The 72,089-nt window shown below is 38.1% G+C and overlaps 3 protein-coding genes and 1 long non-coding RNA gene across 7 annotated transcripts in view; 3 read left to right on the top strand and 1 right to left on the bottom strand.

Moving 5' to 3' along the window:
• LOC126816857 (solute carrier family 23 member 1) overlaps positions 1–1,777 on the top strand; it is a 10,888-nt gene extending 9,111 nt beyond the window's left edge. Inside the window, exons 11-12 of the mRNA XM_056099654.1 lie at positions 147–242; positions 1,257–1,777. Coding sequence (XP_055955629.1) covers positions 147–242; positions 1,257–1,492 — 332 coding nt within the window. The 3' untranslated portion in view covers positions 1,493–1,777. The remainder of the gene's footprint in view (positions 1–146; positions 243–1,256) is intronic.
• Positions 1,778–3,637: 1,860 nt separating this feature from the next.
• LOC130010261 (solute carrier family 23 member 1-like) lies at positions 3,638–16,861 on the top strand. 4 transcript variants are annotated; one of them, XM_050543636.2, is made up of 11 exons: positions 3,679–4,129; positions 5,332–5,489; positions 6,453–6,550; positions 8,375–8,466; positions 8,615–8,796; positions 10,256–10,376; positions 11,959–12,115; positions 12,536–12,789; positions 15,192–15,465; positions 15,847–15,942; positions 16,535–16,861. In XM_050543636.2, exons 1-11 carry the CDS (start codon positions 3,893–3,895, stop codon positions 16,756–16,758), a joined length of 1,893 nt encoding a protein of 630 aa, XP_050399593.1. In that variant the 5' UTR covers positions 3,679–3,892; the 3' UTR covers positions 16,759–16,861. The 4 variants fall into 4 exon arrangements, with proteins under 4 accessions (XP_050399600.1, XP_050399593.1, XP_050399599.1 ...); XM_050543643.2 differs by lacking the exons at positions 15,847–15,942; positions 16,535–16,861 and adding an exon at positions 11,525–11,568 and having other exon boundaries at positions 3,638–4,129; positions 15,192–15,454; XM_050543642.2 differs by lacking the exon at positions 6,453–6,550.
• Positions 16,862–23,527: 6,666 nt separating this feature from the next.
• LOC126815096 (solute carrier family 23 member 1) lies at positions 23,528–62,358 on the top strand. Its single transcript, XM_050540633.2, has 11 exons — positions 23,528–24,050; positions 40,560–40,717; positions 49,870–49,967; positions 51,144–51,235; positions 55,142–55,323; positions 56,588–56,708; positions 57,102–57,258; positions 57,927–58,180; positions 59,708–59,981; positions 61,249–61,344; positions 62,123–62,358. Exons 1-11 carry the CDS (start codon positions 23,619–23,621, stop codon positions 62,317–62,319), a joined length of 2,061 nt encoding a protein of 686 aa, XP_050396590.2. The 5' UTR covers positions 23,528–23,618; the 3' UTR covers positions 62,320–62,358.
• LOC126816877 (uncharacterized) lies at positions 46,122–48,240 on the bottom strand. Its single transcript, XR_007678635.2, has 3 exons — positions 48,164–48,240; positions 46,910–46,966; positions 46,122–46,284 (listed from the first exon to the last, which is right to left on the bottom strand). It is a non-coding gene; the product is annotated as an uncharacterized LOC126816877 (long non-coding RNA).
• Positions 62,359–72,089: the final 9,731 nt, after the last annotated feature.

Here is a 72,089-nt window from a genome sequence, read left to right as displayed (position 1 = left end):
CAATTAAAGCGACGTGTCGTCGGGGGTTCTCTCCGCGTCATAATTTGCCACAAAACTTTTTGTGTTGTTACGTGTGTCGACTGTTAAATGTTGCTCAAAGTATGTTCAAATACAGCATATAAATGTATTGTGTTTTTATTGTGTAGGTATAGTAGAGCTGGATACAGTGTTAACTATGTGTTTGGCAAATGGTATATTTATTGCTGGGGCTGTGGCTTGTTTCCTAGATAATACAGTCAAAGGTAAAAAAATGAATGGAACCATGACACGTGTCAATAAACATACCGCCCTCTCATGGATTAAGGCTCAATGCATGCCAAATATAACCCTTGATTGATTCACTATGATAATCGAGAAACCAAACTAGTTAACGTCTAGGTCGATTAGAAGATGACCAATCGCAATGTGCCCACGTCTTCAGATGACGATGAAGTGGACGAAACAACAGAATAAACCGGAACGAAATCTTAGCACAATTTTAATTAAACGAAAGCGAAGTTTGTCCGCATACACCCGAATTCTTTTTGTTGACAATTATATTACACTCGTGTATGTGTATTCCATGGGTTCCATGTCGGCCGTATGTGTCGGCCTTGACAGAGGGCTTTAGAAAATGACCGGATCAGACCCGTAGGTCATTTTGCACGCCGGAAAAGATTTTGTGCTAACTCATAAAATCCTAGGACATGACGAAACTCCGTGCGTGTCGTGATGTAAACTGGCAGGTATAATAAAATTAACAGTGTTCAGTAGTCCGCGAATGGAAACCAATGCCAATTAATTATCCTTGTGCATATTGCTCTAATAACAATAAACGGAGGATCAATATCAAACAAGCTTAACATTTAATCAATTTAATTAGCCAGGTTGTTTTATATCCTAGTACTGTGTGATCTTTTCTTAAAATATTGTGTTATTTTATTTTGAGTTATCACGCAAAAGCCCTAAAGATAGCAAAACATATATTTATTGTGCACCTCCGGTCGGTTTTTGACACATCACCAATTTCCCCAAATTGGACCCCACACTAAAAATGGGCCCGCAGCTTACCAACTTAAAAAGTTTCCGGGCAATCTGGCACCATGTTTGCCAATAGGTGTATTTATCAATTACTAACTGTGAAGTAAAGCATAGTTGGCCTTGTTAAAGTTATTCATATCATGCAAAATATTCATATCCTTTAACTTCGGGCCTTCCAACTTGGGTCCCTCATTTTCTACAATCAGCCCTGGTGCACCTACTCCTTTTCAATTTAGGTACAAAACAGTCACGTGGTTTAGAAGCTCAGCTTGGAAGGACAGGAACACATCAAGATGACCAAAATATAGAATATGAAGAAGGGATGGGACTTTATGACGTCCCGAAGATTCCCCAGTTTGTAAAAATATCTAGATTTGCTAAATATTGTCCCATAATGCCTAAGTATAAAGGATTGCAAACAGATGCGAAGGAAGTTAAGATACAGGCAGATGAAGATAAGAAGACATCTTAACTCACATCATTCGTTTCTTGTATCATCTTTATTTCACATACTAATTGTAATTCGATATAGTTCTATATATCTTGATTGTTTCTTTTGTATAGAATATAGCGATAAATCGCATAAGGCATAAATAGTGTGAGAACAAAAAGGAAATAATTGGAACAACACATATTGTAATAGATGAATGAATGCAATAACATAATATACTTATGTAAGACACATTACTAAATAAATATATAGTTTAATATTATTTTAACATGATTCAGAAACTACTATTTTGATCCAACCCAGCCCTTTCGCTGTTCTGACACATCATCCCACCAACAATTCAATGGAGGGTCAAAGTGCAGATTCAGCGCATCACGCTTGAAGTCAGTAACGGTGACCTGTACTTTAGACTATCGATTCTTTGCCTCTTGTTATTCGCCAGTTGTTCAGCGACTGCAGGTGGATTTTCCTTGATTCTTATTTGTAAACGTCCTTTGGTTTCCAATATGTACTGGCCATCACATGAACAAGAAAATATTATTTTCTCCCTATTGATGGTAAGGTATTTGATTCAGGGTTCTTCTCATTAATTTCCAGTAGCTGTTTGATGGTGGAACCTGCGTTCTTTCCGTGCTCTAGGTATACTTCTGATTTCACATTAGCTTACAGCTTCTTCCTCTATGTAGGTTATTAGTTTTCAGTAGATGTTTGATGGTGGAACCTGCGTTCTTTCCGTGCTCTAGGTATACTTCTGATTTCACATTAGCTTACAGCTTCTTCCTCTATGTAGGTTATTAGTTTTCAGTAGATGTTTGATGGTGGAACCTGTGGTCTTTCTGTGCTCTGGGTATACTTCTGATTTAGCGTTCAGCTTCTTCCTCTATGTGGGTCTTGTATACTTTAGTAAAGGGGGCTTTATGTGATTTTATGTACTTAGCTTTGGATCTAGTTAGTGGAATTTTTATGTAGTAGGCTTTCTGTATGGTATCTGCATCGCTTCATTTCGTGGGACGTTAGTGAAAAGAACAACTACATCATTTGAAATAAAGTTTGCTAACTTCTTGGGGGAATTTGATCTTTATCCGAATCTCCAAAAACGGATTTATTTACCCAGTGGAGATGGTTACTACGCAGTTCTGTAAAATACAGATACCCTGGGCCAATCTGATGGGTTCATTGTGTATTTTTATTGTAGCCCTGACATTCGGTGGTCTGGGATACATCACTTTCATCTTGTACATGATCTCATCGGTAATTTGGTTTTTATTGCACAATTCGCTGAGAGTTTTAAGATTAAGAGTGTTCTTTATAATCGTTCTTTTATGTGGTACTCTTTGTAAATTGTTGACTATGACAGTCCTCTGTGTTAAAGACGATTATCGCCTTGCCTTGATCTGCCCACCTGCCTATAGTTTTATAAGGGTATCTCGCTGTGACTTAGTCTTAAACTGGCGGCGCATTTATTTAATTCTATTTCCTAGGACTAGATGGCGTATATTGGTGATGAGGGCGTCACACATTTTCTGTTAGAGTACTGACTGGTAATTCAGTTGTGTAATCTGGTAAATTCGATAGATATTCAGTGGTTTTATGGTTAGTCTGTTCGTTTTCTATTCTGGTGAGATGGTTTTAAAGTTGGTACAGTGCTTGGTGTTAACTCGCTTATATCCATAACTTTAGAACATGGCAGGCCCTGGTCCAAATTTTCAAAGCTGCGTTAGAATTAGCTGGTGGTGACATAGACCATTGGGTAGTAACCAAATAAGATTCAAATTATCACATATCCTATATTAGATGTTAATGTGTAATTAATAGGATAATAGTATACTGAAAAGGAAAACATACATTTATTAACAAGCGTTAGATGGTAAAGATCAGTACAGATCTAGATCTTTCAATTAATCCAAATAATTAAAGATTTATTTGAAAATCATTCGTCTTTACTATATTTATTTTTATTTCACCTGCTATACTTACCGATGTACTTTATTTTTACAGTTTGTCAAAAAACACGAAGTTATAATAAACTATAACACACACTTATAGAACACAGCTAATTATGTATTTTGGGGACGTTTTGTTTTCCATAAGTATGTATTGTAGTTTATTACTCTGTCCTGTTGCTAATTGCCAGTGACATAACACGATTTTATACATTTGCGTCAGTAATGCTGCATCATGGCGTGAATAGGCAAATCCTTTGTCGCGTTAATTCTTTCTGCAAATATAAAACTTTACGGTGACCCACGTTGACCTTATTGCAAATGCCTTAGTCACTATTTTAAATAACGCTGTTCTGTAAAGTTGTGGAAACTTTCGAATTTATTGTCGAAAATAACTTTGACAGAGCAGCACTCAAATTGATGCTGATTAAGTTTCACATTTAATTCTGAAGTGTAGATTCTAATTATTCAACGTTTAATGATGGTTAATATTTCGGATCGTAAAATGGGTGCAGATACTGGGAAATGTAACGAGGGTTTTTCAGGTGACATTTGCGAGACTGATCTCAAAATTATACAAAATGGCAGCACAAATGAAGTACAAAGCGGCGAAAACCAAGACGATATCGTAATGGAAGAAGTAAAAGAACGACCCCTGATCTATAACATAAGTGAAAATCCACCATTTTATCTAACTATAATGTTTGCTTTTCAAGTAAGTCACAATTTTGTCCTTTTACAGTCGATTTTAAATTTTGTTTTGTTTGTTTAACCATCGATGGTCTCGTGTAAATGATTTTAACTAAACAAAACAAAATAGAAATAGGATCTGTTTTTAAACAAAGTGTTATATTATATAACAATGGTTGCAATGCAGGTTATATGTCGACATGTTGCAAAAGATAGACAGGGAAAATAGGGCCCATCCTCTCTCGTGTAATAATGCTTCACTTCGAATTTCAAAAAAAGAAATCACTTAAGTCGGACGCGCACAAAAGTCCAACACCATAACAAAAATTGTGCGCTCTAGGGGGTCAATGACCTTGGAATTACATTATTTTACTCTATTTGCGTATAATTGACGGGAAGTTTTTGGTGCGATTTTCACGAAATTCGAACTGAACGGTAATTATGGTTAGTAATAATATATTTTAACATATTTGAACAACAAACTAAAAAGGCGATTTGTTGTACAATTCAGGGGTCATATTCCTGGAAGTTATAAACTAAGTGTAAGTTTCATCACAGTCCGGTGAACGGTGTGAAATGTAAAGGGTCCACAAGCTAAAATCGCGATATTTCGTATAATCAGGGGTTATGATCCATGAAGTTATGGCCCGATACGTGCCAATATCGAAAGGGACCGATATCTATGGAATATATTTTAAGTTTCGTAAAAATCGGATAAAAATTGTGACCTATGTAATGTCCAAAAACAAATGTGACTGGACGTCCTGACGGACAGGGGCGGCAACACAATACATCCATCTTAAAATGCTATTATGTTATTATTTAAAATTAGAGTTACGTCCATTTAAAATAGCAATATTTGATCGTGTTTTGTATATTTATCTGAGTAACATTCATAACTAGCATTGTCATTTTAAAAGTTGACAGAGCTAACAATTACATTTGTATCTACTGGTTCATATGCGACGTTTATATGACAAACATTGAGGTCGACCCATCTTTCATATGCATAAACACATTGCGTGTGAAGTTTTATTAAAATTTGGTTGGATTTGTCGCACAACGAAGCACCTTATCTGACATTTCTAGCATATATCTCCGTTCATGGTATTATAATTGATTATTACACTCATTTTTATTTGTGTCTTTAAAAGCGAGGCGAACCAAAAACGGAAGCAAGAGCTATTTGGTAATATGCTATTGACAGAGTCCTTGTTTTTTTTACAGCAAGCATTAATGTCAATATCTGCATCCATGTCCGTGTCGTTAACGGTAGCAGAAGTTGTCTGTGCCAGGGATGACGCAGAAATTAAATCTCAGCTTCTCAGTACAGCCTTCATGATGTCTGGTATATCAACCATGTTAATGTGCACAGTTGGAGTCAGGTTAGACTTGAATATTCGTACAGATAAATAGACTATTGCATACACACATTTGTGTTTACTATCAACGGATATACGTGCCACCACTAAGGATCAGTGTGACCCTTTTTATTTGACAATCGATCAGTGAGTTTATATTTAGAATGAGCTATATATGATGTCGATACCTGTATGTAAATAATAAAGAACCAATGTATTATATTACGTGCAGCCTATTCAATAATCTACAGAAGACCATTAGGATTAATCAAATGAAAAAAACATATTCTGGTTATTTTGTTATCATTATTACAAGATAACTATCTCGTTATTACAAGATAGCTATATCGTTATTACAAGATAGCTATCTCTTTATTATAAGGTAGCGATCTCGTTATTACAAGATAGCTAGCTATCTCGTTATTACAAGATAGCTATCTCGTTATTACAAGATCTCATTATTACATTATAGCTGTCTCGTTATTACAAGATAGCTATTTCGTTATTTTAAGATAACTATCTCGTTATTACAAAATTACAAGATAACTATCGTGACGACTGGCCGTTTTTGCTTTTGTTCGTTTTGATTTTGCACAGTTTTTAATTTTCTGCAGAACTGAATAATCGCTAAACTTGGGCAACTTCTGCAGACAATAAAAACTGTATAAAGTCAAAACGAACGAAAACTAAAACGACCAAAAATAAAAATTTAATGAAATTTTCCGAAAAATGTAAATAGCGTTCCGTGGCTTTAAGGAGAGTATATAATTAATGAATTAAAAATATCAATGAAAGTATGAAGTTGATAGGGGTACGAAGTTAATAACCTTTATGATTTTAATGGGGACATGAAAATAACGAATGATATTAATGGGAGCATGTCATGATTGTGCCGATTCTGTAAAACATAGCTATTCGATACATGAGTGTATGGCGACCTTGAAATAAATTACTCATGGGCTTCTTCGTATCTTGTAATTACTTTAGATTACCAATATTCCAAGGTCCAAGCGGAGCGTACGTAGTACCACTTCTAGTTTTGATGGCTATGAAAGAATGGAGCTGCCCTGCAAGAGAAGAATTGGGTATTTAAATTTTACTTTTTTTACCTGACATTCCGGGCTTACCTGACAAAACATAAAATCAAAATAGAAATAAATATACAAAAGGAACATAAAATAAATAAAATTATGAACTAAATAAACATATAAATTAGGAAAGAAACTAAATATAACCTGTGCGTGGTGTTTTTATTAATTAATGTTTCATCAAATAGGCTACAATTAATAACGACCAAAGAATGGCGGGAAAACTAAATTTAAAACAACTATGTACAAATAATTGCAGAAATTCCTGTTAGAAGAATTATTATTTTTTACTTGATATAAATCAAATCTATACTAAATAAATATATGTACTAATAAATGAAGCTTAGTCAAATTATCAAAATAGGAAATATAAAATACCTGACATTTAAACACAGATACACCTTACGAAACTTTCATTTATAATTGTATATTTTTTATTTTGGAAGATCCAAACATTCAGCCAATTTACGTTTTAGGGGCGGCGTGACATGTCAGGTACTTTTCAACACGAGGAACGGGTGTCAATAGCCTATGGTGTACTTTCGATTATGAAATCAACGATGTCGAGACGAACTTTATTTTTTTTATTCTGTGTTGGTCTCATTGACAAAGGGGACAAAAGCTTTAATTTTCTTTTTTTCGAACCAGCTCATTGAAATTTCTAACTCAGGGGCAAATAACTAGTCTGAAACCGATTCTCTTTCAGTAGATATTATCGGAATCAGACCAGTTATTGAAAAATCTCGCTTACGGACATGGACATAACAGACTTTAGACATTATACTTAGTCATAGCTTTATGTTATTTTTGAATTATTTTCCACGTTACAAGCGCTTGTGGATTTAAGGCCCTTTGTGTATTGTTTTATCACCTGTACTTCTATAATCTCGATTCATGGTGACAAGATTATTTGCAGTCTCCATTTCTGGATAAATTAGTATACCAGTTTGGCTAAGCTGTTAGGTTTGACTTAGATTCCATGTGCCTGCAATGGACTAGCCATGTGAATAGGATACAAATCACAGATATGGTTAGGTTAGACTGTGGATTCTGAGGGCTTCAATATGAGTTTATGTAGTAAATACTGTGTTAATACACACCAATACAAATATTTTTCTAATCTTATTACGATTACCTGAAAAACATAAATCAAATGAGATATACAACACAAATGCTATTTCATTAACAGCTTATGGCTCATGTATACGTTAGGTATTAGCGCTGAAGAAGCGCATCCCAAGATGATATCTGTGCTTAACTCCGTGTCCAGTGGACTGTCCAGGTGGTTGATTATCCATCTTGGTATCTGCATTGCTTTATTCCTTGATACTCTGTTGAATAGTTATACTTGAAAACCCCCCATTATTTCACAAAACTCAGCGGGTCTTGAATTAGAAAATATATTTAATGACGATAATAAGCGCGCTGGGTTTTGTTTTAGAATATAGATACTCTGGACTCACTAACATGCGGGCTTTGAGCGTTCATTGTTCATTTTTATTTTAGCTAGAATACACTTCCAGTCGATGTCAAATGTTAGGTACATTTCATAACAATCAGAACAAGGCACTGAAGGTTCTTATTTCCTGTAAATAGTAGGAGTCTGATCTGATGATTCCGGTCGAATATGGGTATGTGCGCTACATTTCTTAAATGGGCGTCAGCATCAGCAGTAGTTAGCGGGTACTGTTCTGGTAGGATCTTGTTGATTCGATGCCTTTCAAAAATTTGAAAACGTACTGCTAAAGGTAAAATCAGGTTTAACACCCTACAGAAATATTGCTACCATTATTTGGTGTATTTGTGCTTGTTTAATTTCAGTGGCTTTATATTCTAATTCGTCCATCAACATGACAGAAGTAAATGGTCGACTCCCTGTCCCTAAAGAGTTCATCCTTGGTCAGATTGAAAAAGTAATTATTTAAATTTAACTATTGTAAATATTATATTTAGATGTACATTCTGCATTTTGAGATCACTTTAAAAATAAAGTATCAAATGCATAAGATCAGCTTGCAATATCTCCAAATGTTACTAACGCTGATCAAATTCAAATTGCAGTTACAGGGAAGCCTAATGGTAGCCGGTGCCATTCACATTTTGATTGGTCTAACTGGATTCGTAGGCGTGGTCGCCAGATACGTTGGACCAATCACCATCGTCCCTGCGCTGCTGATGATTGTGCTATATGTTCACAAAGTGATAGTGAATTTTGCTGAAACTTTTTGGGGTTCCGCTTTGTCGTAAGTATTTTAATATCCGATGTTTTGCTATTTTCCATGAATGCACAGTTTTTATACGCCCATATTTTCATGTGGACGTATATTATTGCCCCTGTCCGTCCGTCCACATTTTGTTTGTGGAAACTCTACAGGCCACAAAGTGATAGTGAATTTTGCTGAAACTTTTTGAATTCCGCTTTGTCGTAAGTATTTTAATATCCGATGTTTTGCTATTTTCCATGAATGCACAGTTTTTATACGCCCATATTTTCATGTGGACGTATATTATTGCCCCTGTCCGTCCGTCCACATTTTGTTTGTGGAAACTCTACAGGCCACAATTTTTATCTGATTTTGACGAAACTTGACATATAGGTTCATCTCACAATGGTCTCGGCTCCTTTCAAAATTGTCATGTATCGGACCGTCACTTCATGGATTATGGCCCCTGATTGTACCAAAAATCATGTTTTTAGCTTGTGGAGACTGTAGAGGTCACTATTTTCATCCGATTTTGACGCAACTTGCAGTGTCGCGCATATCGGAACGTGACTTCCTGGATTATGGCCCCTGATTGTTGGAAAAATTACCTTGTTAACCTGTGTACGCTCTAAAATTCACAATTTGTATTCAATTTTAAAAACCTTTTCTACATATCACCGTTAAACCCAATGGAGGTTGAATTCGAATTTCGTAAAAATCCGGCCGAAACAGCCGGACAAAATGGTCGCTCCTTGTACGCAAATAGTGTAAACCTATCTAATACCAAGGTTGTGGACCCTCTAGAAGTCACAATTTTTATCCGACTTTGACGAATCTTGAAATGTATGTTTATAACGCAAAGATCTGGATTCCTGTCGATATTCGAGTATATCGGATTGTAAATACATGTACCTGGATTATGGCCCCTGATTTTTTGAAAAATTGTCTTGTTTTACCTTGTGGAACGTTTAGAAGTCACCATACTTATCCGATTAAAAAAGCGTTTAAATATATCATCGTTACACCCTAATGATGATAGAGTTCGAATGTCGTGAAAATCGACCAAAATGGCTGCTACTTCTACGCAAATAGTGTAAAACTATGTAATACAGCACTTTTGGACCCTCTAGACGTCATAATTTCTATCCGATCTTGATGAAACGTAAAATGTATGATTATATCCAAAAGATCTCGGTGCATCTCGGACCGTAACTTCCTTGTTATTGCCCCTGATTGTACAAACAAAGTCGCATCTTTTTAGCTTGTTCTCTATCCATTTATTGCAAAATGTGGGCGTTTCATTAATGGGCGTGTAGCTCTATTCTTTAACCCCTTGAAATAGACCGAAAAGTTCATTTTTATGTTGTATTTAATTGAGTATTGCAAGACAAAACACATTCAAGAAGACAACAAAACCATACTAAAACGAAAAACAGTAAAGTTTACACATTACACAAAACCCAATAGTATATTTTGTATTTTCTTTTGTATTTTAAAGGACAACGGCATGTGGTCTCATTTTAGCATTGTATCTACGAGGGAAAATGACGCCGATTCCATTCTGGACTAGGGAAAGAGGTTTCCACATCTTCTGGTATCCATTACATCAAATGTTTTCGGTAATATTGTAATTTGACGCACCTTGTATGTTTAGCTGACAGTGGTTCCCAACCTTTTTTTGCCAACGGCACGTCCTGGAACACATAACAAAAAGAGCGGCACAGATTGCTATATATATATATATATATATATATGAAAAATATTCGAATTTTGCAAAATAAAAACATGTTAAGTCAGACGGAATACAACTGTAGACAGATACTAGTCATAGACTCAGAGAATGACTCAAACTAAATAAAGAAAAGCAAAGCTATGAACTTATCAGTGGACGCCAGTGAATACTCAATTGGTTTTCCACATTTTCTTAGTGTGCCTTTTCGCGGCACACGTAGGAAGATTTCGCGGCACTGGTTGAGAATCACTGATTTAGCAAATCCCATATCACATCCGGTACATGTCACATCCAGGTGTTTTCGGTAATATTGTAAGTAAAGGGTACAGGAGATCCGAGAGTTTCATACTCGCTGAATATATTTATTACTATATTTAAGGTGGGTGGGTAGGTGGACACAAATTGTTATTGCGTTTCTAACAATGTCGTTCGCAATAATGTTTAGATGGAACCGCGGTGGTTCAGTGAGTAAGGCGATGGTTCGCTAACCTGGAGGTCCCGTTTTAAATCTCTATCTTGTTCATCGGAAATTTCCGGCATGGGTCCCCCCTTGTCACTGATGCAAGACGGCGAGTCTGGCAAGGGACAACATATAGTCGTTCGTAAGGGATGAAAAATCCCGTGTCCCGTGTACACATTGGCCTGCACGTAAAATGACCTATGGCAGTTTGAATTCGAAATGCCCGCCTTCATTAGCCTATTAGCCTTGTTAACCAGGGCTCTCTCGTTAGTAGATTTCATGGAGCCCAGATCAGCCTAAAAAATGGTGAGAAACACTGCAATCAAGAGCTCACACCTGTTTATGTTTTGTTCATGCACTATGTTGTCACCGTGTATACATTCATGTAGTATTTTAAGGCTTATTAACAATTATTGACTTACTACAAGTGCCAAATAAATGTTTTTCTTTTCACTCCGTGTAGACCCAGGCCTATCTAGATAAAGTTTTGCATGGTGAACAGATGCAACTTACCTGTTATATTATTTAAGTCTGAAACAGTTATAGTTTATTGTTGTGTTCATTGTTTTTTTCAGTCAATCATAAACATCATCCAGCATTAAAATATGACATTGAATGGGTGCATGTTATAAGGGGTACACCTTTAATTAGATTGGCCATTTTATTTCAAATATGGAATTGTTCATAAATTAAAAATACATTACGTAAGAGCTAAACCTGCCTATTGTAGGTTTTTCTTTAGGCCTGAAATGTTATCTTAATTATTAATTAGACATTAATTAACTTATCCAGTCCGTGATCTACTCTCGATACCAACGCTAGCCTGCGATATTTAGCGGATTGGAATGCATTTTTTGCAAAATGATTAAACGTAAAAATGGATAATGGAGACTTTGGTTTTTTTTATCGTACCGACTTTAGTAATGATGATCGAGGCTAGTCTAAAATTCAAAAGCTAATCTCTCGATATATATAATTTTGTGTAATTACAATAATAATATTTTTACAGATATTGATATCAGTAATATTTGGATGGATTTTAAGCGCCATATTTACCAGTACGGAAATATTATCCAGTGATCCAACCAGTATCCAGTTTTATGCCAGAACTGATGCCACGAATGATATTATTACAACTAATCCATGGTTTTATTTTCCATATCCAGGTAAATCAAAGAGAACGTCGTATTGTTGATTCATTTGGAATTTGTTGACCATTGCCCCCGGGTCCATTTCACTGGATTTTATATATACGGTGTCTATATAGTTTATGTGTCCTGTCCGCGTGTTTGTCATATGGGTTTTGTGTGGTGTGGTCCCCCTGTACTTATTATTCGAATGACACGAGATGAGAGTATCATTACATTTAAGGGGTATTTGCAAACGAATAATTTTGATCAACCCACTTATAGCATTTGTGAAGCGTTGTTTTCGCCCATCCCCTCCCTCTTCCGGGACGTTTGAGGAGCCGGCACTGAAACACATCCTCGTGCATTTTAACATACTGACCCAAACCCGTATGTTTAAAAACATTTTGCGATAATGTGTGTGAAATGTTTGATTATTTCTATTTTGGTATTCAACAGGTCAATTCGGAAGCTCCAGATTTGACACGGCTACATTTGTTGGTGCATTTGTAGCCACAATTGTGTCAGTGATAGATTCAGTTTGTGATTACAGAGCATGTGCTAGGGTGTGCTACGTTCCTCCCCCACCAGCGCATGCCATGAATCGTGGAATATTTTGGGAAGGTTTGATGAGTTTTTTTGCTGGTATGACTGGAGCTGGGCATGCAACTAGTTCCTATGGTGGCAATATTGCTGCTATTGGAATTACTAAGGTATATGATCTTTTAGAGGCATTTAGTAACTGGATAGAGCAATAAACTATAACACATACATATGGAAGAACAATGACTGATTTATTTGGGCGACGTTTCGAAGAGTATTCTCTCAACGTTTTCAAGCAAGTACAGTAACAAATGTGTAGAGCAATTATATATAGACAAGCAATAACAACAATTCAGAAACCATGCATGACAACAACAAGATCAAAGGAATAAAACAACATGATCAAAGGCAATATACATATGAAGGGTTAATGAGACCACTGATAGGTAATTATAGGGGTAAATAATTTTAATTAGACAACCAATCATGACAAATGAGAAACCATACATGATGTGATTGGCTAGGTGAGGGTACATCAAGGGAATAATAAAGGACTGATAATAGGGGTAAACATACCATTAAACCAAACAAAAGGGAAACCATACATGTTACGGAAACATCAGAGAAGTAGTAAGCTACATAGGGATTAAATGGTTAAGCCATATTTAAGTGAATTACAAAATATTAGTATTAAAATGCACACAACATAGCACAACTAGCATGTTTACTAAGGATAATTACATAAATGACCATAAATAAGTGGGATATAATGGTAAATTATAAATATTGGAAAGCCACACCACAGTCCTATCCACAGGCTCCTAAGTAATAATGTCCTACACACTCCTTCCCATTAGACACACACACTTATTAAAATTAGTTCTACAAATGGATGACCATAAATGAGCACACAACTTCATAGATGTGTCCCACTTATTTATATCCCACTTATTTATTTTCATTTATGCAATTATCCTTAGTAAACAGTTAAGTGTCTCTTGTACTTATCCTTGGCATAAATGTTTGTGTGAGTCTGTCGGAAGGAAGAGTGTTGGACTATCATTACACTCTTACTTAAGAGCATGCTAGTTGTGCTATGTTGTGTGCATTTTAATACTAATATTTAGTAATTCACTTAAATATGGCTTAACCATTTAATCCCTATGTAGCTTACTACTTCTCTGATGTTTTCGTAACATGTATGGTTTCTCTTTTGTTTGGTTTAATGGTATGTTTACCCCTATTATCAATCCTTTATTATTCCCTTGATGTACCCTCACCTAGCCAATCACATCATGTATGGTTTCTCATTTGTCATGATTGGTTGTCCAATTAAAATTATTTACCCCTATAATTACCTATCAGTGGTCTCGTTAACCCTTCATATGTATATTGCCTTTGATCATGTTGTTTTTATTCCTTTGATCTTGTTGTTGTCATGCATGGTTTCTGAATTGTTGTTATTGCTTGTCTATATATAATTGCTCTACACATTTGTTACTGTACTTGCTTGAAAACGTTGAGAGAATACTCTTCGACACGTCGCCCAAATAAATCAGTAATTGTTCTTCCATAAGTATTTGTTATAGTTTATTACTAAGGTATAGTTCTTTAACATGGTTCATTAAACCAACATATCTTTTAAGTTCAGTGTAATTTGAAAGTATCCAACGTCGTGGGTTTTCTCCGGGTTCTCCGGTTTCCTCCCACTGCTAAAGACCCCTACGCGCAGGCGAGTTATGGAAATAAAATTGAACCATATGTTAGTCCCGAAAGGACCTAGTTTGTGTCGAGTGGACGTTAAACCCCATCTCTCTCTCATCCGACAATACCCAAACCTGCTTACTGGCAATTAGCCTACCATAGATTGTATAATGGCGGAAACTTGAACTTCAAAGTTTTGTTGGCAAATTCTGTCATGAAATATATAGAAGCGAGAAGAGGGAAAATTGAAAAAAAGTTTACCATTTACATATAAGGGGCCAAAAAGATCGATGGAATTTTGCTTCATCTTATCTTTGTAAATATAGAATGGAATGATCCATTTTGGAGTGATAATCGTATTACCAATGAAAATTGTACAATATTGTAGTTTGCAAGCAATCTGGTTAAAACACAGATCCTATTTCGTTTCGTTTTTATAGTTCAAAATTTCGTTTTACTTGTCTTTACTACACTTGGATCTGGAAGAGTTGTTATTTAACTCGTGTTCTGAATGGTGTCAGGGATAAGCCAATGAAACGGTCTGTTACGGCGAGCTTTAGGCGTGCTTTTCACGGAACTGTGGGTAATCCACTAGTAACATCAATGCTGATTGGTTAATCAACTGTCTGACGTCAAAAGGGCCATAAGTCGGTCTTTTGACCCGTGACGTGACCTATCGCAATAACTTGTCAGATCTTTATGTAGTGTAGGCCATCGAAAGTATAAAAAACGAAACGAAATATAGATCTGTATTATAATCAGATTGGTTTGCAAGGGTTTCCTGTGTCGTTTAAATCATATTCAGGGACTTTTAAGGACCGGGTACCACTTTTAATTGTGTTTATTGGTTTGAATTGTTATTCTACAGGTTGCTAGCAGGCGAGTCTTTCAACTCTTGGGTTTCCTACATATATTATTTGCTATATTAGGAAAACTGAATGCTGCGATTATCACCATACCTTACAGTGTATTGGGAGGCACCATGATCTTATATTTTGGTGTTTTCTTTGGAATCATTCTGTCCCAGTTGCAGTTTGTATATATGAACAGTACCAGGAATCTAGCTATTCTTGGTATAAGTATTTTGGTAGGTTTCATGGCACCAAATTGGACTGACAAAAATCCGGATGGTATTAAAACAGGTATGCTAATTATTTGTTATCCTTCATTCATGAAAGGTGCATTAGTGTGATAAGTGGAGTCTTAAAAAAGTACATTTATTGTTACCAAATAAAACACCACCACTAAGTAGAATCACTTCTATATTCTACGTTTGTAATGGACTATGGGTTGCAAGGCAACGAAACATACACTCATGGCTGTCCATACATGGTTCTCGCAATTTGAATCTTTCATAGGTAAAGCATGGAATAATTATATGACATCGTTACCTTTTATGTGATGGGCATGTTCCTATCACGAAAATAAATAAATCTCAAGGTAATCAGATAATCTTCAAGGGGCAAAAACCCTGCAAATAACTATCGGAACTTGTGTAAATGTATTTCGATTTTATTGTCTAGGTGTGGCAGAGTTGGATACGGTTATAACCATGTTATTAGCAAATGGTATATTTGTCGCTGGGGCACTGGCTTGTTTCCTGGATAATACCGTCAAAGGTAAAAACTGCATATCGAATAAATCCCTGATTAGCAGTAGAAAGCCACGGCTTTTCAGGTTGTTTTTGAACAAAGATACTAGATTGTTGTTTTCGAATAACAGCCGCGGAAATAGGTTGCTATCCTACTTACACAACGACACCAACTATAAAGATCATATCCAGATATTCTTAGTAACAAGTTATCCAATATCAACCGCTTACCCTGTGCACGTTAAATTGAAAGCATGTGGTTATTGGGAAGGGTAGTATTTCCTCTGTATTAACCCATAATGACTTTACAGAAGGTTGATACAGAAATAGCCACCATAAAACATCAATAGTTTCTATAAAGCCACTCAACCTGGAGGCGTATGAATAATTTATGGCAAACTCTTAAATTTCTATGAAACAACAGGTTTCTTATATCTCTACCGAACTTTTACTAAGAGTAGACCCACGAGGTTGGACAGGCGACCCTACTCCATCAACCTCCAGCCCCCACCCCACCCACACTATTATTCGTAGTTTTCAAACAACCATATTGGGCTGTTATCATATTAAAGACCAAAGAGGGGTCAAACCATATATTTATACGCCTTTGTATATTTTAGGCACAAGAGAGTCACGTGGATTAACATTCCAGCTTGGAGGTGCAGAATCGAATAAAACTGACAAAAATATAGAATATGAAGAAGGAATAGAAATTTATGACGTGCCATGGATTCCTGATGTCGTAAAAAAGTCTAGATTTACTAAATATTGTCCTCTATTGCCTACATATGAAGGATTGGAAACAAACGCCAACAAAGACGAGATACAGAAAGGAAATGCATAGAAGACATTTTAAATCACAAGGTTGCGGTGGGAATTCTATAGAAACTAATGTAAATTCAGTATCTTACTTTAGTACTGATGGATTTAAATAAATATGGGCACTAGTCGTTGCGTTGGGACTTTACTGTTAAGCACCGAACGAAAATATATAGGGAGGGATATTGAAATGGAATCCGTCGTTCCGTGCCGATTTCGTTTCCTTGACATCTTTTCCAGGGCATATCTCATAAATCGTTCAAGGTATATTTTTTGTGTTTTCATAGAAACCATGTTTTCTTAATTATTGGTTCACATTTATTATTCTGGATCATATCTCATACACTGTTTAGAGACCATATTTGTTTTTCTAGTGTACACACATAAGCCTAATCTCAGTTATTGTGTTGGCAACACGTTTGATTTTATTATTCCTAAGCAAATCTCAGAAATCATTCAAGATATATTTGTGAAACTCCATGTAATTCTGTTTCAAGCTTGCCTCATTCATGCATCAATAACTTTTTTCCCGTCTTCATTTGCCCAGTTGGTGCAGAAAAGTGGGAGTTGAACTCCAATTCATTTCTGTTTTTTCTAGTCTTTTGATGGAGGTGGTCATTATATGCAATTGACCTCAATTTATGTCCACCAGGTAGAATAATTGGAAGGCCTGTTTATTAATTGCTATACATCAAATATTAATTGTTTGTTGATTACCAAAATCGTATATATTTGCACCTTCACAAACATGTCTACGGATGCCGATTTGTGATGACTAGGTCTTTTTTTTTACTTTTCCTTCTAGCCTGTCGTCCCTGTAAGGGTTGTGTAAATCAACAACGAACTAATAATGAATATTAATTTTAAAATACATATTGGGAATGTTGGTACTTTTTATGATTTTGTTCTTTGACCTCAATGTTGAATTGGGGGTCACAGTGGCTAAGCTGGTAAGACGCTGGCTCGCTATAGCCTGGAGGTCGGGTGTTTGATCCCTGCATTGGTAAAATTTCCCTTATAGCACACTGTATGGCGTATGCCCGTCTTCATTTGCCCAGGGGGGATCACGTCGCTAAGCGGGTAAGACGCTGGCTCGCTAGCCTGGAGGTCGGGTGTTCGATTCCTGCATTGGCCGAGAACGTTCATTCAGATTTTCCGGCGTGGTTTCCCCATGTCAGTGATGCAGGATGGAGGGACTGACAAGGACAGCTGTCTAGTCTTTCGGATGGGACGAAAAACCGAGGTCCCGTGTACACATTGGCGTGCACGTAAAAGATCCCTTGGCAGTTTGAATTCGATATAAGAGTAGGCCGTAGCGCCGCTGCCCGGGCAAAATTTCCCTCATAGCAAACTGTATGGCGTATGCCTGTCTTCATTAGCCCAGGTTAGGAGCAGAACAGTAGGACGTTAAACCCCATTTCATTTCATTAGCCCAGTTTCGAGCAGCCCAGTTTGGAGCAGAACAGTGGGACGTTAAGCCCCATTTTTTTCATTTCAATTGAATTAAATAATCGTCATACTCCACTTTACAACAGTGTTTGTCTTACGATATTACATCACTTTCAACGGTGGTAAGGTATGTGAGTCCTGAAACTGACACACTATAAAACTTCAAGTGTTGACCAAATAGCTTCCCAAACAGTATATTTATGTTACACACAATAACAGTGGGGTGCCACAATGTTATGTTTGATAACACAATGAGCGCGTAGGAGTCTTTAGCAGTGGGAGGAAACCCGTGTACCCGGAGAAAACCTACGAGGTTGGACGGGTGAGACTACTCCTTGTCACGTACAACCGGGGAATCGAAACCACACCAGTTGACTCAATGACAGACCTTATGATACAACGCGCACGTGTTAACCATTCGGCCATCCAACTCCCCGAGCGCAGATAACCTAGTGTTTTGGGAACAACAGACCTGGTAGTCATGTTGGCTAACCAAGAGATCTTGAATTCTAAGTTGTTGTTGGCAGAGAAAGTTCCTCAGGATTACTCGGCGTAGTTTCTCCTTGTCAACGGTGCGGGTCGGAGGGCCGCGCAACGAACGACATCCAGTACGAAATACCTAGGCGGTGTTTGATGAATAGCAGGTGGAAATACGGCTGCTCGGTTAAACTTTCGCACATAACACACTTCATGGCAAACGCCCATCTTCATTAGACCGATTTGTGCAGAAAAGTAGATCGTCAAACCAAATTTCATAATTTAACAAAGCTCTATAAAGGCATTGAAATAGCCCACACTTATTTCCCTGTGTATTGATACAGCAGAATAGGATAAACCTTGAAGTGGTTGACTTATTTTAATAAGTTAAAACATGATATAAATAATTGTTGGAAATAGTTGTAAATCAACCTATCCTAGGTTGATATCAATCCGAGGGAGAGTAGGTTTATATCCGACATATAAAACGCTATTTCACCCTTAAATTTAATGTGCTCTTCCATTAAAAGGCAACAATGATTGGATAATTGCTCGATAGTTTCTTTTTTTTTCTTTTTTTTAAAAAAAAATCTTTATTTCAAAACAATTAATAACGGCATAGTACATAGTTCACATAATATAATCACAGTGTGTAACATCATACAGATAGCGTCGGTTTAATGTTGAAGGCTATACTATATTACATTGAGTAGAACAAATATATTCACAAAGAAAAATAAAAGCTAAAAACTAAACAAAAAAAATACAAGAATAGCTAGAGGTATTAAGGAGTTGGAATACTAGATGGAGTACTAGAGGTATGCATAATATTCATATGGTATAATCCCATTTATTTACTAAGGCTTCGTTTAATTCATTTTCTATCTGCTGTTTACTTTCTAAATAGTTTCGATAATTAATAATTGTCGGTCTGATATTTTCTATTTTCGATTTGTAGAGGTAGTATTTTGTTAAAAATATTAAATGATTTACAAATAAGAATTCACGATATGATTTAAAAACTGTTTTTTCGGAAAACCGAAATGAATGTTTGTAAGTTGTAATTGTAATGAAATGTCATTAGTTGAGAAGATTTCATGTAAATCATTCCATATTTTCTGTGCGTAATTGCAGTATATAAAAAGGTGTTCCGGGGTTTCTATATTTGAATAGCAAAAATCGCACAATGAAGACTCCTTTAATTAGATTTTAAAAAAAAACGGTCGTTTGTATATATAATTGGAGGTATTTAAATTGAAAATTCTGTAATCTAGTATCAGTGCCCGTTTTGTAGACCAAATTGAAGATATTTGAGATTTCACAATCTTCAAATATAAAACTATTCTCTTCTTCCCATTTACTTATTGCTAATGGTTTACTATATTTAGAATCGACTCGTATTGAATAAATGTCTTTTGCTTGCATCTTATCTAGTGATTTTTTATATATATTTATACAGTTGTTATTAATAATGTCAAACACGCTTTGTTTTCTTACTATAGGCGTAAGTTCGCGGTCGATTGTATCCAAACACTCTTTAACTGCTAAGCAAACGCTTTTCATTCTTAATATTTTATTACTATTAATTATCCTATTGATTACAACGTCTTCTCTACAGTCAATCAAAAATAAAATATTATCATTCATCAATTCTTTATCTATTAAAGGTTTTTTGTTAATCTTTATATGCTTATTGTTCCAGATGATTTGATTTTGAGGGCTTGTTAACATATCGATTTTTGATGTATAAATATGGAACCAATTATTGAAAAGTTCTTCATAGAAGGGAGATAATTTTAAAAAAAGATGTTGCATAATTACATGCCGGTAATATTTGTCCGTCATAATCGTTTAATATATAAGTGTACGGAATTTTCCATGATTGAACATCGTGTGATAGTATCTTTTTTATCCAGAATACGCTACGGCATATCATCATTTCTTTTAAGTCAATCATATTTAGCCCCCCTTTATTTATATCTTGATTTATAACTGTTCTCTTTAGTTTATCAGGCCCGTTCCATATGTAGTTATAAAATAATTTATTAATGTTTTTAATTATATTTTCAGGTATAGTTTTAACTGATGCAGGGTATAATATTTTAGATACGCAGAATGTTTTTATTATATGGATTTTCCCTATTAAACTTACGTTTCGTCTTTTCCAGGTATTCAAAGTATCTTCAATTTGGTCTATGCTCGATAGTTTCCGCCAAATAGCGAAAATTACCGAAGTAATCACGTGCAATTACGTGCATGTTTTTGTTTATACGTCGCCATTTTGGGGTATTGAATTGAACGCAAAAACCAAATGGATACGGATAGTAATGCGAAGTCAGACGAATAATCAATCCTTTTTAGCCAACATATTGACGATGGAATATATGTGAATGCAAATATCGATAAGAATCTATCCGAAGCCTGAAGAAAATTTGGATTAAAGGGCATTCTTTTCCGATAATTCTGACATTGAACCCAGATTGAAGGTTTTCGGTGAGAGATAAAGAGAAAGAGAGAGAGAGAGAGAAATGGGGTTTAACGTCCACTCGACACAAACTAGGTCATTTCGGGACTAACATATGGTTTAATTTTATTTACATAATTCGCTTGCGCGTAGGGGTCTTTAGCAGTGGGAGGAAACCGGAGGACCCGGAGAAAACCCACGAGGTTGGACAGGCTACCCTACTCCTTGCCACGTACAGCCGGGGATTCGAAACCACGCCAGTCGACTCAGTGACAGACTTTATGATACAGCGCGCGCACGCTAACCATTCAGCCATCCAACCCCCAAAGGTTTTCGGTATGTTCAGCGAAGGATTTGACCGACTGTTTGAAGTGGACTGTACCCAAAAATACTTTATGAAGGAACTCTTGAGCGATAAATACTTTCAAGTCTAGGAGTGTGTGGACGGAAAGAAAATTCTGAAAGATATCTTAGACATGGAGTATGGATAACCGATTTAAATATGCCGGTAAGTACGCCGTCTATTTCGGCCCTGAATGTTGCAAACTGTACCATAACAATTTTAAGTTGTCAAAAGAATACAAATTTATTTCTGTGTTTTTTGTATTATTTCGATCAACTACGTCATCAGCGGTTGATATCAGCCGAATATATCGACCTGAGATGACGTCATTAGCGGTTGATCTGAAATATCAACCTGTCATGACGTCATCAGCGGTTGATATGAACGAATATATCAACCTGTGGTTTCGTCATGACAGGTTGTTATGAGATATTACTGCTATGGGCATCAAAGAAAAAACTACCGCCAGTTGTATATTTGCTGTTATTGCGTGTCTATATATACACTTAATTATACCCATGACTATTTCTGTCACTGACCATTGGATCTAAGTTTGCGGAATCGGTCGGTATCCTCTGATAATGATGATTGGTGGCAAGGGCTTTTAAGATTTTTTTTTAATGTGTATGGTACGCCAATGTACACTACGAACAATTTCAGCCAAGGGATATAACTCTGGAACTACTTTTGCCCTAATAGCCAACTATCCCTGACGACAAAAGCTAACCGCCCCATCCCCATTAAACAATATCATAGTGCTCCCGTTGCTTTGTGTGTGTGGTGTGTGAGGAGTGATACGTTTGGTGATAGGGGTGACTGTCCTTGTTTTCCCTAAAATTGGTTAATTATCCATTTTTACGGTAACTGCATCCAGCACAAAACGTATTTAAATCCACTAAATATCGCTAGCATCCGATAGCATCGGAAGCTGGTTATGGTCTTGATAATTAATGCCTATTTCATAATTTAAATAACATTTCAGGCCTAAAAAAAAGACCTGCAATAGGCAGAATTAGCTCTTGCATAATGCATATTTAATGTTTACCGCTTAAATTTGTTGACAATTCTCGTTTCCATCGCTACTCTTTGTCGAATTCCAACCGTCGAGTCTACTTTCAAATGCATAGTAACTTTGTCCTGCCCCACTGTAAAGTAGAAATCAAACTTTAAAATTCACGAATTTTCAAGCCAATACCGCTTTCGAACCCTGAACCCCCTTGTTATTGAGGGGCGGTGGATGGTCGATTAGGTCGAATGGTTAGCCCATTGTATCATAAGGTCTGTCATTGAGTCAACTTGCATGGTTTCGATTGACCCGTTGTACGTGACAAGGGGGAGGGTCACCTGTCCAACCTCGTGGGTTTTCTCTGGTCCTCTGGTTTCCTCCCATTCGCGCAGGCGAATTATTGAAAAAAAAATTGAACCACGTATTAGTCCCGAAATGTCCTAGTTTGTGTCGAGTGGACGTTAAACCCAATTTCTCTCTCTATCCGCTTGATATTAAGTGGAGCATACCTTTTTTATACTCCGATTGTGTTCCAATTACACAAGAAAAAACGCGGACATGTCTGATTGTAAAAAGCGAATGATGGAAAAGGGAAGTCACTGAATAAGCTGTATAACCACAAGTCATCTTAAGTTTAACTTTCTTTATAGTAAGGATACCCTCTATATTATAACAGTTCTATATAAACTCGAATTAGGGCAAACACATATTAATATATTATCTTAGAGACAATATCTACTATTCTTACGACCTTGTCTGTGGTATACTTTACATCCTCGCAAAGAAACTTGGTCAGTGGCTTACTTTTATCAGCGATTTTTAAAAAGAAATGCAAAATCATATTTAATCCTGCGTAATATTATATATAAACGTATTTCAGTAACCTCATCCGCCTAGCAAAACAATATATTAGCAAAAGTTGGATAACCTTTTATATCGCCTTTGATGATAGAGTAACACGTATGACGGTAACTGAACAAGTACCAATTTTATTAGTTGTTTTTTGCCGTTTAGCTTTTTTTTTTGTAGAACAAAGTTTATAAAGGTGAGGGGGTTTCTGTAAATATTTATTGTATTCGTTAGTTTCGTCACAATTGGAAGTTTGGTGAGCTTACGTAACTTCGGCTGTTTAATAAAATTAGTACCATGAGCCGGTCGAAAGAAGATGCGGTACCCGTGAAATGTTTGAACATGACAGAAATCTCTGGGCGTAATGGGGGTACAGGGAGAGTGAATGAGGGGTTTTCGTGTGAGTTGGATGTAGGTGAAGTTTCGGCGAGATGTGAACAGTCAAACGCTGAACAAAATGGCCGACATTGTGTAAATAGCTGTTCAAACGGAACAAACAACAAAGACGCTACCAAAGGTGAAGAATATGAATTTAGTTATATTACTCTTGATAAAGCGAAAGAAGCTGAAAGTGGAAACAATCAAGGAGAAAACGGGTTAAGTGAAAATGGAACTGCGGGATTTAAAAAACAAGACAATATTGTAATCGAAGAAGTCAAAGAAAAGCCACTTATTTACAGTATAAGTGAGAATCCGCCGTTTTATCTGACCATTCTGTTTTCTCTACAGGTAAGTAATGTGATGTATTGAGGTGTAAGTGCTTGATGTACATATAGACTTGACACGAATCTCGGAAGCCTTTCTAAGTGCCAGATGTACCTACAGACTTGACAGAAGATCTGGTCCTCAAGATCTAGGGTACATCCGGCCAAGGTGTGTAATATTTTGGACACCATCATAAGCCTTGCTAACACGCTATGTGGTCTTAAACATCCGGAATTATTCTCGGATTTTCTCATTTGTGTTTATAACACACTTTTACCTTCCTCTAGTCGTGAGGGTGAGGTGGGGGGAATATATGCCCCCAAGATCTAGGGGACCTCCGGCCAAGTTGTATAATATTTTAGACATTATCGTAAGCCTTACTTACACGCTATAGTCCTAAACATCCGCAATTATCCTCGCCTGTTCTCTAGTCGTGAGGGTGAGGGTGGGAGATTAGGAGGGGCCCCATTAGTGGAATGGCCTAGTACCTTCATCTATCCCCGACACTAAATTGTTAACACTTATATCGCAAACAAATATTTATTTTAAAATAGTTGCATGTTAAAATCAAATCAACTCTTTCATGTTAGGTCTCATTATCCCAGTTGAAACATAATTATTTTTCATTTAACGATATAATCAATCGAATCTCGGTCGTCACAAATCATTATTAATTAGCTCTTTATAATGTAGAACGATGTCCTCGTTATTGTAGAATATAATTTTTATATATAATTATTCAAGTGATTTACATTTATGTATTCTCATTGTAAATAAATTTGTCCTCTGAATTTTCACAAAGAAAATTAATATAATTAATTTCGTGCTTGATATATAAAATAATACCAGAATCGGATGATTATAAAGAACTCAAAAAGCATTCTAAGACTTCAGTTAAGAATTTAATCAAAATTGTTCACCTTATTTTAACTAATATAGCCCTTTATAAAACTTTTCTTGTTTTAATCTATCAAATACATCAATAAGAAACTATGTGCAACGTTTTGTGTATCTGGATCAAAGATATTTTTCATAAACATTGATTGATAGTTGAGTAAATTCTTAACTTTATTCTATTACTTAAGCACCTTTCACGAACGTTTGCGAACGTTTAAAATGGTTATATCTTTGCAATTACAAACTAGTCTCATATGCATGCAGTGTGCTATGAGAGAGAATTTGGCCAGACAGCGTCGTGAACACCACGTCTTCATCTAAGGGATTTTTCACGTGCACGCCATCGTTCCTTTGCCAGGCACTTTGTCCTGCGCCACTGAAATAAGCATATCCGACTGGAATACGCACTGGAAAAGTGAGACGGCACTTCAATCTCCGAGTGACTCTAACTATCAAGGGTTCTTTTACGTGCACTTCGTTCCTTGTCACGCACTCTGTACTGCACAACTGAAATAAGCAAACCAAGCTAGACTACCCACTGGGAACTTTATCAGCAAACACCGAGATTTCTTTTGTTAGTGACCAAGCGTTTCACTCACTGGGGGGGGGGGGCTAGTGGTGGATGGCCGAAGAATGGTTAGCACGTGCGTGCTGTATCATACGGCCTGTCATTGAGTCAACTGGCGTGGTTTCGAATCCCCGGTTGTACGTGACAAGGAGTAGGGTCGCCTGTCCAATCTCGTTGGTTTTCTCCGGGTTCTCCGGTTTCCCCCCACTGCTAAAGACCCCTACGCGCAAGCGAATTATTGAAATAAAATTAAACCATCTGTTTATGACCTAGTTTGTGTCGAGTGGACGTTAAACCCCATTTGTCTCTCACAGATCCGTCTCACATTTTGCATGCAACCTAATAATACATTCTCGGATATTTTTTTTTTTATAATTACATACATATTTTATGACGGAAATGTGTTACATCTATAGTTTATAATAAATGTTTTTGTCGTTTATTTGCAATAAGTGAAAAAGTTCAAGGAAGTTATATGTGTTTACCAATTATTATCTGTGATAAATGCATCATGAAACAAATAATAAGAGGATATACTGCGACTAATAAGAGATAATTAATTCTGTGTTCTGGTGTGGTTTTTTTTTATTAACGAGAAGGGTTTAAATCGCGGTCATGTAGGGATTTTATGCTATACATGAAATAAAATTGGGTTTAATATCCTACTGTTCTGCACCGACTAACCACATTGGCTTAAATGGCGGCCTTCCGGGGATTTTAATCGAATAAACGAAATGATATGGGGCTTTACGTCCTACTGTTCTGCACCGACTGGGCTAATGATGACGGGCATACACCATACAGGGTGCTATACACAACAGCACTACGACCTACTATTATATCGAATTCCAACTGTTAATGGGTTTTTACGTGTACGACCACGTGTGCCCGGGACCTCGGTTTTTCGTCCCACGAAACATTGTCCATTGCCAGGCCTTCTGCCCTGCACCACTGACAAGGGGGAACCACACCGGGAATTCTCGATGAACTTTCTTAGGCTACACCTGGATCGAACACGGGGTCTCCAGGTTAGCGAGCAAACATGTTACTCGCTGAGCAACCGCGCCTATGTTAAGCGAATAACTTAGTAACTCCACATAAACCAACCAGAACACGTATCGCTTCAGAGAAGTCAAGGCTCCATGAGAAATTATATTATAATAATATGAACATCTGACAGATTACCACGCAGTTATCAACAGTTCATGACACACGTGATATATACGATAAAGGCCGACAAACGGCGACAGACGACGAAGGCTGTCTTCCCTGGTATTCCGCCATAGCTGTCCCACAGTGCAACGTCACACGTGCAGCTTAACATATTACCGTAAAGTTATTAAAGGACAATATTGGTGTCAGTCATTATCACATATTATGTGATAGAACTAATTAAACACGTTCCAAATATAATTTTAACACAGAGATCATTGCTACGATAGCTGAGTAATACAGGTATCCTGAATCGGAAGTGACGAACGCTAAAGGAAAACACGAGTCATCCCTCTATATAACTGACTGAAGTGACGAGTAATAACTGATACATGGGCGAATTTCTGCTCACTAATAATTTCTTCCAAGACCAAAAGTTGTTGTGTGAGACTGTGAGAGAATATCTGACAATTCATAAAAAGAAATAAATGATGGGATTTTATCTATCAGCTTGGAGTCGGAGCAGAACAGTAGGACGTTAACCTGAATTAGGTCGAGAAGATGTTAAACCCAATTTCTCCCCCTCCCTCTCATTCTCATGAAAACCTATATTTAAGTCATCGTCTACCTTAGTTGATAGGCCTACTATAGTATACGTTATTATCTTTTTTTTCTAAAACGAAATCCCCTTTGTTACCGGTAACTATACAGTGTACAGACACTATCATTAAAGGACAATATTGGTGTCAACTTTTGGTCTTCGAAGGAATTATTAGTGAGCAGAAATTCGTCCGTGTATCTGTTATCACTCGTCACTCCAGTTAGTTATATAGAAGGGGGAGCCACGGTGGCTAGGTGGTTAAGACGCTGACTCGCTAGCCTGGAGGTCGGGTGTTCGATCCCTGCATTGGCCGAGAAAGTTCATCTGTATTTTCCGACGTGGTTTCCCCTTGTCAGTGGTGCAGAACGGAGGGTCTGACAAGGACAGCTGTCTAGTCCTTCGGATGATACCAAAAACCGAGGTCCCGTGTATACATTAGAATGCACGTAAAAGATCCCTTGGCAGTAGGAATTCGATATAAGAGTAGGCGATAGTGCCGCTGCCCGGGCAAAATTTCCCTCGAAGCACACTGTATGGCGTCTTAAAAGCTTCATAACGCATCTATCGTAGCAATGACCCCTGTGTTAAAATTATATATGTGGAACGTGTTTAACTAACCAGTTTTATCACATATGTGATAATGACTGACACCAATATTGTCCTTTAATATCTATTAGGGTCACGTAGAGTTCTTTTATAAAGATGTGAATAATTGATCGCACAGTTTCTTTTCAATAGGAACATAAACTCTAATTAACCTAATTTAATTCGTTAATTATAAGTTGTGATTTGTTTTTTGTTTTTTTGGCCAGTAACTATCTCTTTGTTGTATTTTGACATTTATAACGTCATTATCTACGATTTGCTTTGTGTAGGAGGTAAATTTCTCTTCGATATCAAGACTTTTTGAAAGCATGGACATACGACTTTAAATATTTTAGAATTAAATATTAGTTTATTTTAATGAGTTACGCGTGAATGTGTATTATCTACGTATAAACCCCTGAAAATATAATATCCATCAAATTGGTTAAAACTGAAGTATATTTTCAAATGCCAATATAAGGATGGAGGGTCTGACAAGAACCGCTGTCTAGTCGTTCGGATGTTACGGAAAACACAGGTCCCGTGTATACATCGGCGTGCAGGTAAAATATCCCTTGACACTTGGAAATGATATAAAATTTATCTCAAAGCAGACTGTATGGCAAATGTCCGTCTTCATTATCCCAGTCGGAGTAGATTGGTAGGACGTGAACCCCTATTTCAGTTCCATTGCCAATATAAATGGTTAACATATGGCTTTATTCTTTGAAATTTTAAAATACATAGACAAAAATGAGTCATAATGCTGAAATTGATGTAATGCGGGTGTATATAAAGTGATTCACATTTAATTTTTAAAAATACATTATTTTTAATCAATTATCAACAATATTGAACGTTCATTGAATGATAGACAGGGTATGTCTTCTTTGTTCATTGCAAATGGCGCATGAAACCATGGAAATGAAATGAAATGGGGTATAAGGCCCTAGTTTTCTGTACCGACTGGGCTAATGAGGACGGGCATTTGAGGAGATTTGCCCGACCAGTGACGCTACGGCTTACTCTTATATCGAATACCAACTGCCAAGGGTTCTTTTACGTGCACACCAATATGTAAACGGGACGTCGGTTATTCGTCTCATCCGAAAGACTATGAGTTGTCTCATGCCATGTCCTCTGTCCCGCAGCAGTGACAAGAGGGAACCACGCCGAAAAACCCGATGGACTTTCTCGACCAATACAGGGATCAAACACGAGACCTCCAGGCTAGCAAGCCAACGTCTTACTCACTGAGCCACTGCGGCTCCCCCGAAACCAGAGAATAATCGAGGAATGTACTGTTTATTATAATTTATAGAATGTTTTAAATATTGGATATTAGGATCCCATTCTTTTCAGGGCAAATAGGTTTCGCTCCTTTAAACTATGTGGCGATAGTTCGAATAAACAAATGATCGGACATGTCATTCATTAAAGGGGCATTAGGTAAGAATGTAAGAACAAATAAAGAGCTGACAATTCTCGCTATAATAGGTAAACCGTAGATAATAAAAACAGAATATGTTGTGGACTTCAGTCATATTGCTTCACTTTGAACCGAGATATTAACGATTCAATTGTAGCCTAGCCTCGATCATCATTACTAACGTTACGTTAAATTATCCATCATAAAATTTATATAAATCCACTAAATATCACGGGCAAACGATGGCATCGAGAGTTGATTATGTATAAGTGATACAATTTTTTAAAACTAAATGTAATGCAAACCTTAATTTAACACATAATTCTGTGAAAATTGGAGATGCCAATAAACCTGTGTAAATCGCAAGTAGCGTTTAGGTCGTTAGGGCAAAGGAAAACGCCCAAGGTAAATTTAGAACTGAATGGCTTTTTTAAATTCGCGGAATAGCGTATGGGGCGGTATTAAGTTCTAAATGAAGGTTCAAAGTGAAACATGGTGCATTGCAATATATAGCGAGTAGCTTATGCAATTTATCTGTTTCCAGATTTTCGTGTTGTTTAGTAAAAGAAAAATGTATAAAGAAGAATAAGTTCAAAGTATGAGTTAAAAGCGGGAAATCAAACCATAAGAAAATGGGAAATTTAAATTTGGATTGGAATGTGCGGTTAGCTGTCGAATAAATTTTGAATTCTCGGAAATGCCATGCGTAGTGTATACATAAACCATACTTAATGTCAAAGAAGAGGTCACGAACTTATTAGTCAATTGTTAAATGTATTGAAAGTAAGAAATAATAACTCACGGTTGCGTTTTATTGCTTATTAGAACCATAGAAACATGAATATAATACAATTTGGTCTTGAATAAATATTGATCACGTTTATTTCGGAACGCTGTTTGATAATGAAATAAAATGCGGTTTTGTTTGAATTAAGAACAGACATGAATTCACGATTGTTTCTATATAAGCTTGGAGGGTATACAAAAAGCTGTGTATAGCTTCAATGTTAAAGCTGAACTCCGATTACAAAACTACAGAAATAATTAAATAAAAAAGGTAACACCCTAAACGACCGCCATACTTGTTTTCAATTTGTAGAAGAAACATGGTGATCGCTTAGGGGTAACAAAACACACGCAGGCCATGCCCACTTCCAGTAATTGCCGTGTCAAGTAAACTGTCCACATCCGGTTAAATAGTCAACTACCAATTACCCCCTGACTGATCGAAGTTCTTTCACTATCACTACTACCAACCAACTGAAAATATTATTGCTACACAATTATTATGTCTGATCAGGTACATATTATATTTACTAATTAGACGAAATAAATCAACCATGATGTAATTTTGCTCTAAAAAATAAAGAAAAACTGCCTTACTCCAAACAATAACAAATCTACCAACGAACACCAACCTTTTTTTTTCTTATTTCGTGAAATATTTTTCACAACAATGTAGAAACACCAAATAATTTTCTGCATGATAAAGTCTAGTATTATCGTTCCAAAATATATCTAAGACAGTAATAAAACTATTGTTCTCCATCAAATATGTTCACTTAAAAAGGGGATCCCTGCGTTGGCCGAGAAAGTTCATCAGGATTTTCCGACGTGGTTTCCCCTTGTCAGTGATGCAGAACGGAGGGTCTGACAAGGACAGCTGTCTAGTCCTTCGGATGAGACGAAAAACCGAGCTCCTGTGTATATATTGGAATGCACGTAAAAGATACCCTGGCAGTTGGAATTCGATATAAGAGTAGGCGATGGTGCCGCTGTCCGGGCAAAATTTCCCTCATAGCACACTGTATGGCGTATGCCCGTTTACATTAGCCCAGTATAGGAGCAGAACAGTAGGACGTTAAACCCCATTTCATTTCATTTCATTACTTCAAAAAGGTGTAAAATTCCATGTTGTTGACATAAACTGAAGGGACATAATGTCCACGAAAATATATCGCCATCAAAAATTATGTCCCTTGAATTGAGCATCATAATATACTATTCAAAAAAAGTAGGGGATATTTGATTTTTAAGTGTTATTAAAGTCACCTAATGAAACTGACGAAGAAAGAAATGACAAAATGAAATGAAGTTCACATTCATCGATTTATTCCAAATGATCGTTGGACTAAGTAAGGCACAGACTGACCATTATAAGGGTAAAATGATACCCGGGGTCAAACAGCAAAGTTACCACAGCATCACAACCAAGTCAGTAACGGGTAAATCCTCCTCTGTTTGCCAAACAAGCATTGATCCGACGTGGCATACTCCTAATGAGACGTCTAAGGTCATTTTGGTCCAGATTGTCCCATTCCTGTTGCAACGCAGCAGCAAGTTCTTGGACATTGGCAGGACGTTGTTGACGTTGACGTAACCTCTGTCCAAGCATGTCCCAGACATGCTCGATGGGGGAGAGGTCGGGACTCAGTGCTGGCCAAGGTAATGTGGTGATGTTCTGTTGTGGGAGGTAACCTGTAACGATCCTGGCCCTGTTACATCTTGCGTTGTCATCCTGGAAGATGAAACGGCGGCCATGACGTCGTGCGAACGGCACAACATGAACTGCCAAGATGTTGTCCCGGTAGTACTGGCCTGTAACACGCCCTGCAACAACATGTAAAGCCGTTCTTCCAGCAACAGTGATGCCTCCCCACACCATAACAGAACCACCCCAAATCGATCATGCCTGATGACGTTAACGTCTTGGAAGCGCTCGTTTCGACGACGCCACACCCCCCTACGTCTGTCCAAAAAATCAACAGTGAACCTTGACTCATCTGAAAACATCACATTGCTCCAGCGTGGATTATCCCAGTGTTGACGATCCCTACACCAACGACGTCTTGCCTGAATGTGATGATCTCTCAAACAAGGGATCACGCGAGGACGTCGGGCGCGAAGGTGACCCCTATGCAGTCGATTCCGAATCGTCTGGCCACTCACTCTCACACCAGTGTCTGTTTGAAGACGAGCGCTGATCTGATTTGCTGTGATGACACGATTTCTCAAGGCCAAGGTACGGATAAATCGATCCTGGGCTTGAGTTGTCGCCCTTGGTCGACCTGAGCGTGGTCTGTCCTGTACAGATTGTGTATCACGGTATCTGGACCATAGCCTGCTTATGACAGACTGAGAAACATTCATCGTCCGCGCCACAACCGCCTGTGTTGTGCCGATCTGTAGCATGCCAAGAGCACGTAACCTTTCATTTTGGGTAAGCCGACGCATATCAAAATGTGTTTTCTGGTCACTAAAACAATTAAACTGATGTTTCCACCCTGGAATTCAATGCCACAATGACTGTAACATTCAAAGTCAGAGTCGTGCAAATCTTGGGTTGGACCCCCATGATGATCCCAAGGATCACCTGCATTCCATGCGGTAGCTATTGGTGCGTTTGGGCGTCACATGTAACTGGAAATGTTTCTTCTGTTAGGTTCTATAGTGACTTTTTTCGTAGTCATTTGCATATTTTAGTATTATGCCCCCAAAATCAAATATCCCCTACTTTTTTTGAATAGTATATAATAAGAAGAGAGTGGCCTTTCTTGATTATTTTGAAGTAAAAATATACCTACATGTAATTGATTTAGAGAAGAACATTTTTTATTGCTAGTTGAATACATTTTGAATTGTTTTATTTAATTATTTCTGTAGTTTTATAATCGGGGTTTAGCTTTAAGAAGAGTATAGTCTTAATGAGAGGAAATAAAAGGAATGCCAGTACAGAATCTGGTTTTTGTAGACGTTTGGCTAATGAGTACTAATGAGGTATAAAACTGTTCACTGTTAATGTAATGAATGTTTAGGTTATTAATTAGTGAACATGTATGTGGTTTGAGTGACGTGCGCCACTCGCCTGTGATATATTTCTAGATAAAATAGGACGTCATTCAGATAGTGGCCATGTTTGAGTGGCATCCTTGCTAATTGAACACCGGAAGTCAAAATGGTAAATTAATGCGTTACGGTCAAGAGGTCCAATATAATTTAATACTGTTTTAGAATTATGATGATAAAAGAGACACATCGACGTTTATTAATAATTATGAAGTTTTAATTTTAATTAAGAGTTTAAGTTAATACTAATGTTAGGCTAATATTGAAAATAAGTTTTAAATTAGGACTACTTAGTTTTTGGTCTGAGGACAATCACATGTTTGATTTGAGTATGAATGAATTTATCCCAACACAAGTCTTCGAAATAAGTGCTGATCAAAAATTCTTAAAGTCGGGACTTGTGACAAACGAGATACCTTACTTAGCTGAAACAGACCAATGGAAATCCAAGATGATGAATTGTTGAAGTTAAAGTGAAACTGAACTTTTACAATATTAAGTGTTTTATAGTAATATGTTGCAATTAAGACACGTGGAAAATTTAGGAACATTTTAGTTATAGTTTCTTTGTTTAGGTTAAAGTGGAAGACAAAGAACAATAGGACATGGAATTTATTTAGAGTTAAACAACAGTGAAATTACATTGACTTTGAAACAATGTTATTTATTGTGTTAGAACGTGAATCAGTATATTTATGTTATTGTAGCATGGTAGAAGTAGGACTTGAACTATTTTATGGACAACAAGAAGTTTTTGTGATTATTTAATGATTGTCCGCGATATGGAATGACGATTTTGAAGTGTCATTCTGAAAGTATTTATATTGTATTGTATTTAATGCATGTTAGATAACGACGTTAATTAAGCAACGGTGCTTATTTAACGCATTGCAAAAGGGTGTGTTATAATACTATTGGGTCTATATACTGTAGAGGTTACCCAAGTTCTGTAAAAGATGCTCTGGTTAATGTATTGAAGTCATTAGCTAGTACCAATGACAACGAGAACTAGGTGCGGACTCGCTAACAGGAGGTCTCGTATTCGCCCCCCCCCCCCCTCCAGTGTTGACCGAGGTGCTTGGCAAAGAACACTAGGAGTGCACGTAAATGAACCGTTGAAATTTGGAATTGGATATAAGAGTAGGCCGAAGTGCCGCTGTCTGGGTAAAATGTCACTGATAACATAGCGTATGATCTCATTTCATTTCACTTAAACTAAGGTTTAAACTTGGACAATAAAAAGGGGAACTGGATGGTTTAGTGGTTTAACGCAGGCGCGTCTAGCATTGAGTCAAGTGACGAGGTTTCGATTCTTCGCTTGTACGTGACAAGGATTAGGGTTACCTCGTGGGTTTTCCCCAGGACACCTGGTTTCCGCCTACTGCTAAAGACGCCTATTGAAATAAAATTGAACCCTATGTTATACTCGAGAAGACCTAGTTTGTGACGATTGGACGTAAATTCTCTCTCTCTCTCTCTCTCTCTCTCTCTCTCTGACCAAAAAAAGTATGTCTGGTTAGTAAATGTAATATGAGTATTGAAAGTTAATGTATTTATTTATCATTTAAATTGCTGCGGCTTTAATCTATTGTACATCCTAATTTGGTGTTGAGCGCCATAATCTATCATATATCCTAATTTGGTGTTGAGTGCCATAATGTATTATTTTACCTAATTTGGTGATAATTTCCTTTACCCAAAATGGACATTAGCTCGAAACTTAACATTGCTTTAATCGACATACGTTCATTCTTAATTTGCATTTCTCTTGTGTTGTCCCCCGGTTTGTTAATATTTCAACTATATAGTTTGATAACGGTTTGACAAACAAAAATGTTCTTTGTGTTGAACCTTCTTTGCTAAAAGAATTTAGTCGACATTTTGTGTGTTTTGACCATTGTTTTACCCGAAGCTTATCGTTGCTTTACTCTTATTAGGGCATGTATAACAAAACACTACGTATATGGGTTATACTGCTGACCGTAATATAATCTATGTTTAAACAAGAATATGTAGGTCATGGATACATGTATATACGGCTAGATCTACTTGACAAGGCCAAACGCATATTCTCCAAGGTCGCGAGATGTCAACAGGGTTAGGGCACGTGATTGTTGCCGAGGATTGGGGGTTAGGGTTAGTGTAATGCGTAGGCCTTGGTCTTGGGTTTTTACAGCTCGAGGCCTTGAGGAAATTATGTGTATGGCCTTGTCAAATAGATCTAACCATATATATATATATATATATATATATATATATATATACTAAATATATACTAAATATATACTAAATACAGTTCTGTTGACGGAGGGATGGGGGGAGGTATGGGTAGACATAGAACCGGATCTAGGGATTGGGTCGAGTACAAGTAAAGTGCCACCAGGTCGTCGGAAATTTCAGGTCATGCAAACATTAGTGACTGTCTTTTCAAAAAGCTGACTGGGAATCGTAGCGCGTTCCAAAAAAAATATGTTCAATATTACAGGATATGATAATATAATGCCTGGGAACAGTCATTATGATCAGCAGGGCACGCGTTGGGCCGCCACCTCCCCCCTTCCCCCGCAGATTTACAGCTGAAACCCGGATTTTATATCTATTCACATTTGAACTGGTTTAACTTTGTATAAAATTAGGATCAAGAACAGTAACCAAGACACTCACGGCTGCATATATACATAATACAAATAGGACTCGGACCAGAACAAAACCTTGGGTATAACCCGTGGATAGATTCTGTTCCGCCAAGATCAATCATTAAATTGAGTAGATAGAAATAATGATTAAATTAAGAAAAGTCTGAACTAAAGCTACATTGTCATGTCAAACACGCTCAAAAGCTTTGCTAATCTCGACGAATATTGTCTCAAATAAGTATACGTATACAGGTCATAATTCTATGGAATACAATTCCTGCTTATTACTGAGCGACGTTTCGATTAGGCTTCTCTAGTCATTATCAAGCCTACACAGAACATCGCTCAGTAATAAGCAGTACATTGTATTCCATAGAATTGTGAACTGTATATTCCAGTTCAATTACTAAATGCCAGCTCTACGTATCAAAATATATTTTAACGGGCTGAAATCCACATTGTCATATGGGAATATAATATACTTATCTTGAATTTCTATGATTATAAAAAAAAATCTCATGATATATTGATCATAGGCATAAATCGATTGTAATTTGATTTTCGTTATTCGAAAAGTCAAATCGGATAATGGTTTTAAAAATAGCATTGTTAAAGATACGTTAGTTAAGAGTTTAATAATTCAAAAACAGATGATAAAAAAAAAAAAAATTGAAAATTTCATTCAAATTTATACTTCATTCTCAGCCAAGTTACCATTGTTTGTAGTTTTGACAAGATGTGTGCACAGTGGTAAACAGGGCACTGGTATAATCGGGACTTAGCCTCGCTTTCTAATTTTTAAATGGCGAACCGTTTTAATCTAGTTAAAATCTCGAGTATCCGATGCCATCGAGAGTCGATTATGGTCTAATTAATAATTTAGAAAACATTTCAGGCCTAAAGTAAGACCTGCAATAGGCAGATTTAGATCTTGCATAATGTATGTTTAATATTATCTAGATCGTTGGTTCTATTTTTTTTCAGAAACTTTCGTGATCTAACCACATCAATTCTGTTATGCGCTATATTTGTTTACATTTTTATGATTATTCAATTTGCACTAAAGTAGAAATCATGATCAATGTCCAAATTGATATCACGCTAACCTTTCATCAGATAACCAGGATTATACTGGTTATGTAATTATTATAAACACGTGTTCTTGCTATGTTCATATCATCTTATATAAACTAAAGATCATACTCTAAGTATGATTCAGGGGGGTTGGATGGCCGAATGGTTAGCTCATTCACGCTGTATCATAAGGTCTGTCATTGAGTCAGCTGGCGTGGTTTCGATTCCCTACGCTAAAGACCACTACGCACGAGCGAATTTATTGAAATAAAATTGAACCATGTGTTAGTTCCGAAATAACCTAGTTTGTGTCGAGTGGACGTTAAACCCCATTTCTCTCTCTCTCTTAAGCAGTGGACACATTAGCTGAATCGTTCGGCCGAATCAATCGGCGCCGAATTTTATTCGGCCGAATGGGTGGACACACTAGCCGAATGCTTCGCCCGATTCAACCTGCCGATTGCATCACCTTTCACGACACATGATTAACCATGGCGGCGTCTATGTCTTCAATCTATCACGTGACTTCTCGATATGACTGGTTATTGGCTAACGAATTCTATATTCGGCCGATCGGCCGAATATATCAAACCTGTTTGATTCGGGCGAATCATTCGGCCGAATGACAGTGGACACACTAGGCGAATTTCGACGCCAATTGATTCGGCCGAATCGTTCGGCTAGTGTGTCCACCGCTTAAGTATGATTCAGGGGGGCTGGATGGCCGAATGGTTAGCTCATTCACGCTGTATCATAAGGTCTGTCATTGAGTCAGCTGGCGTGGTTTCGATTCCCCAGTTGTACGTGACAAGGAGTAGGGACGCCTGTCTAACCCCGTGGGTTTTCTCCGGGCCCTCCGGTTTCCTCCCACTGTTAAAGACCCCCACGCACGAGCGAAATTATTGAAATAAAATTGAACCATGTGTTAGTCCCGAAATGACCGGCTTTGTGTCGAGTGGACGTTACCTCTCTCTCTCTCTCTCTCTCTCTCTCTCTCTCTCTCTCTATCTCAGTATGATCCATATGTCTATATATGTTTAAATATGCTATTGTAATCTGGAGACCGGCTCGTTCAAGCGATTCCTATTCGTTATTGTGGACCAGTTTGGTTTAAACAATATTTTATTTCTATTATATCATGATTATTTACAATACTGATATTGTTGATCTGAAAACAAGCCATAGCTTATATATATTCATCTCCATGACACACTCCTTTGTTAAAATTCCAGTTTTAATCCTTTAACTGAGTTATTGTTCTTGGTGTGAAAAGAAATATGACAAAAACCTGCAGCAAAAGCTATCTGGACTATTAAATATGCTATGCTAAAGACAGTGTAGTATTAATCGTCAGGCACATGGTTGGTAGTTTTAACCATATATGACGAAATTTTAAAGATATGCAAAGGTAATTAATTCAGGGAGGTTGTTGGTCCTTCTTAATGAATGTATCCACACAAACCATGCACGGGTATATATTGTTAATAAAAACACACTTTAATAATAGTTTGATCATCAGACAATATGGACAACAATGAAGCTCATGCTCAGGCTGAGACTCTCTTGGACGGCAAAGCTGAAGATGAAAAAAAGGATCTTAATATAGAAATTGAACAAGAAAAGCTGATTAAGCTGTATTACAAGATAAAAGACAGTCCGCCATTACATCTTACTTTATTGTTTGCTGTACAGGTCTGTGCCCTAAACTATATGATTAATTTACTAAGTCGCTAAGTTCACAAGGGTAAACAAATAACATGCGACCTTGATTTAATTTACTAATGTTTGTTTATTTTGTTATTTGAACTAACATTTTGATTCATCTGATTAATATCAAAATAAGATAATCCGGTAATGATTGTTGGATAATCCAGTAAGGGTTGTTCTTTTCAGTGGAGATATATTTTCGCACTAATAAGTCATTTTTTTCTATTAAATTATACATCATACGAATAAGTGAATTTTTTTCTATTAAATTATACATACGAATAATTGAATTTTTTCTATTAAATTATACATCATACGAATAAGTGAATTTTTTCTATTAAATTATACATACGAATAAGTGATTTTTTTCTATTAAATTATACATCATAGGAATAAGTGGATTTTTTCTATTAAATTATACATCATACGAAAGAATTAGTGGTATGTCATATATCATCCTTCAAATATCACTATCAGGGGCGGTTTAAGGGATCAGCCGCTGGAGGCGGGTCGTTCTGAGGGGCCACAGTGACGGGTATTCGGGGGTCCTTCCTAAGAAAATTTAGAAAATTACATCGCCTTAGATGAGCATTAGAGCACTTTCCTGTCGATTTAGATACAGATTGGAACCGACGATTTCTTTGCCCAAAACGGCGAAAAACAAATGAATTCAGGGTTAACTTTCTAATCCTTCGTACCAATTGGATAAGACGGACCATAAGACGGCCGATGTTGGTCTTGAAAGTCCCTCGAAATTTTCTGGTGGGGTTTCCACTTGTCAGTGGTGATGGACGGTGGAAGGAGTGCTGCGGAACTTTGTGACGCGTATAGTCTTTCGGTTGGGTAAGATAAACCGAATCGTACACGTAAAAGTAATCCTGACTGTTGGAATTGGCCGTAGCGCTGTCCGGGCAAAACTTCACACATAGCACACTTCATTAACCTGGTTGGTGGAGAAAGATAAGATGTTAATCCCCATGTTATAAACAAATTGATTGCTTACGATAAGCATTTGACATTTTCCGTGTGGCGAAATGAAATGGGTTAAACGTCCTACTGTTCCGCTCCGACTGGGCTAATGAAGACAGACATACGCCGTACATTGTGCTACGAGGGAAACTTTTCCCGGACAGCGCTACTACGACATACCTTATATCGAATTCCAACTGTCAAGTATTCGCTTAAGTCTACGCCAATGTGTACACGAGAAATGAGTTTTTCGTCCCACCCGAAGGACTATACGTTGTTTATTGCCATGCCCTCCGTCCTGCACCGCTGACACGGAGAAACCTCGCCGGAAAATCCCGATGAATTTTCTTGACCAACACCGGGAACGAAACTCAGGACCTTCAGAATCCACCCATCGTAACCAACGCTAACGAATATCCAGTGCACGGCGTGTTTAAAAGAAGATAACAAAAAAAACGTGGCCTATGCACTATGCACTTAACCTTACTACTAGGGCACTGGTGACCTTGCCATGAAGTCCGTTTTCTCCGATTCTGTGCTTCTTTTCTTGGACTTCGGGGCCCCTTTCTAGAGTAAAATTTTGCGTAGAATACGATGCCGAGTGGTAATCAGTCCGCCGTTGGGGCGTTGTCGAGATATTCGGGGTCAAAGGTCAAATGGGTTCACTTGCACTGAAAGTGAATGTTCAGTCATTCTTGCATCATGAAAATAAGCTGAAAATGATCGAAAGTAATCACACTTTCAATAAAAAATGTAAACTTGCTAAAATGTAAACTTAGTGACCCTGGAGGTAAAAAGCTTCTTTTCATAATACAATAATGACTGCGCATTCACTTTCAGTGCAAATGAACTTTTTTTGGCGCTTAAATTTCATAAGTACACGTACTTTTCATTGGGGGACTCGAGATGTTAAAATCGGGATGGTCCCTTTAAAAGGACGATTTGGACCATTGTGGTCCGATTTTGTCCAAATTGTTATCCCCTGTTTTGGTCAGTTATGGATGACCACACATAGACCGGTCTACAGAAATCATTGTAGTTTATAACTGCCCTGACTTTGTTGTTTCAGCAAGCCTTACTACCAGTGTCCACATCACTGTCTGTATCATTACTGGTAGCTGAACTTGTTTGTGCCAGAGATGACGATGAAATTAAAGCTCAACTTCTTAGTACAACCTTCATGATGGCTGGTATTGCAACAATGTTGATGTGTACAGTAGGAGTCAGGTGAGAAACTATTGTTGTTTATTGAGGGTTTCAGGTTTTCCTTAAAGATGCATTATGAAAGAGTTAGGTATAGATTTAATTGTTCTCCTTATAATCGTTCAAAAATGGATAATAATCCTAAAATTAACAAAAGGAGATAACAAGGGGGGGGGGGGCTACTCCGAGTCCCCGGGTTTCCTCCCACTGCTAAAGAAATAAAATTGAACAATATGTTAGTCCCGAAACGACTAGTTTATTTTGAGTGGACGTTAAACCCGTTTCTCTCGTATAAACAGCTCACAAACCTTATCAAGAGATCTGTAGTTTTTTATGATTTGTTTCCTGGCAACCTATGTTTTATAGTCACAAAGACAAAATCAAAGGAAGTTTCAAATGTCAAATTTAAGTTACTGAATTGGGTACGATTTTAAGTAGGGTTAAGCAAAAGCTTATCAATTTTCAGTATTTAAAATTGATAAAATTAATACTGTTATTTGGACTACGGATCTTAATTAAATTACTCTTGAGGCAATTGTACATTGTTTTATTACCTTTCGGTAGGGGGCCTGCCTTTAAAATGTTTCATATTACTTTTTAGATTGCATAAACTAATATGTGCTCTTAAAAATAAAACGTTTACAGTGAAGCTAAATAGTGGCTGATGGATTTGATACTGTCACCATAATGTAATTAAAGATACACTATGAAAGTGCTTAATCTGCCTATTGCGGATCTTATTTCTGGCTTCAAATTTGATATAAATCATCATTTAGACATTTATTCACATGATAGGCCCATCTTCAACACTGCTAAAAGCACTCACAATACAGTAATTAGAACGAAATTTTCAATATATTATATTAATTTATCATTATCTATCTTTGAACTATTAAAGCAGGAACGGTCAGCTCTTTATTTCAATAAAATAAAATAAAACTAAGTACGAACAATCCAAACCATTAGACAAAATTCGAAGTCCTAAAAAAAACGGTATAGGCAAAATAGTGTAATAAGGCAAAATAGTGTAATCAGCATATGGACTGTTCACCGTGTACAAAATACACGACATACAGTAGTAACAGATGTCCGGAAGAGTAAGCTTACCCTGTCTGGCGCCACACCCGCCATAGCTGCATCCAAACTATTAGGCGAAATCTCGGTAAAATAGCGTGATTGGCCAATGGACTATCGGTATGCAAAATGCACGTGATGAACAGTGTTAACGATGTAGTAGACAACCATTATCAGGGAGATAGTATACGCGTCAATTAAATATATCTAGAATAATAGCCGAGAGAGTCATGTTATATACTATTCAAAAAAAGTAGGGGATATTTGATTTTGGGGGCATAATACTAAAATATGCAAATGACTACGAAAAAAGTCACTATAGAACCTAACAGAAGAAACATTTCCAGTTACATGTGACGGCCAAACGCACCAATAGCTACCGCATGGAATGCAGGTGATGCTTGGGATCATCATGGGGGTCCAACCCAAGATTTGCACGACTCTGACTTTGAATGTTACAGTCATTGTGGCATTGAATTCCAGGGTGGAAACATCAGTTTAATTGTTTTAGTGACCAGAAAACAAATTTTGATATGCGTCGGCTTACCCAAAATGAAAGGTTACGTGCCCTTGGCATGCTACAGATCGGCACAACACAGGCGGTTGTGGCGCGGACGATGAATGTTTCTCAGTCTGTCATAAGCAGGCTATGGTCCAGATACCGTGATACACAATCTGTACAGGACAGACCACGCTCAGGTCGACCAAGGGCGACAACTCAAGCCCAGGATCGATTTATCCGTACCTTGGCCTTGAGAAATCGTGTCATCACAGCAAATCAGATCAGCGCTCGTCTTCAAACAGACACTGGTGTGAGAGTGAGTGGCCAGACGATTCGGAATCGACTGCATAGGGGTCACCTTCACGCCCGACGTCCTCGCGTGATCCCTTGTTTGAGAGATCATCACATTCAGGCAAGACGTCGTTGGTGTAGGGATCGTCAACACTGGGATAATCGACGCTGGAGCAATGTGATGTTTTCAGATGAGTCAAGGTTCACTGTTGATTTTTTGGACAGACGTAGGAGGGTGTGGTGTCGTCGAAACGAGCGCTTCCAAGACGTTAACGTCATCAGACATGATCGATTTGGGGGTGGTTCTGTTATGGTGTGGGGAGGCATCACTGTTGCTGGAAGAACGGCTTTACATGTTGTTGCAGGGCGTGTTACAGGCCAGTACTACCGGGACAACATCTTGGCAGTCCATGTTGTGCCGTTCGCACGACGTCATGGCCGCCGTTTCATCTTCCAGGATGAAAACGCAAGATGTCACAGGGCCAGGATCGTTACAGGTTACCTCCAACAACAGAACATCACCACATTACCTTGGCCAGCACTGAGTCCCGACCTCTCCCCCATCGAGCATGTCTGGGACATGCTTGGACAGAGGTTACGTCAACGTCAACAACGTCCTGCCAATGTCCAAGAACTTGCTGCTGCGTTGCAACAGGAATGGGACAATCTGGACCAAAATGACCTTAGACGTCTCATTAGGAGTATGCCACGTCGGATCAATGCTTGTTTGGCAAACAGAGGAGGATTTACCCGTTACTGACTTGGTTGTGATGCTGTGGTAACTTTGCTGTTTGACCCCGGGTATCATTTAACCCTTATAATGGCCAGTCTGTGCCTTACTTAGTCTAACGATCATTTGGAATAAATCGATGAATGTGAACTTCATTTCATTTTGTCATTTGTTTCTTCGTCAGTTTCATTAGGTGACTTTAATAACACTTAAAAATCAAATATCCCCTACTTTTTTTGAATATTATATTTAACAATCAAGTCAATATGACGCCCATAAAACTTTTTAAAGGTTTTAATAAGTTTAGTTCGCAAGTATCCCTGTAGTTGGAGCTTAGATGACAAATACCTCGATCTACTTAAAAAAATCAGAATAAAATGAACAAGCTCTCGCGTAACGAATCGTATATAATGTATCTTAATCCGGGATGATCTAAGATTAAAATAGTTAGCATAACACAATATAATCTGTTTATGGAGATAGAGAAACCTGACAGTGAACCGAGGTCCCGTGTACATTTTAGCGTGTATGTATACGAACAGTGAATACATTCACAATGGAAAGGTCTAACAGAATGAGGGAATGTGTTATAAGGATGTACACCAAAAAATGTATAGCAGTCAATTTCTTAAAATGTTTTTATTCACGGATTACTCAACCAACAAGAAATTCGAGGGTAGCTTTCCTTAAAATATGCCTTGGAAGATAGCACTGCCAAAATGGAAGTGATTCAAGATTTATATTAACTCATTACACTATTTACATATTTACTGAAATACACAAAAGTATTATTTCCACTGTGAACCATATTCGCTGGCAAGACTTTGATTGCTGATATGGATGCAGATCGACCTCTCCTGCAATATGGGAGTATACACACCTAGTCCGGGACCCCGTAGACAACGTATTTCTCTTACCAAATGGCAAGTCTCAAACGGAGGTTTTAAAAAAGGAAGTCCCACACTATGATTATTGAAAAACACATAGCTGGTACCACCAAGCATTCGTGACAAGGAGTAGGGTTGCCTGTCCAACCTCGTGGGTTTTCTCCGGGTCTTCCGGTTTCCTCCCACTGCTAAAGACCTAAAGACCCCTACGCGTAAGCGAATTATTGAAATAAAATTAAACCATATGTTAGTCCCGAAATGACCTAGTTTGTGTCGAGTGGACGTTAAACCCCATTTCTCTCTCTCCCTCTCACCACCAAGCATTGTATACGTATATGCAAATCTGTATACAGCGACCAAATCTGCCTGGTATGCAGAAAGCATGAGGACTGTGTCCCATGGACCCAATTCGGGGATATCACAGTCCATCCCAAGGGAATGAATAACTTGATATACTTAATACGTTTTCAAACAACTTAAACCCGTCAATCTTCATCAGGAAATTGAGACCGGTGTCCCAAGCTGTAGTATACGGTGTCTGGATAAAGCCAGACTTTTATTTTATAAACATAGCGTGGAGGCGAAATTTACCTTTCACTATCAAGTACAGCACTCGTCATGTACTGTATTGACCCCTAAAGGAACGGCAAAAATTATGAGGTCACTCAACGAAAATAATGACCCGAAGCGGTTTTGACGCTCACGTACAAACTACTCAATATTTTGAGCTGACATTATGAGACAAGATATATACACCATTCCTCTATATTTTGGCGCTTCAATTGCATACCGACACGGCCTTTTATTGGGGAACTCTGTTAAAATTGGGATAGTCCCTTTAAAAAAAATCCATTTCATGCTAATGACATCTTTTTTGCATTTGAATAGTAGGGATCCATGGTTGTACAGTGAGTAATTAAAGTACTGGCTCCTTATCGAAGAATACACGGGTTCGATCCTGGTGTTTTTGTCCGGGGGGGGGGGGGGGCAAGGATACGTTTCGGTAATCAATACCTTCTACGGTGAATAAATCCCACATCCCCACTCAGTCATAAACTTGCATGTTGTAGAGCATTTCCGACAGTCTATTTTTCAAAATTTTCTTGGCGAGGTCCCCAATGGACTCGCTACTTTGGCGCTCACAAGGGGGATTCGTTGAGGTTCGCAAGTCCGTTCGTTTGACATTTTGTTCTCTAGTCGGATAAACTAGTGATCAGGCGACGGACGGTATCTGGTCAGATCTATTTATCTCGACGATCGGTGCCTGACAGAATACTGTAAGACAGCATTTCCGGCAGTCTATTTTTCAAAATTTTCTGGGGGTGGACTCCTTACTTTGACGCTCTTGAGTGGGCTTCGTCGTGATTCGCAAGTCCGTTCGTTTGACACTTTACCTCATCGATCAGTGCCTGAAATACTGCCAGGCTGCATTTCCGGCAGCCTGTTTTTCAAAATTTTCTGGGGGAGGCCCCCTACCCCTAGTTAAAGCTCGTGCCTTTGCCCCATTAACCTTGGACTTTGCCCCAGCTTTGCCCCTCCAATCACCGACGGCTGGCGCCGCCACTGGGGGGGGGGGGGGTGACCGAATGATTAGCGTGTGCGCGTTGTATCATAAGGTCTGTCATTGAGTCAACTGGTGTGGTTTCGATTCTACGGTTGTACGTGACAAGGAGTAGGATTGCCTGTCCAACCTCGTGGGTTTTCTCCGGGCCCTCAGGTTTCCTCCCACTGCTAAAAACCCTATGCGCAAGCGAATTATTGAAATAAAATCGAACCATATGTTAGTCTTGAAATGACCTGGTTTGTGGACGTTAAACATCCCTTTCTCTCTCTCGCTCTCCTCAATGTCATTTTAATAAGTTTGAAAAACGGCACTTCGTGGACACGGCTTTAGAAATGACAAAACTATAACAGACAATATCCATGTAACACTTTATATCGCTTTTTATTATCACTCATAGTACATGACAAAACACGAGGGTGCACCATACCATCCCAGTTTCAGTGCATCCGCAGGTATTACAATCATCACTAAAACTCTTGTCGGTATCGTGCCACACACCCTTATAAAGACACTGACCAGGGCGACTTTCGGGCTCCGTTAATCCTGAAACATGAAATATCGACTACAAACACTGTTCCAAACAACATGACGTATAGACTACATTAATCCTAAAACATAATATTATATAGAGTATGCACCTACGTAGGGGTCTTCAGCAGTGGGAGGAATCCGAGGACCAGGAGAAGCCCCGCAAGGTGGAGCGGAGAGATAGGGTTTAACGTCCACTCGACACACACTAGGTCATTTCGGGACTAACATATGGTTCAATGTTATTTAAATAATTCGTTTGCACGTCGTGGTCTTTGGCAGTGAGGGTGGGGATGGGCGAACATTTATAGAACATATGCTATGAAGGAACGCCCTCTCTGACAAGTGTCAGCCTCTGCTCCATTCAATTCTAATTGTCTTGGATTCGTTTCCGTGTACGCCAACGAGTACACGTGACCCCAGGCCACTCACTAGTGGGGCGCATCCGGCGCTGCCCCCCTCCCCCATCTGGATTTCTATACCCGGACCTCCCGTTGTGCGCTTCGCGTCTTCGGCGCTCGCGGCGTGCGGCTTCGCCGCCCGTGCACCCCGCCCCTCCCATCCATGTCTCTGGATCCGCCCTTGAACATTGAGTAGTGTTTATAAAGTTGGATACAACAACGAATAACAATAACATTACCTGACTGCTCATCACGTGGCTGCAATGATCCAGCGCCATCGCTTCGTATACTTGCACCTGTAATGCAAAAACAAGGTGTATTATAAACAAATTATACAACCTATATGAACTTCGCAAAACAACGAGGAACGTTATCTAATGTTCTCGTCACTCTCATCTTCCCGGAGAAACGACTGCAAGTTTTAGAACATCTAGCCGTTGCTAGGTTAGTCTGAAATTCCCAAACTCTTGGCTAGTTATCTCCCTTTACCACAGATGTGAAGGAATAGATTCGTTTAAAGCGATTCAAGGCTTATTTTAGCTGAAAAACTCACGGAAGACCAAAGAAAAACAAACCCACTGGCATAATGGAAGAACAAAACGTAAATAAGACGGGTTTGGGTCATAGCCGAAAAGCGGAAAGATCCAGCAACCTTAATATTGAACTACGAACCTTGCAACTCGATTACCACAACTAAACATTTCAGTTGGAAACCACGCGACTTGGTATTCGCGATGATATTTTTCTATCGAGGAATCCGCGAGGTCCGCAGCTTGATCAGGGACCAATCGAAGTTAGTGCCAACAAATAATAATATGGGATCTGTCAAATATACACCAGATGTCTTGAACCTTTCGTGGTTAAACTAAAAGTGACCAAGAGTCGAATAGAACATCATTTGCGGAAATGGTCACACATCAGATTTAGTTTTATCGCCCATTTTTAGAGATTAATTAAGATTCGTAAATTTTTGTTCTTGATATGACAGGTAATGTTCAGCCATATGCCTGAAACGGTGTATATTTGTAAGCATTGATGAATGTGTTTCAACAAAGGAACCAAAAGTGTCTTATAAAATGTGCAGAATTCATCAGATTATTAAAGTTTTCATAATACGGACAGTTTTAGTTCTAAAACTACAAATTTGACGGTCATGCTAGTAATAAAATAGAGTTTAACGCCAAACGAATGGTCTAACGCATGCTTTTTAAATCATAATCTTGCAGCGGCACAATGGCCTACCTTTATACTGAATTTACGTACATGCCAATGTATACACGGGACCTTGGATTTTCACGCCACCCGAACGAATAAACAGTTCTCCTTTTCAGGCCCTCCGTCCTGCACCACGTCGGAAAATCCCGATAAGCTTTCTTGGCCAAGGCAGGGATCGAACACGCAAACTCCAGACTAGCGAGCCAGCGTCTTACCCACTTAGCCACCGTGGCTCCCATGTTAATAAGACAAGTATATGTTATTAATACAATACTTACTGGTTACAAGTCCGATGAAACAAATCACAAGGAGTAACCGTAAAACTCCCATTATTAACAGTTGTGCTTTACAATCTATGTATCATCAATAGAATAGACAGAAATATTTATAGTCACAGAGAACAATAATTCAAATATAATTTTCCAATTATCCGACCATTGATTTGCACATAAAACAGTCAGAATATATTTAACTAGCAATTAACAGTAGTTCTGCACCGGTATAAAATTAATTCTAAAATATACTTCGGATGCAATAAAAACGAAAACGGAATTGACATTTGGTGTACCATTCGAAATAATATTTTTTATTCATCTGTGGATCTAACTTTGAATTTATCAGCCAATAACTTATTATTACATAATCCGACCGGATGACAGATGTTTTATTAGGGTCGTAAATGGTATGGATTAACGTACGTACCCATTTAGGGACAATTATAAGCATCTCAATGGGTACGCGATATAACCGCCCATGTAATTATCACCACACTATTTACCTGTATATATATCTTAGTGATAACAGATATCAATTTATTAAATATATGATTTATTAACATCAGGTATATAAAACAGCTACATAAATACAACAGGAACTAAACTACATCGGGAATATAAACCATAACATTAACATCGGTACATTAGGACAACCAATCCGTCCTCCTGCCACAGGAACTAAACTACATCGGGAATATAAACCATAACATTAACATCGGTACATTAAGACAACCAATCCGTCCTCCTGCCACGGCAGCGGCTGAACTCGAGTGGGTCCATACGCAGGTCTCTGCTCCTCTCTTCCTCTCGTCTGCGACTAAATATTTTGAGAAACATTTTGGCTTCCAGAAGATCCATATGGGTTACTCAAGATCCGAGAATTAAAAACGGGCAGTAACTCACAGCGGAAAAGCTAAAAATCGATAGGGATCATCTGCTCATACTTTTTGTGGTTCATACCTACATTTTCGCCTCTATCGCGTTATCAGATGACATGATGAGGTGGTCGGTGGATACATCTAGAACCAAATATCGCAGAACGCTAAAAGTCATCCTCGAAAGACCTGAAATCATCATACAAATTTTGAAAACAATCCGTCAAAAACTTTAGCTGCTATCGCGTACCCGAGTACTTGTTGACAATCTGACAGGGGCTAAGTGCGGGAGTATAGAAGATCTGTTGACCCTACTTACTGCCCCTCTTCGTGTTTTTTCCTATGGATTGCCTCATCTGAATGTTCATACTTGTTAATATACTCAGTTCAGGGGGCAACAAATATTTTGTTAACCAACGTAATATGAAATTTGAAGGCGTGTCCTTAAAATATAGCCCTTTTTTTGATTTTGGACGCAAAAGCCACAGAAAAACAATGGCGCCGTAAGGGCTTTAGGTCGTTCTCCGGGATCAATATAAATTCTCTGTCAAACCTTTAATAACAAACAGGTTAATTACCACCCGAGTGTTTCCTTAAAACAGGTAACTCACTATGTAATATTATAGCCACTCGTTGGACAGGTTGTAAGGGTGAGGGTATCCTAGGTAACCTTCATCCCTGTTTAAATTAAATGTCCATCTCTACAAACATTCCACGGGAAAAGAGATGAACAGGGTTTTAAAAAAAAATACCACGGATGCTTTTGCAGTTCTATATAATCTATTTGATAATGTCACAAAAAGATCATCTTTGATGTTTTCTATTATTTTGTAGATTACCGATATTTCAAGGCCCCAGTTCTAGTTACGTAGTACCTCTAATTGGCCTAATGACCTTAAAAGAATGGAGCTGCCCATCAAAGGAAGAGTTAGGTAATTGTTGATTTAGAGTGAAAGTTCAAATTGAGTGACCAACATATATGATCCCCCAGAAAGGTTGATAACCCAATTGTCCTTTAAAATGGATATACCTGTATACCTACCTGTTAAATGTACTTTATATATGCTAAATATTCGCTGTGGCATTCCTTGCGCTTCAGTTTCTGAAGCGAGTAAATAACAAAATTCCACCTTTTGGCTATTAACTGAACAATTTTAACTTCAAAGAAACTGGGACATAACAATTCCCTTGGTGGTAGTTATGTATGGTTTAATGGTCGGGTGCGAGACATTAAGTAATATATTGATACTGCAGGAGGCGTTAGCCGAGTGTTGTTTCAATATACATGTATTACGCAATGTCTTTAGCTCGATACCATTAAACAACTTACAATACAGACACTATCCCACACGTGCTTTTCAATGAAATACGTCACGCGAGTCCAATATTTTATCTAGTATAGATAATGTACGATTGGCAAGTTGCCCGTACATTATTGGAAATAATGGTATGCCAACATCAAAGGATGACGTCACATCTGTATTTTAAATCTGTCGAAGTTACCGTTAAAGATATCTATATATTTTAAACAGTAATCGAATATATATAATGGCGTTTAACGTCCGATTTTGATGCACGCACTGAGATAATGAAAACGAGAATACGTCATGGAGTATGCTACGGGGGAAATTGAGCCCGGGCAGCGGCTTTAAGGCCTACTCTTTATTTCGAAATCTAACAGGGTTCTGTTACGTGCACGCCAATGTGTACACGGGGCCTCGGTTTTTCGTCCCATCCGAACAACTATACGTTTCTCCCTTGGCTCCCCATAGAATATAAATGTATAATGATGTAGTTTAGAGTATGAAATTAATATCATAAAAATCGCATTCTTTGCCATATCATGCCATAGCATTATCAATTTTAGATTTTATGTGTGTAAGCATATTAGAAAAACATCTGGTGTAATTAAAATCTCCATTTATTTTGTTCAAAGTTTTGATGAAAAAGAGTCAACTCATTATTTTTTTCTCCGATAATTTTGGTTTATTGTTGTCTTCATATATGTTATAGTATTTTCAGAGCCATTCGCATTAATTTTATGCCGCAAAAAAATCTTGTTTTGCAGTATCATATTATAACCTTATACAATGTCAATTTAACTCCAGTGTCAATATACTCCAATTCCACCGTTAATATGACCGATATAAACGGACGGCTACCAGTTCCCAAAGAAATCATTCTAGGTCAACTTGAAAAGGTAGGTATTTTATTTGGAATTCTACTCTTACCTTTGATTAGGTGTTGGCTGCGAACGAAAATAGGGGAAGTTTGTTCCCTAATCCCATTTAGATATCCCGACAATCTGATCCTAATTCGTTTCGTTTTTATAGTTCAAAATTTCGTTTTACTTGTCTTTACTACATTAGGATCTGGAAGAATTGTTATCATTAACGTGTTCTGAATGTTGTGAGCTATTAGCCAATGAAATGGTCTGTTACGGCGAGCTTTAGGCGTGTTTTGCACGGAACTGTAGGTAATCCACTATTACCATCAATGCTGATTGGTTAATCAAATGTCTGAAGTCATAGGGTCAAAAGCCGCTCGTATGACCTCTGACGCGACCTATCGCTACAACCGGTCAGATCTTCATGTAGTGTAGGCCATCGAAAGTATAAAAAACGAAACGAAATATAGATCTGTATATTAATGAGATTGGATATCCCAAATAAAAATATTGTTTTAAAAAAAGGCATCAAATGAGTTAATGTCCTACCGCACTGCATCCACCAAGCAACGAAACCGGTATACGCCACGCTGTGAGAGCAATTGTGCCAGAGAAGCAGCCTTTCCGCCACCCACTGACAAGAGGAAACCAGGTGGGAACATCCCGAGGTACTTTCTCGGCTCACATCGGGGATAACACCCGGAACACTCCGATAATAGTGAGCCAGTGTCTCATTGAGCCACCGCGGTTGTCATAGTGATTCATTCCTTTATACACGGTGAATTCTGGACATAAGTCCTTACATAAACATGTCACCTCGATCGTGTTCCTGCCAATCCATGGTGTTTTCAGTTAAATCTTGGCTCATCAGGAATGTATTCCACGATTTGGAGAAAATGCATTCTGATATTTTGAGTCAAGTTTCGCCTCCAGTCAGGAGTGCACGATTTATGCTAGATGTCAGTTCTTGCTATAATAGTTCAAAAATAAATAATGGAAAATAAATGTATATTGAAAGTCAAATGACTTTATTCTAAGCACAATTATTAATGGATACCCTTATCGGTTGTATTACAATAGAAAGCTGTGTATATCGATTATGTTGGACATTTTATCCACAGTCTTCATGCGTGACGTCATGCATTTTCGGTAAATTTCAGCTTGTACGACGTAAAAGCGTTTAGCGCAGATATGGCGGACATTGTCTAATCCACTCAATATCTAAGCCGTCAGATGCTCTAGAGAGTTGATTATGGTATTGCCCAGTGAATAAATGTGTTAATAATTATTTATGTAATATTAGGAATAAGCCAGAAAAACGCTTTGCAAAGTGAATTTAGCTCTCGCATAATGCCTCTTTAACATAATCTATTTACACCCGTTTATAAAGTAGGTCAAGTGTGTGGTAAACATAGCCTCATAGTTAAAGTAGGTCAAGTGTGTGGTAAACATAGCCTCATAGTTATTGGTTCTTTTAACCAAAACAAATAAACTATCCATTTCATTACTGCATATTTAACGACATGCAGCTTGGGAAATGGGGTAATGCAAATTTTTTCTAATAGTAAGTGCAGAAGAACCGCACTGTACGCAAATCAAAATTAACAAGACAAACCTGCGGACAAGACAAACCACACAGACATTGTCGTACTCAACACAAAACAGCTCATTTGGTTCAATTTGATTTAACTAATTCGCTTGCGCGTAGTGATCTTTAACAGTAGGAGGATCCTGAGAAAACCCACGAGGTTGGACAGGCGACCTACTCCTTGTCACTTTTAAGCGAGGAATTGAAACCACGCCACTCGACTCAATGACAAACATCGAGATTTCACGCCCATGCGTTAAACAACTTGACCCCCGCCCCCTCACGTGCACCAAGCGCTAATCGTCTCGTTGTTCTTGTTATTCCTCGATTGACGGACCTTGATTTGACGTCACTTTTCCGACGTGGTTTCCCCTTGTTAGTGGTGCAGAACGGAGGGCCTGACAAGGACAGCTATCTAGTCCTTCGGATGAGACGAAAAACCGAGGTCCCGTGTATATATTGGAATGGACGTAAAAGATCCCCTGGCAGTTGGAATTCGATATAAGAGTAGGCGATAGTGACGCTGCCCGGGCAAAATTTCCCTCATAGCATATGCCCGTCTTCATTTGCCCAGTATAGGAGCAGAACAGTAGGACGTTAAACCCAATTTCATTTCATTTCATTTTTGACGTCACAAAACGAAGATGGCGGCTTTGACTTCTTGCTCGTTTCCTGGTCTATGGTACACTCGTTCTTGTTTTAAAAAGAATTTCGTGGATCTACGTGGGTTGGTATAAAAGCCACAATGCTCAGTTTGAAGTGATTTGATCTACGGTGGCGGGTGATTTGACTACGGTGGCGGGTGATTTGACTACGGTGGCGGGTGCACAAAATAATGTTACGTGTGGTATTTATACTCGTACCATATTTATTCAATAACTGGACATAGGAATGTGAATTACAATTACTATGCTTTTCATTATTTCTCTCCCTCGCATTCTTCCTCATACATCCCAAGGGAACCCACTCGCTTTGCTTTGACACGGACTAGGCACGATACCACACACTCCCCCCCTCCCCCATAAAAATTTGATAAAACACTGGCTCGCTAGCCTGGAGGTCGCGGATTCGCACCCGGTGTTGGCCGAGAAAGTTCATCGGGATTTTCCGGTGTGACACAGGGCAAAGGACCTGGCGAAAACAGCTGCCTAGTTGTTCGGATGGGATGAAAAACTGAGGTATCAGGTACACATTGGCGTTCACGTAAACTATCCCTTGGCAGTTGGATTTCGATATAAGAGTAGACCGTAGAGCCGCTGCCCTGGCAAAATGCCCATCATAGCACACTGTATGGCGTATGCCCGTCTTCATTAGCCCAGTCAGGATATTAAACCCCATTTCATTTCGCTATAATTGGTTATATGAAATCTAATATTATTCAAAATGAATTGGATTTACGTTTTGGGCAGGAGTGATAACACCGCTTGAACTAAACAAATATATTGTTTTGGTCCGTCCTTTGTGATCAAATTGGCGAATGCGAATGCACATCTCGTTTTGTAAAGTTTATTTTAGATTACATATTGTTATAATTTGACTTGAAAACATAATACCCTATTTCTTAAAGACGTCGGGTTATAGGGAAACTCTAACAAAGTAGATAAATACATCCGGTGGATATTTTATGAAAAAGTGTTTTTTAATAAAAGTCTATTTTGATCATCATTTCTGTCGTTTTTTATAAAGAATTTATTTCTTAATCAAATGTATTGTAATAATGAAGAAATATACAACGAAAAAAAAAATTCTAATATCATTGTTTCCGTAGATTAAAGGCTACATTGACGTCATTCTGCTCTACACCCACTGCTCCGTCTGTATGTTCGCAATGTTTATAAATTCTCTCTGTATAAGTCAAAGTTTTTGATATTTCTTTTTTCTTCGTTAGTCCAAAGGAGGAAATGTATCCTATTAGAGTCTCGCAACATTTTCATATAGTTACTGTCCAATATAACCATATACGATAACACTATATACAGTAAAACACCAAAAAACAACCGGAAAACACCATGTTATACTGAATACCGGAAAACACCGGAAAAACACTAAATACCGGAAAACACACTAAATACTAGGGTTAGGGTTGGGTTACGGTTACGGTTAGGATGAGGGTCCGGTATTTAGTGTTTTCCGGTATTCTGTACAACATGGTGTTTTCCAGTAGTTTTCCGGTATTTTTCGGTGTTTTCCTGTGTTTTCCGGCATATAGTATTACCCACCCATATACACCAAAAAATATTTATTATAAATCGGTGTTATGTAGGAGAGACAAGCCTGCTTTGAAATGAGTATTACGTTTGTTCCTGGAGTTTTACGTCCACTTCCACCAAAGAAAACAAAACATTTTATAGTTGCAGGGCAGTTTAATGGTAGCTGGTATTCTTCATCTTCTGATTGGTCTTACCGGATTAGTAGGCGTTATAGCAAGATACGTTGGACCAATCACAATTGTGCCTTCTTTGATGCTAGCTGTACTTTATATGCATAGGGTGACAGTGAAATTTGCCGAATCCTTTTGGGGAACTGCTGTGGCGTAAGTATTTCTGAAATATAACAAGGATCCAATTGCGCTGAATCACCTATCGACGGTTCAACTATGTTTGACAAATCCCACTAGCTTTTCTCACTCAACGCCCACGACATTCTACTTGAAATCATGGTTTTAATCGCAGAGTAATCGTGCTGAACCTATCAGGTCTTATCTTATATTGAGGTCGGTTGTAACAATCGTGTTGATCGTAAACATGTTTATGACGGTTCACAAATGTTCTACGGTCAACACGATTAATTATCTAATCGTGCTTCCAAATCGTGGTGATCGGCTTATGCCTTGAACAAGACAGAAATCACGCTCTGCGATCTCTGTAGAATTATAGAAAACAATGACTTCCATGGTCAGTCGGGTTGTATATATACCCGTCGATGTCCCGTCGTGGCTCAAATCGTGACCACTCTCGGTCCCAATCGTGACCGAGAGTGAAAGACATCGCGCCCACAATCTTATTCGAATGCCAAACAAAAACCGCATCGATTCCTGGTGATCATATCGAAACGTACCCGAACGTATCTGCACGTACCAGATCGTGGACCCAATAGGGGTAGTCCTATCGGAACGAGGGGATCACGTGGCTAAGTGGGTAAGACGCTGGCTAGCTAGCCTGGAGGTCGGGTGTTCGATCCCTGCATTGGCCGAGAAAGTTCATCCAGATTTTCCGGCGTGGTTCCCCCTTGTCAGTGATGCAGGACGGAGGGCCTGACAAGGACAGTTGTCTAGTTCCTTCGGATGGGATGAAAAACCGAGGCCCCGTGTATACATTGGAATGCACGTAAAAGATCCCTTGGCAGTTGGAATTCGATATAAGAGTAGGCGATAGTGCCGCTGCCTGGGGAAAATTTCCCTCATAGCACACTGTATGGCGTATGCCCGTCTTCAATAGCCCAGCATAGGAGCAGAACAGTAGGACGTTAAACCCCATTTCATTTCATTTCATTTCCTACCGGAACGCATCTGAGACCAGATCTTGACAGATCGTATCAATCGTGCAATCGTTACATATCGCATCCAAGTGCACCAAATCGTACCAGAACATATTAACTCGCATCACCTCGTATCCATCCTGAAATTTCAGAGACAATCGTAACGCATCGCACGACATTGAGAACCTAGCAAAAGAGTCTAGTTCATTTCTGACCGTTCACTAAGACCCTAAGTGATTAGTTTTCTTTCCCCTGCTAGTGATAATTCCGTATTCTGTTGCCATCCTACCCCGTTACAAGTTTATCTATTTCCCTTACAGGACTACAGTTTGTGGTGTAATTTTATCATTGTATCTAAGTGGAAAAAAGACGCCGATTCCATTCTGGACTAGGGGCAGAGGTTTCCACATCTTCTGGTATCCATTACATCAGGTGTTTTCGGTAAGGTTGTTTTATTGACTGTCTGACTTCGGTGTTTTCCATAGTGACAATTAAGTACTGACAACAACAACGGTGTGAAACGTTGGGGTATTAAAACCTTATAGGTATACAACCCTCTTTCACCTTCCACTCCAGAGTCACAAACCCTACAATTACATTTATTGAAGACAAAAAAGTATCTTTATTCAAATTTAAATTGATGAACATTCAAGTTTTCCATTCTCTCTTTAAATAAAGGTATAAAATCAGTATTTAATTTGTCCTTTCAGATTTTGACATCTGTAATTTGTCCTTTCAGATTTTGACATCTGTAATTTGTCCTTTTAGATTTTGATATCTGTATTTAATTTGTTATTTTAGATTTTGATATCTGTATTTAATTTGTTCTTTCAGATTTTGATATCAGTATTGTTCGGATGGGCGTTAAGCGCCATTTTTACTAATTTCGGAGTATTATCCAGTGATCCAAATAGTGTCCAGTTTTATGCTAGAACCGATGCTCGGAATCAAATTCTCACAACCAATCCTTGGTTCTTTTTCCCTTATCCAGGTATGTATTTTTACCTGGACCTAGGCTGAGGACCCAGTAATTAGGATTCTGGAAATTTGAAATAATATAGTCTAGTATATTGAAATACAGGTTAAAATACTATATATTATAAGGCATTGTTCATGATAAAATACTCCAAGAATTAATAGACTATGGAAATTACAATATGGGAATTATGGAAACCTTAATAGCGACCAACATTCCAGATTAAATGTGACCTTGATATCTTTCTTGATAAAATACTCAAAGAAACATATATCGACATTTGAAATCACAATATACGAATAACTAAAATGAGATCCCTAGCCACCAACATTCCAAATTAAATGTGGTCTTGATTTCTTGTGTGTTTCTTGTTCATCTTTAGATTTATACATGTGTAATAATGGTGTGTCTTTAGGATGATGTATTCTTTTATAGGTCGGGGGATTGGATGGCCGAATGGTTAGCACGGCCGCGCTGTATCATAAGGTGTGTCATTGAGTCTGTTGGGTCGCCTGTCCAACCTCGTGGGTTTTCTCCGGTTCCTCCGATTTACTCCCACTGCTAAAGACTATTACGTGCAACCGAATTATTGAAATATAATTCAACTATTTGTTAGTCCCGAAATGACATAGTTTGTGTCAAGTGGACGTTAAACCTCATCTTTCTTTCTCTCTCTTTTATAGGTCAATTCGGAAGTTTTAGATTCGACACAGCCGCATTTATAGGAGCTTTTGTTGCAACAATCATGTCCATAGTGGATTCTATCTGCGATTACAACGCATGCGCCAGGATGTGTTTTGTTCCCTTCCCACCAGCCCATGCCATGAATCGTGGAATATTCTGGGAAGGTTTAATGAGTTTTTTTGCTGGTATGACTGGAGCTGGACACGGCACCAACTCGTATGGTGGCAATATTGGTGCTATAGGAATAACTAAGGTTTTTATCATTTCATCTACTTATCTTTCAAGCGATAATTGCATTTGTTTTAAGTCATATGTTTAAAATATGTTAAAATAAAGCCATAAAATACATCTATACACACCCCTAGAATTAAGGCGCATGGTTGCCAGTCCAACCTCGTGGGTTTTCTCTGGGTCCTCTAGCCCCCCCCCACCACCAAACTGCTAAAGACCCCTACGCGAATTACTGAAATGACATTGAACCAAATGTTAGTCCCGAAGATACATAGTTTGTGTCGGATGGAGGTTAAACCCAATTTTTCTCTCCCTTTAGCTTGGTGTTTCTATTACACGGTTTCCCTTGCTGAAATTGTGATGTTTTAAGATTCAATTTACGAGTCCTACCCATTTAAAGATACATTATGGGAGATTCGATAACGAGTTGGTAGTTCTCATTATAATAGTTAAAAACTAGATAATGTAAAGGTAATTTGCTGAAAATTTCATTCAAATTGATCCACTATGAGCCGAAAATTTCCGCCTAGACTCGATCATCATTACTAAAGTCAGTACGATAAACAGCATAGTCTCGATGATCCATTTAATCATTAAATCGTGAAGGAAAGTTATGCAGTAAATCGGCTCATAATCCTCTAAAGATCGCAGGCTAGCGATGCCATCGAGAGTTGATTATGGTCTGGATAGGTTAATTAATGTCTAATTAATAATTTAGATAACATTTCAGGCTCTTGCATAATGTATATTTAATAGTTGTTTTCAAGAAACACACCCACACGTTTAGTGGGGCGGTTAAGCAAAAAAATGTGCACTTTGGGTTAAAAGCATGAAACTTGGCACATAGATGGCATCAACCCTACTGATTATTTTGGGATGTGGATCCACCTCAGCAGCTCTCCCTGGTGGTCGTTACGGCCATCTTTTCCGCAATTTTGGGTATATTTTGGCCGCCATTTTGAATTTCTGCCATCTTGGATTTGGGGAAACTATTTTAAGAGATTATTTTTCAGTTCAATTACAATAAAAACCTTATATTTGATATATTACAAGGCATACATTGCGTGATAATCACCCATCCTATCTGGAAATTCATTTTTCTTCAAATTTTGGCGGCCATTTTTTAAATCAGGCAAACCCCAAACGAAAATGACGTCATAGATAAATCTTTTTTCCAAAATCGTGTTCAGCTAGCAATTTTGCATCTGGAAATTGCTGGCCTGAAATGATTTGTAAAAAGATGTCTTATTGTGACACCCCTTGTTATATGTATATCAATGAATAGGCGGCCATTTTGGAAAAGATGGCCGTAACGACCACATCCCAAAATAATCAGTAGGGTTGATGCCATCTATGTGCCAAGTTTCATGCTTTTAACCCAAAATGCACGATTCTACCAAAAATTCTTCCTTAACCGCCCCACTAGTTAGTCTTATGTTTGGATTGAAATAATGATATTGTATATATTTAGTAACATTTATTTCCTTGTTGAAAGTATAAGATAGGACCTCAGGTGTTTGTCAGCATAAACTTGATTATTTTTTTCCAGGTTGCGAGTAGAAGGGTATTTCAGGTATTAGCTCTCATCTACATGTTGTTCGCTGTATTAGGAAAATTAAATGCCGCATTCATCACCATACCTTACAGTGTTTTGGGCGGTACCATGATATTATATTTTGGAATATTTTTCGGTATCGTTCTATCTCAATTACAATTTATCGATTTAAACAGTACCCGGAACCTGGCTATACTTGGTATCAGTATATTGGTGGGTTTTATGTCACCCTATTGGGTAGAGAACAACCCAGAGGCAATTGATACAGGTAAGATAAATAAAATGAAATGGGGTTTTAACGTCCTAATGTTCTGTACCAATTTATAAATTAATGTGCGATTGAAGACGAATAAACGCTTTGCAGTTTTTTTATATGGCAGTTTGCTCACATACCTGCGCTACGGTCTAGTCTTATTGCAAATTTTAACTGTTATAGATTATTTTACGTGCATGTCGACGTGTACATAGGACCTTGGGTTTTCGTCCCATCGACTAGACTCTGCTCGTTGTCAGGCCCTTCGTCCTGCATTATGGCCATTTCCTGGATGGATCCTGGGAGAGAGAGAGAGAGAGAGAGAGAGAGAAATGGGTTTAACGTCCACTCGACACAAACTTGGTCATTTCGGGACTAACATATGGTTTAATTTTATTTCAATAATTCGCTTGCGTATAGGGGTCTTTAGCAGTGGGCGGAAACCGGAGGACCCGGAGAAAACCCACGAGGCTGGACAGGCGACCCTACTCCTTGTCACGTACAACCGAGAATTCGAAACCACGCCAGTCGACTCAATGATGGATGGACCCTGGACCTCCTGGCTATAGTAAGTCAGTGTTTTAATCATCCTGAGTAGCATACTATGGACCATGAACCGAGATTGGCATCACCACCGCTATCTTGTACGTGTGACGTCATACCAAGTAAACATGGACCCAATCTCCCAAACAGAGTTGTCTTTCCTTACCTTCCTCGCCTCGCAGGATAACGAGACTGGGGAATGATATGGATCTGAGCATGACGTCACCGCCGCCATCTTGGAATTGTGATTTGATATCAAACATCGAAATCCGCCAATCGCTGCACGATTACCAAAGGAACAATCATGTCCAGTTTCATGCCGATTCTACTTGTATTTGTAGAGCTTTAGACATTTTTCAAAGTATGTCGCCCCCAAGAACAGGAAGAACGGTGGGTAGCGCTTTGAGAACGCAGGGGCTTTTTTTTTCAAGAAAACGAAAGTAAAAATATCTTAGCCTTCCGATTGACCAAGAACTAAATTATGTCCTATGATTTTTTCAAGATAAGCCCCTGGTCTAAAAATCATCAAGCTTTGTTCCAGGTATTCAGTTGGTATTTTACAGTAAGGGTTAGGTGGTCCGTCAAACCAAGAACCGACAATAAAAAAATTGATGTTCACCTTATATTTTGGAAAAATGACTGTGGGTTTTGGGGGTTTTTTTGTTTTTCTTTTTTTGTTGCACTAAATATTTGTTTCTTATCATGTCCTCTCACAAACCTTTTGTGTCTTTATCTTTAGGAGTACCTGAATTGGATAGAACTTTAACCATGTTGTTAGCTAATGGTATATTTGTAGCTGGAGTCGTGGCCTGTTTTCTCGACAATACTGTTAAAGGTAGGTCGTTGAGATGTTTAAACTTATTGAATAGTTGACGTTATTAGCCAGACTGGTGCAGCGTTCACGTGTATACAATGAGTCGTACTGGTTTAACTACTTTATAATGAAATGGGGTTTAACGTCCTTGCTATGAGGGAAATTTTGCCCGGACAGCGGCGCTACAGCCTACTCTTGTATCGCATTCCAACTGCCAATCTTGTATCGCACTCCAACTGTCAAGAGGTCGTTTACGTGCACACCAGACCTCGGGTTTTTATAGTATAATCCGAACGCCTAGACAGCTCTCCTTGTCAGGTCTCCCGTACTGCACCACTGACAAGGGAAAACCACGCCGGAAAATATCGATGAACTTTCCCGGCCAACACCGAGCCAGCGTCTTTCCTATAAGAAGAGTCTGTGCTATCTTTCAATGTGTGAGGGGCGTTGGTATAGCCTAGTGGTCTAGAGTGTCACGCTTCGACCTCTAGCTGACCGGTCACCTCTGGCTTGCGGTTGTGTTTTCGATCCCTGGTGTGAGCGTATGTGGCTTGGAGATAGGAGCGCCTTCTCAACCTCGTGCGTTTACTCCGAGTACTCCAGTTTCCTCCAACAGGAAAGACCCCTGCGCGTGCGCTAAGATAATGAAAATAAAAAAAAGACAACTTGTCTGCGATATCACCTTCGGTGGAAGCCGAACGTTAAACACTAAGAACATCAACATCTTTCAGTGTGTGAAATTTTGTGTTCAGCCGCTATCAAAATCTGTTATTACTGTCTGTTTATTTTCATATTCCAGGAACGATACAAGAACGCGGTTTAATAGCCCAACTAGAAGGCGAAGGGACACAAGTCGGGGACCATAAAGTAGAATATGAAGAGGGGATGGAGGTTTATGACATACCATGGGTTCCAAATTTCATAAAGTCATCGAGGTTTGCAAAATATTGCCCAATATTGCCGTACTTCCCAGAGAAAGACACACAAACGAAATAATTATAATATGAAATAAATACGTGTACATTTGTAATGTTATTTAATATTTTTGTCATGAATATACCGGTACGTTTCTTATCTTTTTCCGTTGAATGTTTTTATTTTATGTGAAATTTCCGATGGAGAGAGAGAAAAGGAGGGTCTGTAGAAGTGCGAGAGAGAGAGAGAGAGAAATGGGGTTTAACGTCCACTCGACACAAACTAGGTCATTTCGGGACTAACATATTGTTTTTAATTTTATTTCAATAATTCGCTTGCGCGTAGGGGTCTTTAGCAGTGGGGGGAAACCGGAGGACCCGGAGAAAACCCACGAGGTTGGACAGGCGACCCTACTCCTTGTCACGTACAACCGGGGATTCGAAGCCACGCCAGTCGACTCAATGACAGACTTTATGATACAGCGCGCGCACGCTAACCATTCAGCCCCCCCCCCTTTAGAAGTGGGAGGGTGCCCGCTCTATTTAAGGGGAGTTAAAGGAGCAGTGAGAATAAGTATGCCCATCTAAAGCCAAATACGCAATAGCCCATTTAACCTACCTGAGAGACATGCGCGGAGTTTGGGTAGGGGAGGATTCCAAAATCCGAACTGAGTTGTGTATGGCTGATATAAACTGGAGGCCACAGGTATAACAACATAATTATATATGTGGCTTGATTTTGCCTTTTAATCTGAAAATTATACAAACGTTTCGTTCCGTTTTATATTCCGATTGTTTAAAGAGCAAGTAATGCACATAAGCTAGTAAGGTGTCACGATGGTCGTATGTCATCAGTATTATCATATCAAAACTGATCTAAAGAGACACACAGTATGCTCAATGTTTTAGTTTATTACAATAGGGAATGCAGCCTTAAAGATCTTTTCTGCAACATGAAACTTTTCCATAAATCAGTTACCGTTTCGTTATTCAGTTGGATATGATTTAGTTTGATTTATATGTAAAGGTTAAGGATGCATGGTTTCGTACGATTATCTATATGGTAAACTTTATCCTTGCGTGGTTTCGTACGATGATTTATGAAGAGGGGGTTCTTTCTATTATAATTCACCAGCTTTATATATGGTTTCTCGTGTATAATGTCACTCACTCGTTTATATTGTGGTATTACAGTTTAATGCGTCCTGTTTTCATATCAAATCCGAGGGTGGGGGACGGGGTGTCTAACGCATTCGCTTTATACCATAAGGCCTGGCATTTAATAAAGTAAGATGTTCTCAGAAATGAAACATTAGCACTTAAAAGGACTTTTTTCGGTTCGTTAAAAATAATTTCCAGTTTGTCGCAATTAGATTTTATGCAAAGTCTGAGATAAAACTTAATGAACGTTTCGACAAGTTCTTGCAAGGAATAGCTTTCGATTGTTCGGGTATGACGAATCGCCGATGAGCGGGTATTTAATAACACTCTACGTGGCGAATGCCTGTCTTCTCTATCCCGGTTGACGCCTAACACTAGACGTTAAAAATGTTAGTTACTATTCTGAAAACAATGTTACATAACTCCTAACCGGGGACCATCGCACGCATTGGTGCGCACGTAAAAGAACCATAGGAATACAGGGGCGGATCTAGGAATTTTGAAAAGTGGGGCGCCGCAAAATGAGGGCACTGACTGCGGAGACGGGGCACGCCGCTGAGGGGGGTGGGGGAATTATCCGTCATTTCCTTGCATCTGTAGCCATTCCAAGAGCTATTTGGCTAATATTTTCGTCTAAGTAAACGTTCGGAAATCGTTGATAAAGAGCCTTAAAATCGAGCAAAAAAGCCAGTTGAACATGCGACTCGAAAATTGTCACGGCGATCGAGGCATTATGATGGGAAAAAAGACGAATCTATTCCCTAGCCTCTTCACTATTTAAGCCTTGTAACTTGTACTGTGTACTGTCCACACATGAAACAATGCTACATTAAGTTGCACTCATGCGTGTCGGTGATGGGCATGAGGATATACGCCGCCGATTCCACAAGATGCTATCATTGATGTCTTGTCTATAGTCACTCTATAGGATTAGGGCACCGTCAGCTAAACAACAAGAATTCGTTTGAAAGTGGAAGCATTAATTAGACCAGACTGGTGTGTTTGAGTCGATGGTTTGAGTCATTTGGGATCCCTGCAACGGGTTGGGAACGGACATATTTGGGTCTGAGAAAAGGCACTTTCAGCAGTAAAAAAGGGCACTGTCGCCCCCCCCCCCCCTTGGATCAGCCTCTGGAATATGGGAAATCATTGGAGGACAAGACGAATACACACGGGGTTGAACAGGGGGTAACTAGTCATTGTCATGTACAAGCTTGGAATCGACATCACGTCACTTGAATCAATAACAGATCTTAAACCACTCGATGACCCAATCCTTCGATACGACCTAAAGATTTGAAGACATCTTAAAATAAATTAATACACAACTCTTTACTAGATATTTATATCTGCATTTTCACCACAATACAAAACTACATTGTACAACAACTTACATGAGTACAGAGGCTATCAACGCAGATCGTAGGAAGATAGCGCAACATGTTACATCCAATGAAGTTCGTAGGAAGATGGCGCAACATGTTACATCCAATGAAGTTCGCAATGAAGATGGCGCAACATGTTACATCCAATGAAGGTCGTAGGAAGATGGCAGACCATGTTACATCCAATGAAGTTTTAAGTATATGTTAGAGGCGGTGACAGAGAATTAATATTAAAATCATTTTGATTAACATTAAAGTCATTTTGATTAACATTAAAGTCATTAAAGTCATTTTAATCAACATTAGGTCATTTTAATAAACATTAAAGTCATTTCAATGTACAATAAAGTCATTGTAATCAACATTAAAGTCATGTTAATTATCATTGAAGTCATTTTAATGGTCTGTTACTTTCGGTTTATGTAGCTTAATATTTTCACAGCGCAACATGTTCTGGGGAAATTTTAGAGGCGGCCACAGAGAATTAACATTGAAGTCATTGGAGAAATCCATGGTGATCTGTGGCCAGCTGTTTTATCCCACATTATTATTAACAGACATATGCATGTAGATCGTTCTGTACTTCAGTCAGTAACAACAACCGCTGCCCTTTATTGAAGTCCCTTACCGATTTTTTAATACTTTACTATTGATGAACCGTAACAAAGATCGCTATATTTGGAATGTGTTAAAACCTGTTTTGTCATATATGTAATAACAGTGAACACCAACATTGTCCTTTAACTCTCATTTTCCCGTTCATCACTTCTGTAACTTAAACTCTGTATAGAAGTATTGATATTGTTCGCATGTCGACCGACATCACTTCCATGTGCCAATCTACGACAACAACGGGTACACCACTGACGTACGATCTGTCGAATATTATTATTGCTGGTAAAACAGATAATTGGATTAAAGATGCCGTTTGCCATACGCATGAGCTGCAGAATATGCTCGAGTATGTTCCCTCGAAGCATTGATTGAGGGCAAACCTTAGCCAGGTTACATACGGCGAAGTACAAATGGCCAGGCATCATACAGATTAAATACGATACGGTGATAATAAAGGCTAATATTAAAATCTTGTTTTTCCTCTTTACTTCCTGCTGCATATGATATTTATTGGTTAGATCCCGTCTCTTCCAAAAATACATGGATATGAAACCAGCAAAATACAACACAAAGTTTAGTGTTAGTAAAATAAACATTAACAACGCGGATGCTCCAATCGTTGAGACGAAGATTAACGAAAAATCATAACAGCCTACGGACGAATTATCCCGAGATAAAATAATAAACCTTAAAACAGAATATACAATAAACACACAAGGTGGCAGCCATATTATTGTTATGTATAAAGTAGTTCGTCTAGACTGACAACTGAATCTATATTTCAGCGGTAACCAAAAGCAAAAGGCAATATCTCCAGCCAAGCAAATGTTTGAACAAGCAAGCACCAATCCCCCAGAACGAAAACAAAGACCTTTCAGAATTCGCAGAGGACATCTAAATTGTTCAAAATTGGGTAAAACAGCTTCCATAGTATGACTACCCAAAAGAAAGCAGGCCTGAATGTTACACATGATGTTGCCTATACAGATATTCCAAACGATCAGTTTTATTTTTGCCAAAGTTCCGTGACATTTTCTGATGGTAATGATGGTAACTGTTGAAAGTAATATACCAACCAAAGCAATAACAGCCCTAAGGATCTCCAGATAAAACACAGTGGTGTCCAAAGAAACCTTGCCTCTAGAAAATGTTGATGATTCATTCATAGAATTATTTCTTGTTTCATTTGCGGTCAAAGAATCCATTTTTGCTCTCAAGACCTGAAATTAAAATAATTTTTGGTTAATATAATTAGAAACATTGAAAGGCTTGCAAAAACGAGAAACAGGGTTTGGGCAAACATTCACTTGACTTTACCAGAATATTTGTAGACCAATGTAAGGTCAATTTGAATCAAGCTCTTGACTGGTGTGCATGTGGGGATCGGACCACCAAATATTCTCCTATTGGTCTCAACGTTACTTCTTGTTTCTTTGTCCGATTCTAACCTATGTTTACATTGCCTCGAGCAATTTGTTCCTTGAACTGCAGAAATAGTATTCACTGTGTCACTATTTAGAAACCAATTACTTTACGAAATTAAAATATCTTCAAATAAGTATACAATACCTGTAGTCGAACTAAACTTTAATGCGGCTTCTCCGGCAAGTTTCTTAGGAAACGTTTGTCTGCGATATCACCCACGTTAGAAGCGGACGTATAACCCCCTACTACCTGCCTGTCTACACGATTTACTTTAGTCTTCTTACCTCCAGCAGTTATTGATGAAATATCGCCAACTCTTTAACGGCAACTCAAGAATCTATTTTGATCTATCTTGAAAATATCATAGAGAAAAGCATCCAGTATATTGCCAGATGAGATTTTTTACTTGTTAAAATACGTGTAGTATATCTATATTTATAATGTATATATAGTAGAGGAAATTAAGGCGGAGAAAAACATAAAATCAATACGGACGATGACGATATCAACCAATACGGGGGTCTTCAATTTGATAAGCAAAAAATTACCTTATAAGGGAATGGCAAGTTCGATTATTTGTTGTTTTTTTTCCAGCACAATCATTTATCTTATGTCTCTAAGTTATCATAAATACAGTGTACTTTAGAAGCGTCGCTGAAGCTAAAGAGGATCTTTTATGTGCACTACTAATTAGGTTTTTCTCTATCCGAACGGGGAGCTGCGGTGGCTGGGTGATTAGATGTTAGCCGAGAAAGTTTATCGGGATTTTCCAGCACAGTCCCCCCTTCTTGTCAGCAGTATAGGACGGGGGGGGGGGGGGGGCTGGCAAGAGACAACGCATAATCGTTCGGATGGAACAAAAACCTGAACGACTAGACGCTTTTCCTTTCTAGCCCTCCGCCACCCCGAAAAATTTTCTGGCCAAACACGGGAATCACTGGGGCACAGGCAGATTGTTTTTCAGTTATAAGGTAGGGGTGTCGCAATGGCTGTATAAGGACATATATAGGGTAACAGGTGTTTGCAATAGGGACAGTCACTACTAATGTACATACCATCGAATCCCGACCCCACCCGATCCCACCCAGTTGCATCTGGAAGCTAATCATACAGAAAAGGGTGTACTTGCCTTGCTGTTCTGTAAACCTCGGCCAGTATGTACTGGGCCCTGTTTCACAAAAACTTAAACTAAAATCACTAAAATAGAGTTTAATTAAAATCAAAATGAAATTTTAAATTTAATGCGTGTCAAGAAACCGTTTTTAACTTAAAATGCAACTTTAATAGATTTTAGTTAAAATTGCTTGCGCTCGCGCAGTGCACAATTCCGACGAGGACACTTAGGGTGTAAGCATAAACGCTTTGGAACTGAAAACTGTTTCCAGGTTGAACTAACGGTTACGATACCAAGGGGGAGAGTTTCATGCGTTGTATTAATGTCTGCACATGGTCATAAAGTCGTGGAGAGATGAAATAAATAAATTTATTGCGTATTATTCGATTTGAAATGTATCGGTTGGTTGGCCTTGAACTTGCATGTCGCTTTCGTGACCTCGGCATTTGATTTACTCGCAGACTTCAATGGAAATAGTGCGTATCGATAAACTAAATCGCTTGAATTTCGTAGTTTTATGGTATTTTAGATAACAGAAACTATTGGGAATTGTCACAAACATGTGATATTTCAGACTCAAACGATTAATCTAGACTGTAAATTATTGTCGAATTTTAAAAGTATTTAAACAACTTTTATACTAATACACGAAATAGCCAATGCCTAGATTTCAAATGTTAGTCCCATTGACCCTTTCAATAATACTTTGAAAATGCTAAAGTGTCATACTCCTTATTGGATAATACCTATCTATCTTACTAAATTAAAATGATTTTCCCCCATAAAAAATACCCCTGGTTCCTATATAAAAATTCTCTGACTTACGCAGTGTTATTAACGAACGCATTAATTAAGAAATAATAATAAATTCATGATATTAAAATTTAATTTCAAATAGGCCTATAAAATGTTTCAATTAATACATTTGAGATTATTGATTATCTTCATGCAAATCATCTTAATCCCCAAACCATATGAGTAAATACTTTGCGTATGACGTGTCTAGTATTATAGAACTGTAGGCCTTCTAATACCAAGAAATTGGCAATTTTAAACTACAAAGATATCTTTTTATAGACATTAGATATGAAGTAGGTTCAATTTTAGGTTTTACTATATAATAGTAACAAAAAGTTTTGTTTAAGGGGTTCTGTGGGTTTTTTTGTAGTTCTTGGGGTTTTAATTGGGGCGTCATCTAATTGCTTATATTGCCTTATATTTTCCCCCATAAAAAATACCCCTGGTTCCTATATAAAAATTCTCTGACTTACGCAGTGTTATTAACGAACGCATTAATTAAGAAATAATAATAAATTCATGATATTAAAATTTAATTTCAAATAGGCCTATAAAATGTTTCAATTAATACATTTGAGATTATTGATTATCTTCATGCAAATCATCTTAATCCCCAAACCATATGAGTAAATACTTTGCGTATGACGTGTCTAGTATTATAGAACTGTAGGCCTTCTAATACCAAGAAATTGGCAATTTTAAACTACAAAGATATCTTTTTATAGACATTAGATATGAAGTAGGTTCAATTTTAGGTTTTACTATATAATAGTAACAAAAAGTTTTGTTTAAGGGGTTCTGTGGGGTTTTTTGTAGTTCTTGGGGTTTTAATTGGGGCGTCATCTAATTGCTTATATTGCCTTACAATAAAATAAACGGGTTGGCCGCCGCTATATTTCCCATGCAATGAAAAGAAAATGAATGAAAATTAATTTTCTGAATGACAGCATGTTAAAATTATGTGACCCGGGCCATTGGCAATATTATCATTATTCCAAATATATCTATATGTTGCAATAGATCTAACAACGTAGCTCTTATCAATGTTTGTTAATGTCGTGATTTTAAGATAGGAGAGGGTGACGGCTGTCCGAAGTTAAAATTGATTTTAGTTAAAATTTTCCCTAAACTAATTTTGTGAAAAGCTAATATTTTATATTAAGATAAACTTTTAACTTAAAATATTATTTTAGTGGATTTCATTTGAAATGCTTAAAATCGTTTTGTGAAACGCATCTATCTAAGTTAAGAAGGAATTTTAGTTTCAGACGATTTGAAGGAGATAAATTAAGAGTCAATCCGTGAGAAAACCATGTAAAATCGTGCAGAATCGGCAGATCGAATTCATGCCGGGGGGGGGGGGTGATTTATGGACCCCCTCAGACTACTTCACAGCCAGAAGGTCCGATTTCAAAATTTTACCTTTATTGAGAAACAGTCTCTGGATGAATTTGGCAAATTTTGCCATTTTTCAGGTCAATTTTGATCAATTTTTAGTCACCTATTGTAGCGAGTCTAGGGTTTGGATGGACATGGTGGTGATTGGTGATGTTAGTGGTGGTCTTCCTGTGCCCCAGTGTGAAGACCATAAAGTCGCATCTGTTCTCTGAGAGTAATGACCAGCAAAATTGTAACATATGGCGACTAAAATAGAAAATATACACCTGCGAAGATTAGCTCTATTTTCTATGATGCGGGGGTAGGTCAAAATATCGAAATGGTTTTATGCATACCCTCTATCGATATAAAGAATAAAATCTCTGTCACCCGTCTTCAATTAATGCGAAATCATAAGTCAAAGTTGGTGAATTTTCCCTATTGTAAATCTCTCATTCTCTATGAAATGGCCAACTACTTTTATTCTTGGTAAGCCAGCTCTCTCCATTTCACCAAGTCATTCGCCCGCGCTCACTGGTAGCAGCTTGAAACCCCCTCGAGCAAAACTAGTCTCTGTGATGAGTCTCTTTGATGGTATCCAATCAAAGATGGCTGTGCCCCGAAAGTGCACAAAATTGCGTTTTGTTTTCTCATTTTTTGGCCATTAAATGTGGTACATATCCCCGATAGAGCAAGAAAATCACTTCATACGATTGAAAAAATGTACTAAGGACATTAAGGTCCACCTTTTAGCACATCACATACCAATAAGTGATGTGAGAACTAAATCAAACGGAATATTCCAAAAGGATGCTTGATGCCACATCTGAGGAGAAGCCATACAAAGATCGCGATGTATCACTTGGAATTAGCTTATTCCTATTGGAACGGCTAAGTGAAATACTATACTATTGAAATAAAGAGGGGAGAAATTGTGTCTTTGAAATATCGATTGAAACCTTGCGTGTGTGCTCGACCATAATCAAATTAGCAGAAAACAGTTGTGCGGGGATACTACAGATACAACAACTTATCCATCAATCAATTAGTCAATTTTTTAGGTTAATTGGTATTATTACTTATTAGAGTACAATTAAATCAGATTACCATTAGGTACACGTAATTAAGTTACATCCCTGGTTTGTCAGCATTAACTAAGCATTGTTATGTACATGTATATATTGTCCTGTCATATTTTCATCATAGCTTGATAATGACTAGAGAAGCCTAGTCGAAACGTCGCTCAGTAAAAAACAGTAATTGTATACCATAGAATTGTGACCTGTATACTCTAGTTCAATTACTAAATGCCATTGAAACAGTTTAGATACTCCAGTTGACTGATTTAAGCGATGGGTTTCAGAAGTCCTCAAACCAGCTGTATTGAGTCTGATATAGATGTAATACCTTTACTAAAGGCCAGCTCTCTGCTTTTTTATTAACTTTAGAAGCATTAAAAAATTCTTGTTAATTTTAGAATTTTTTTCTTCTATTCTATGTATATGCCGGAAATAATATTCTGCCCATAATGAGGAAATGGGCTGTCAAAAGAGCCAAGTTCCTACACCGCCTCAGGGTATTTCCTCAACTAAATAATATGGCACAGGGTCAAAAATTCAACTTCATCATATGATCATTTTCGGAGCGCAAAATGGATCTTGCTGAGCCTTTTCAAACTGATTTGTACATGAAGACATTTCTATCTGGGACCACCTCTCAAAATATTCTTAATATCAACCCCAACGTATATGGGCAATTGAAAAATCTCTCTCTTGTATCGAGTCTCCGGATGATGGATTGGCTGGAAAATGGGATCAGGCCAGTCGATCAATCGTAGACTTGATTTCAGAAAATTTTACAAATGTTGCCCCTTGCAAATACTTAGAAAATAAGTTAAGTAAATTATATTATATTATGTGGTTTGGTTGTTTCAGGTTATTGTTGGAACTAATGACATCTCTCCCACTGCTACACCAT

This window comes from Patella vulgata, chromosome 3 (genome assembly GCF_932274485.2).
Source record: "Patella vulgata chromosome 3, xgPatVulg1.2, whole genome shotgun sequence".
Lineage (NCBI taxonomy): Eukaryota > Metazoa > Mollusca > Gastropoda > Patellidae > Patella > Patella vulgata.
Note: the sequence above shows the minus strand (reverse complement) of the source record. Positions and strands in the feature narration are given on the sequence as shown.

Coding starts and splice junctions, on each gene's coding strand:
- LOC130010261 (XM_050543636.2), top strand. CDS start 3,893: ATGATGGTTAATATTTCGGATCGTAAAATGGGTGCAGATACTGGGAAA. Junction 12,790..15,191: donor CTGCTATTGGAATTACTAAG/GTATATGATCTT, acceptor GTTATTCTACAG/GTTGCTAGCAGGCGAGTCTT. Junction 15,466..15,846: donor TCCGGATGGTATTAAAACAG/GTATGCTAATTA, acceptor TTTATTGTCTAG/GTGTGGCAGAGTTGGATACG.
- LOC126815096 (XM_050540633.2), top strand. CDS start 23,619: ATGAGCCGGTCGAAAGAAGATGCGGTACCCGTGAAATGTTTGAACATG. Junction 49,968..51,143: donor CCCATCAAAGGAAGAGTTAG/GTAATTGTTGAT, acceptor ATTTAACTCCAG/TGTCAATATACTCCAATTCC. Junction 56,709..57,101: donor CATTACATCAGGTGTTTTCG/GTAAGGTTGTTT, acceptor TTGTTCTTTCAG/ATTTTGATATCAGTATTGTT.